The following is a 68,294-nucleotide window of genomic DNA, read 5'->3' as shown; positions in this document are numbered from 1 at the left end:
CTGTCTCAAATGTATTGATTATCTCTGCAAGAATCCACACGAGAGCACTCCCTCCCTTTCTCTCTCTCTCTCTCTCTCATCTCTCTATCTCAAATAAATAAATAAATAAAATCTTAAAAAAAAGAAAAGAGAAGAAAAGAAAAGAATCCACAGAAGGTGCTCAAAGTGGTTGCTTTCAGAAACAAAAGCGTGGCTTTGTGGCTCCAGTGTGAGCCCTGTGGTTTGTTCAGCTTCAAAATGGAAATGGTATCTGGCCTCCGAGATCATGGAGGGATGAACCAAGTTCATGTGCACAAAGTGCTTTGGTTCATAGCTGACAAATGACAGCCTCCTGGTATCTTAAGCTGTGGTGACTTCCTGAGATCAATGTGTTATCTAAAGTGAAAGCAAAAAAAGGCTTCAGGGCGCCTGGGTAGCTCAGTGGTTGAGCGTCTCTCTGCCTTCAGCTCAGGTGATCCCAGGGTCCTGGAATAGAGTCCCCCATTGGGGTCCCCGCGGGGAGCCTGCTTCTCCCTCTGCCTGTGTCTCTGCCTCTCTGTGTCTCTCATGAATAAATAAATAAAATATTTTTTTTAAAGGCTTTTTCTGTACTTTCCCCTCAGACACAGACTCACGGGCTGGTGCTCCCACCTCCCCACCTGCCTCCCCCGAAGTGTTCATGCCTTGGGACCACTGGGCGAAGGGAGACTGAGAGGCAGCGGGTGCAACCCTGGCAGCTGGGTTTCAGGTGCTGTGGCAGCAGGTGGCCAGGCTGGGGGCAGGGAAGCTTCTGGCAGCCCTCCCAAGAATCAGGGCCCTCCGTATAGAGAAGTGGCCCAGGCTCGTTGGGCCGCAGGGGCCTCTGCCACCAGCCTTCACCTAGTTGCTGCTCTCACATTTCAAGGGGGGGGGTGCCAGATGGGGAGGCAAGATGGAGGGAGGAGTCTCCAGGTCTCAGGGGAGCTGGGATCCCAGAACTTTCGGGAAGTGTGGTGTGAGTCTGGGCCAAGAGGGGAAGGTTTCAGGGTTTGGTCCAGGATTGGCCAGGAGTGTCCCACCCCCTTCCCTCCTCTGGCTTAGAGAGGCAAGTATACCAACTAGTCTCAGCCAGCCTGCCTTCTGCGGAGCCAAACCTCCTACCCAGATTCAAATTTCATCGTTAGAGAAGAAAAGGCCTGGGGCTCTGGGAAGGAGACGACAGGGGCCAGGAGGAGGCTGGCTGAGCAGTGTGGAATGTGGACAGCACAGAGCAGGGAGGACCTTGGTGGCCTCAGTCCACCATCTATGAAATGGGTATTGTTTGGAATGGTGTCCTCCGTGGGAGGACCGGGTATCAGACAGCAGGTGGGACTGAGTTAACTTCAGGGTGTCAGCCTTCTCCATCAGACCTGTGATCAGAGTTCTCGGAGGACACAGCCTCTGCTCCTCCCTCAGATTTACATTTGTGGGCTCAGCAAACTTCTTCTGGGCACCTACTGTGTGCCTGGCCCTGTACTGAGTGGCACTGGGGTCCCAGCAATGACTGGGACAGGCCTCACTCCTGCCCTCCTGGGCTCCTAGTCCAATGGGCGAGGCAGACCATGATGACCCCAAGTGAGAAGTCCCAGGACACAGGAGCCCAGGACAGAAGCCCAGTCTGGGAACTGAGTTCAGGGAGGGTTTCCTGGAGGAGGGGCCTCTGAGCTGAATTTTGAAAGATGTTAGAGCAAACCAGCAAAGGAAAGAGGGAGCCCGCATAGGCAGAGGACACAGGAAGGGCAAAGGCCTGGAGGTGGGAATTTATGAAACCAAGAACAGTCCCATTGGTTAGAGTGGAAAATTCAAGGAAGAAAGTGCCAAGAAATGACGTGGAGGGGCACTTGGCTGGCTCAGTTGGTCATGAGACTCTCGGTCTTGGGGTCCTGAGTTCGAGTCCCAAGTTGGGTGTAGTGATTAGTTAAAAATAAAATATCCAGGGGTGCCTGGGTGATTGGGTAAGCACCCATCTTGATCTCAGGGTCATGAGTTCAAGCCCCCACACTTGGGAGTCCCCAAGCAGGGGTGTCCATGCCCAGCATGGAGCCTACTTACAAAGAAAAAAAAAAAAAAAACAGAATAAAATAAAATCTTCAGAAAAAAAACAACACAGCTTTCATTAAAATCATGCATTTAACAGGGTTTACCCCAAGCTGGGTCCTGCCACAGTCACTGTGGTGGCCAAAGGGGCTCTGTCCTGTCTTATCAGGGGTAACTTGATAAGACTCAAGTTCATCACATGCTTCCTTTGCGTGTTAACATACAGATTCCTGGGCTCTGAGGCAAAAAGGGAAGGAAGTAAAATCCTACCACATACCCCAGAAGGAGAGGGCAACAGGAATATCAGTGACCCAGCCAGCCCTGAAGATGATCATACTTGCTGCTTCTAGAATTCTACTCCTCCGGATGCCTGGGTGGCTCAGCAGTTGAGCGCCTGCCTTCAACCCAGGGCTCAATCCTAGGGTCCCGGGATTGAGTCCCCACATCGGGCTCCTGCAGAGAGCCTGCCTCTCCCTCTGCCTGTGTCTCTGACTCTCTCTCTCTCTCTCTCTCTCTCTCTCTGTCTCTCATGAATAAATAAATAAAATCTTAAAAAAAAAATTCCATTCCTCTGATGGGAGCGCACGGCTTCTTAGCAGTCTATACATCTATATTTTCAAACCTCAGGTGTCAACCTATTAGTAAGGTATAAAATAGGGCGTCTCAAGCAGTTAATCAAGGAATATTAAATAAGAGCAGGGGTGCCTGGGTAGCTCAGTTGGTTAAGTGTCTGCCTTGGGCTCAGACCATGATCCTGGGGTCCTGGGATCAAGCTCCACACCAGGCTCCCTGCCACTCCCTCCCCCTCTGCTACTCTCCCCGCTTGTGCTCTCTGGCTCTATCTCTCTGTTAAATAAAACCTTGAAAAAGAAAAATCAGAGCATAGTGTATAAGTAATTATTGTGTAATTATTGTGTCGTGGCATTTTACTTTATCTGTGTGTGCACACCTGTTCATACACATGCTGGGTTGCAAGTAAAATATGCCTTCTGTTGTGCCTCGAGTGTGTTAAATTCGAAACATTTTGAAAAACCCTGGTCTGCAGAGATCTACTCAGTCTGCTCCTTCCTGACCTCAGTGGTCTTTACCCAACTTTTCCTTTTTTTTAGATTTTATTTATTTATTCATGAAACACAGAGATAGACAGGCAGAGACACAGGCAGAGGGAGAAGCAGGCTCCATGCACCGGGAGCCCGACGTGGGATTCAATCCCCGGTCTCCAGGATCGCGCCCTGGGCCAAAGGCAGGCGCCAAACCGCTGCGCCACCCAGAGATCCCCCCACCATATTTTTCTCACACGACCTTCTCTTTGTTTAACCTAGATTTTCAGATTTCCACTCAGGGAGTCTTCCAGACGCTCAGGCTGGGTCAGGTGTCCCTCCAAGCTCCTTCAGCTCCTGCCCATTTGGATGGTCATTGCCTAGGGATGGGTGTGTCTGCTCCACCTGGCTGGAGGTGGGGGGCCATCCTGAGTACATCTGAGTCCCCACCATCACCCTGTGGGGGGGGGGCACAGTAGGGACTCTGGGAATGTGGGTTGACTCCTTCCAGAACAGAAAAGAAAGGAGGAGGTGGGACACTTGGGTACATCAGAACCAAGAGACTCGGGGCTTTAGACATTCAGGCCTGGCTGGGAAGCTGCACCCTGAGACTGGCCCAGACCTTCCCTTCCTACCTTTCTAATTATTTATTTAAGAGCTGGCTGTCGGGGCTGCTCTGTCCCGCCTCCCCCAGCTGCAGGCGGTCAGGCCTCTGCCTGCCGTTTGTGGTACAAGAGTAACTCAGGTTTCTGAGCCTTGAGGCCCCAAGCAGGGGTGCAGGCTCTGCTCTCCTCACCTCTCCTCAGATGCTGTCAAGATCCTGGGAGCTGTTTCCTGGGGCAGCTGCCCCTGCCACCACCCCAGGCCCTGTACCCGGGACCCCACAGCTGCCTCAGGGCCTGGGTGGCCTGGATGGAAAGACATTTGATGCTCCCAGGGAGTCAGAATAGGATAATGGTCAAGGGAAGGTGGGAAGCAGAGAGATAGCCCTTCCGCTTCTTAGCTGACCTTTTATCCCAGAGGTGGCAGGACAATTAAATAAGTCTGCATGACTGAAGCCCCTGCAAGGCACAGGCCTTGGTGATGTAATAAGAGATGAGTTGGGGCACCTGAGTGGCCCAGTAGCTTAGAAGGCTCAGGTCCTGATCCAAGCATCCGGCCATCCAGTCCCAGGTGACCAGATCCCTGCTCATGGGGAGGCTGCTCCTCCCTCTCCTTCTGCCCCTCCCCACCACTCTTGCTCTCTCGCACTCTCTCTCAAATAAACTAATAAAATCTTTCAAAAGGGGGGCTGGGACACCTGGATGGCTCAGTGGTTGAACATCTGCCTTTGGCTCAGGGCCTGATCCTGGGGTCCTCGGATCCAGTCCCACATCAGGCTCCCTACACGGACCCTGCTTCTCCCTCTGCCTGTGTCTCTCAGGAATAAATAAATAAAATCCTTAAAAAAAAAAAAAAAAAAAAAAAGGTTGGGGAGGGGCATCTGAGTGGCTCAGTTGGTTAAGTATCTGCTTTCAGCTCAGGGTCCTGGGACCAAGCCCGCAAGGGGATCCCCGCTCAGTGGGGAGTCTGCTTCTCCCCCTGCCTCCCCTCTCCCCCCAGCTCATGCTCTCACTCACTCTCTCAAATAAATAAATAAAATCTTTAAAAAGAAAAAGATGAGCCTATGAGGTGAGGGGGAGGTATTATTGTGCTTATTAGCTTTTCCCTTTAGAGAGCCCTGGTCGGGTAAGCCAAGCCATCCACACCCTGGGGTGTGCATGCGGGTGAGGGGTGGGTATCTGGAGGGACACAGCCTTGTCAGGAGCCAGTTCTGAGTAAATGATCACACTGCCTGTTCAGGGTGACTCTGTGAGCATCAACTCTGGAGGCAGCCAGCCTGAAGGACCAGGACATTGTGAGTCTGGAGAAACTGCCACCCCAGGGCACCTGAGGCTAGGGGAGCCCTTGAGTAAGGAGTCATTCCCCCCGCCCCCCTCTGCAGCTTGCTGGATCCCAGGAGAAAAGTCCGAAGAGTCACTGCTTTGCTTTCTGAGTGGAGTGTGAGGCCAGCGACCTGGCTTTGAGGGGTGTGAGGATTTGCACTTGAGCCTGAGATGAGGGGACATCTGAGTTAATCTGGTTAACAGGCCCTGGCCAAAGTCCCCAGGGAGCTGGGAAGACAGGCAGCAGTTGTGGGGGGGCTGGATGGATGGGGAAAAGGCATTGCCACCTTGAGCTCAAATAATGTTTCAGGATACAACATATGAGGGCACGTCAGGAACCTATGGGTCCGATCCCCTCTTGGTACATACAAGGAAACTGAGTCACAAATTTCCACGGAAAATTACTGAGTGGGCCAGGGGAGAAGCTGTGAGTGGGGATGGAGATGGAGGTATCAGGCCAGGAAGTGGGGAGGGCATGAAGCATCCAGAACAACAAGAGAAGCCTGAGAAGGACATCAAGACACATTCTACCCAAATTTTTCCCCCAAAGTGCGATTTTTTAAAAAAATTATGTTTGAGGGATCTCTGGGTGGCGCAGCGGTTTGGCGCCTGCCTTTGGCCCAGGGCGCGATCCTGGAGACCCGGGATCGAATCCCACATCAGGCTCCCGGTGCATGGAGCCTGCTTCTCCCTCTGCCTATGTCTCTGCCTCTCTCTCTCTCTCTCTCTCTCTGTGACTATCATAAATAAATAAAAATTAAAAAAAAATTATGTTTGAGGTGAAATTGACATAACATGAAGATGAATCATTTCCTTTTTTTTTTTTTTAAGATTTTTAAATTTACTCATGAGAGACACAGAGAGGCAGAGACATAGGCAGAGGGAGAAGCAGGCTCCCTGTGGAGAGCCTGATCCAGGGCCCCCGGGACCACTACCTGAGCGGAGGGCAGACACTCAACCACTGAGCCACCCAGGCGTCCTGAAGATGAATCATTTCAAAGCATTTTTGAGCGGTGGCATTTTGGACAATGCTGTGCAACCACCACCTCTGTCAAGTTCCAAAACATTTTCATCACCCCCTGCCAAAGGAAACCCTGTGCCCATTAAGCAGTGACTCCCCATCCCTTTGCCTGGGTGATAGCTGCCACTAACCTGCTTTCTGCCTCTATGGGTTTGCCTCTTCTGGAAAGTTCACATAAATGGAATCCTACAATGTGTGATTGCGAAGGTCCCCCCAAGTTTATATGTTGAAACCTGACCCCCCCCCCAGGTGGTGCTATTAGAAGGTGGGGCCTTTGGGAGGGTGAGGCAATCACAGGGTGGAGCCCACAGGAATGGGATCAGTGGCCTTATAAAAGAGGCCCTACGAAAACAAAAGCAAACAAACAAAAGAGGCCCCAGAGAGCACCCTCACCCTTTCTGCTGTGAGAGGATACAAGTCTGTGACCAGAATAGGGCCCTTGGCCGACCATGCTGGCATCTTGACCTCCAATATCCAGCCTCCAGAACTGTGAGCAATACATTTCTATGGTTTCCAAGCCACCCTGTCTGTGGTATTTTGTTAAGGCAGCCCGACCAGACTATGACAGTGACCTCTTGCATTTGACTTCTCTCAATTAGCAATCCACCCAGTGTTTCGCTGTAATTATGCCAACTATTGAACACTTACTAGATCCTGGGTGCTGTTTTCAGCGCTGTGCATGTCTTCACCTGTTTGAGCCTCTCCACGAGCCAGCGAGGTCATCCTACCATCACCCTCATTTCATAGTCCAGGAAACAGGTACAGAGAGGTGACCTGACCTACCCAAGGCCACGCAGCTGGTAAGCAGTAGAGCCAGGATGGTCTTCCTTCTCCTCTTAATTTACATCTCGTTTTATTATATTTTTAGCATCTTCAATCTTACTATTTCTCTACTGGGGCAAAATATACATCTTTTTTAAGATTTTATTTAGGGGCACCTGTGTGGCTCATGGTTGAGCTTCTGCCTTCGGCTCAGGTCATGATCCCAGAGTCCTGGGATCGAGTGTCGCATCAGGCTCCCCAGAGGGAGCCTGCTTCTCCCTCTGCCTATGTCTCTGCCTCTCTCTGTGTGTCTCTCATGAATAAATAAATAAAACTGTTTTGTTGTTGTTGTTTTTAAAGATTTTATTTATTTATTCATGAGAGACACAGAGAGAGAGAGAGAGTGGCAGAGAGATAAGCAGGCTCCCTGCAGGGAGCCCGACGTGGGACTCGATCCCGGGTCTCCAGGATCAGGCAGCGCTAAACCACTGAGACCTGGGCTGCCCAATAAAACCATTTTATTATTTTATTATAATAAATTAAATAAATAATATAATAAAATAAATATTTTATTTATTTAAAATAATAAATAAAAATAAAAATAAATAAATAAAAAATAAATATTTTATTTATTTAAAATAATAAAACGAATATTTTATTATAATAATAATAAAATAAATAATAATATATTATTATTAAATAATATTTTATTATTTATTATTATTATTTATTTATTTTTATTTTAGAGAGAGAGTCTGGAGGGAGGGGCCGGGGTAGGGAGGGGCAGGGGGAGAGGGAGTATCTCAAGCATATTCCACACTGAGCTTGGAGCCCGAGGCAAGGTTCGATTCCATGACCCTGAGATCACAACCTGAGCCGAAACCAAGAGTCAACACTTAACTGAGCCATCCAGGTGCCCCTATTTCGATCATTTTAAAGAATACAATCCGGTGGCACTGAGCACATCCACAGCATAACCATAGCACTACCTAGTTCCAAACCTGTTTTCATGCTGCCAAAGACCAGAGGCAGGATTTAAATGCCGATTTTCTGCCTCCAGAGCAGGAACAGCTATTCCCACTCTGCCTCTCAACTGAGGAATTTAGCGAGTGGGCAAGGACTTGTCATCTCTTTGGAGTTAGGCCTGCAGAGTGATATGTAGCTAGTGGGCCGGTCGCCAGGCCCAGCTAGGATCTGGGTTCTGGCACCGGGTCTGGCACACACCAGGGCAGGCTCTCCTCTCTGCCTGGAACCTTATGTCCACCTCTAGCTCTCTCCCTCCCATGACCACGGGAGGATGGGTGTGGGGGGACTTCTAAAGGGCGAGTCTGCCAAAGGGTGCCAGCGTGGAAGAGAACAGATCTGACAGGCCCAGACTGGCCTCATGTGCATCATTCAAGCTCCTGAAGCCAGCTCTGCCTGAAGCCAGCCAACAGGACAATTTTTCACTCCGCTGAGTTCATCAATTCCGATGTTGCTGAAGACAGTTACAGGAAGGATTTCGGTCACCTGAAATAGAAAGGAAGCGAGCAGATCCAGGTGTGTGTGTGGGGGGGAGTTAGTCTGGTGATGGGGCCCTGGGAGTAAGTTCCTGGAGGAGGGCAAGGTAGGAGCAAACACGAGTGGGTGGGAACATGGCCCGTTTCAGGGGACAGCAGATTGTGAAGTGGCTGGTATGTGACTTTTTTTTTTTTTTTTTGAGGGATCATGGTGCCACTTTTGGTAGCAAGACAAAGGGACCACCTGAGTCAGACTCAGACTTTGACACCCGAGGCCACCACTGAAGGATCTGGGCCTTGGGAGAATCTTGGGGGGTCGGTGGGGAAGGGGCATCAAAGAGCTTAAACAGCAGAACAGCACAGCGAAGTTCACATCTTCAGAAGTCTTTGCACTCTGACCCATTTGCTAGTGGGTGTGGAAATTGGTACAGCCTTCATGGAGAGGCATTAGGCAACAGTCATTAATGTTAGAACTCCCACACCTCTTGCTTTGTTCAAAGAACACAGAAGTTCTTTTTGAGGGGATTTATTATATGGCTACAGCCGCACACACGTGGGAAATCACTGATGTTGTTTGCGTTAGCCTGACACTAGAAACCAGCTAAGGGCCCAGCAGGAAGAGGAAGAGGACAGCAAAATCTCTCACGGCCCATCCATGCAACAAGAAACACTACACAGCCTTACAGGGAGAAAAAAACAACACAAGTAAAAAGAGCCAAATCTCTATGCGTTACAGGGGTGTGTGTGCTGGTAAATATTTAACCACCAGCTCTTTGGGGGAGGAGACAGCCCTGATTTGTAGTGTTGGCCAGTGTCTGTGGTGTAACTACTCCCACCAGGATGGATTTTAAGCCACCAGTTGACACTGTTGAATTGCAACATTGTTGAATGCAGAATATAGAAAAAAAAAAAAAAAAACAGCCCACCATTAGGTAGTGTTTCTACCAGGCCGAAGAAATAGGTGTAAGGAACCCCTGGAGAAGAGCTAGTGGTTAAATGTAGTACAAGAATTAAGAAGTGATCTTTTCTTCTTTTTTTTTTTTTTTTTTTAAGATTTTATTTAGGGACGCCTGGGTGGCTCAGTGGTTGAGTGTCTGCCTTCAGCTCAGGGCGTGATCCTGGAGTCCCGGGCTCCCTGCATGGAGCCTGCTTCTGTCTCTGCCTCTCTGTTTCTGTATCTCTCATGGATAAATGAATAAAATATTTTTAAAGACAGAGGCAGAGACACAGGCAGAAGGAGAAGCAGGCTCCACTCAGGGAGCCCGATGCGGAACTCGATCCCGGGACCCTGGGATCATGCCTTAAGCCAAAGGCAGACACTCAACTGCTGAGCCACCCAGGCGTCCCTGCAAGCGATAAATTTTGACTACTTGCCATCTTTGTGTTTAATGATTTATTTTACTGTAAGTGTGTATAATTTCATTTTTAGTAATGGCCACGTGTAACAGCTGAATTGCAAAATCCCCGAAAGTTTAGCAATCAGCTCTCACAAACTGTTACAAGCCACCCCTCTCACACCAGTGAGACAGCTCCCAGATGAGAAAGCAAAAGCCAACTTTTGGACATGTCTCTAAAAGCTTGGGTCTAGGGCCCACTGTTCTCACACACTCCTCTTCAGCTTCACTGCTCCTTCCTGGATTGGGAGCATTTCAGAGCCTCTCCTACCTCATGGCCTTTGCACTTGCTGTTCCCTCTGCTGTTTGCACCCAGGCCCCCAGATAATCATGTGACGCACTTCCTTAGCTCCTTTGGGGCTTTGCTCAAATATCATCTTTTACTGGGGCCTCCTCTGACCACTTTGAAAAAAAAAAAAAAACCCGCTTCCTCAATATTCCACCTTCTTTGCCTGCTTTATGGGGTTTTTTTGTTTTGTTTTGTTTTAAGATTTTGTTTATTTACTTGAGAGAGAGAACACAAGCAGGGGGAACAGCAGAGGAAGTAGGGAGCCCGATATGGGCTCAATCCCAAGGCCTTAAGATCATGACTTGAGCAAAAGGCAGGCACTTAAACAACTGAGCCACCCAGGCCCCCCCTACCTGCTTAATGTTTTATCAAAAGCACTTACCATGCATTCAACCTACTATGTAATGTTAAAATGTACTTATTTTATGTATCTGTCTATCTCCCCCCTAGAATGTCAGCTCCAAGAGGGCAGAGAATTGTGTCTGTTTTCTTTTCTGCTGTATCCCCAGGGCTGAGAATGCTGCCGGGCATACAGGTAGGTGCTCAACAAAAATGTGTTGAATAAATGAATATACTCTTTTTTTTTTTTTTTAAGATTTCTTTATTTATTCATGGGAGACACAGACTGAGAGAGAGAGGCAGAGACATAGACAAAGGGAGAAGCAGGCTCCTTGCACAGAGCCCGATGCAGGTCTTGATCCCAGATCCCGGGATCACGACCTGAGCCAAAGGCGGGCACCCAACCGCTGAGCCTCCGAGGCGTCCCGCATATATTCTTTTTTTAAAAGTAGGCTCTAGGGATCCCTGGGTGGCGCAGCGGTTTGGCGCCTGCCTTTGGCCCAGGGCGCGATCCTGGAGACCCGGGATCGAATCCCACATCAGGCTCCCGGTGCATGGAGCCTGCTTCTCCCTCTGCCTATGTCTCTGTGCCCCTCTCTCTCTCTCTCTCTGTGACTATCATAAATAAATAAAAATTAAAAAAAAAAATCTAAAAAAAAAAAAAAAAAGTAGGCTCTATACGGAACGTGGGGCTTGAACTCACAACCCTGAGATCAAGAGTCACAAGCTCCATCGGCTGAGCCGTCCAGGCATCCCTGAATATACTCTTAAATTTTTTTTAAGATTTTATTTATTTATTCATGAGAGAGAGAGAGAGAGAGAGAGAGAGGCAGAGACACAGGCAGAGAGAGAAGCAGGCTCCATGCAGGAAGCCCGACATGGGACTCGATCCCGAGTCTCCAGGATCAGGCTCTGGGCTGAAGGCGGCACTAAACCACTGAGCCACCTGGGCTGCCCTATACTCTTAAATTAAAAAAAAAAAAAAAAAAAAAGTGCAGAATCATGTGAATAACCTGAGGAACACTTCGCCATCTGTGCTTCCAGATGATAGACTATCTCCGGGGGAAAACCCAAGAAACTGGTGGCCCCCGTGCCTCCTTTGAGGGGCCCCAGGGGGGCAGGAAGAAGGAAGGCTTTCACTGTGTCCCCTCCTGTGCTTTTAGAAGTCCATGCCATGTGCCTTTAATTACCTATTAATATTTTTTTCAAGTGTTCTATAAAAAGTCCTGCCTCAGGCTGCTGTGGCGAGCAGGGTCTGGAGGAGGGTGAGGAGGCCGGGGCAGTGACCCGAGCACAGGGACTGGACAGGGCTGCCAAGGCATCATGGTCTGTTCCAAAAGGTCCCGCCATGGAATGTTCTGCACGAAGCCCTTAGAGGCTCTGGGAGGCGAGGCCTAACCCTCAGACCCAGCCCTCCGGCCTGGACTCCCCAAGCCACCAACAGAGATCTCCCAAAAGGCCCTTTGGCCACCTCCGTCCCTACACAGAAGGATCCTGACATGATCCCGCCACCCCCAACTGTCCAGTGGCTCAAAGCTCTGGATCCTTCATACCTCATCTGGAAGGGGAGGAGCGGACTCACATCCCTTCCTACTCCTCGGTACTCCTCCTTCCCTCTGACATTCCTCCCTCCTTTGCTCTTTCCTCCCCAGGGCCTGTGAAACGCCCCCAGCGCCCTCTCTGTTCCACGCCTTTGCCCATGCTGTTCCCTCTGCCTGGAACTCCCACCCCCCACTGCTTCACCAGACCGAGGTTTATCCGGGAGACATTGGCTTCCCTCCTTCACAGAACAAAGATTTGACGGGCATCAGCTCTTTGTCCGGCACCCTGCAAGGGACTAGGGCGCAGGAGCTGAGGGGAGGCTACATCCTAGCTGGCAAGGCAGAAAATGAAGGAGTCAACAGAAAGTAAAACAGGGGAATTTCATTTTATTTTATTTTATTATTATTATTTTTAAAGATTTTATTTATTTCCTCATAGAGACAGAGAGAGAGAGGCAGAGACACAGGCAGAGGGAGAAACAGGCCCCATGCAGAGAGCCTGACGTGGGACTCGATCCAGGGTCTCCAGGATCACGCCCTGGGCTGCAGGCGCCACCGGGGCTACCCCTATTTTATTATTTTTTAAAGATTTATTTATTCCTGAGAGACACACACACAGAGAGACAGAAACACAGGCAGAGAAAGAAGCAGACTTTCTGCAGGGAGCCCTATATGGGACTTGATCCCAGGACCCCGGGACCACCACCTGAGCCAAAGGCAGATGCTCAACCACTGAGCCACCCAGCCCCCGAAAGGGGAATTTTAAAGAACAGTTATATGCTGCAAGAACAGTATGTCTGCAGTCTGACTGGGGAGGAGCCCTCCAAGTGAGGAAGCAAAGAGAAGAGAGAAGCAGGCGGGAGGAACACCAAGTACAATGGTTCAGGCTGCACACGAGCTCAGAGAGTTCAGGAATCAGAAAGGAGGCCAGTGCAGCTGGATTTAAGGGAATGAGGGAAAGTGTCACCAGCTGCAGCCAAAAAGATAGGTCTCCATGGATGTCATAGACTCCTCAAGGAGTTTGGTATTCCCTCCTCCGGGAAGCCCTCCTTGACTGCATCAGGCACCCCCACCCCTGCTTCCAACCCTGTTCATTCTAGGACTGTCACTTCCTAGTCACTGGCCTGCCACTGCAATGCCAGGGCAGGACAGGTCACTACTGTGTCCCCAACACTGGGGACACAATAGGTGCTTAGTAAATGCCCCGGGGGGGTTACCTTCTCTGCCTCCCAGTCTCCTCTGAGTATTGCCACATCCTGACCCAGCCCTGCATTCCTGAGCTGCCCATCGGGCTACTTTCTTTCATCCCATCCTCAAAGGCTCATCTGGGGAGGGTTCCCAGCTCTAGTGGCCTCTCACAGGGGCTGCAGGCCTGAGGTGAAGGCTCTGAAGTGGTCAGATCAAACACTTGTAGGGCTGGCCTTGGGCTGGGCCAGCGTGGGGAGGCTCAGAGGAGATGGAGGTTCCGAGGCATGGGTGTTCAGGGGAGGAGGATGGACGGGGGATGGGCAGGGTGAGCCCCCATCATCATGACAACACGTGACTTTCAGCTGCTGACTCATTTTGTGCCAGATGCTGGACTAATCTTTAAAAATAATATAATTTGGGATCCCTGGGTGGCGCAGGGGTTTGGCGCCTGCCTTTGGCCCAGGGCGCGATCCTGGAGACCCGGGATCGAATCCTACGTCGGGGTCCGGGTGCATGGAGCCTGCTTCTCCCTCTGCCTGTCTCTGCCTCTCTCTCTCTCTCTCTCTCTCTCTGTGACTATCATAAATAAAAAAAATTTTTTTTAAATAATATAATTTATTTATTTAAATGAGTAAGATGTAGTCAGAGTGCATCACTCAGATGACTCAAAGGCCTATAGGGAAAAGTAAGTATTTCTATTTTTTTGTTTTATTTTATTTTGAAAGATTTAGTTATTTATTGGGGGGGGTAGGGACAGAGGGAGAGAGAGAATCTCAAGCGGACTCCCCACTGAGTGCAGAGCCTGACCTGGGGCTCTATTTCAGGACTCTGAGAGCATGACCCCGAGATCGAGATCGAGATCGTAACCCGAGCTGAAATCAAGAACCAGACACTTAACCAACTGAGCCACCCAGGTGCCTCTCTATTTTACAATTTTAAAGGGGTGGGAAAAAGCACCTCTCACATTGGGTGCAAGCAGCTCACATTTTTAAAGACTGTATATCTGCTGCCCACACAGTTCTCCTTCCTGGAGGCAAGTGTTGTTACCAGTCTTCCTGGAAATACTTGCTTAAAAAGGGCACCTGGGTGGCTTAGTGGTTGAGGGTCTGCCTTTGGCTCAGGTCGTGATCCTGGGGTCCTGGGATTGAGTCCTGTGTCGGGCTCCCTGCAGGGAGCCTGCTTCTCCCTCTGCCTGTGTCTCTGCCTCTCTCTGTGTGTCTCTCATGAATAAATAAACAAAATCTTTAAAAGCAATATTTGCTAAAAAAAATTTTCACTAGGTACCTTCTATGCCAGGCACTGTTCTAAGGACTAAGGATATAACGGTGAGCAACAGATGGGGACTGGGGACTCCGTATTTTTTATAGAAAGGTCAGAGAAGATCAAACAGCAGTTTTGTGCTGGTGGGGTTGATCCAGATTCCTAGATTTCAGAGGAGAAACAGGAGAGAAAGGCTGGAATGCTTTCCACACCTAGGCAACATGGGAAGAGTCCCCAGGCTCAAGAGCATAGTTCACATTAGTAAGGAAGGTGTGTTTTCCAAAGACAGCCACAACAATCTCTCCCAGCCCACAGGCTCTCACAGTGTGACCTTGGCATTCCTCCCATTGGGTATGTTTTGTGTGAGGGTACATTCCCTGCCTCTTGAACCTCAATCAGTAGAACATGCAACTTTGAACAAAATGTTGTGACTGTGTGGACCAATAAAGCACAATGGAGGTGAGGCTTCCAAGGCTCATCATCAGTGTCAGGCACTTCCCACTTCCTGTTAGGGGACTTGCTCTTGGAACCCAGCCACCATGCTCTGATCAAGTAGCCTACTCAGAGAGATCCCATAAAGGTACTCTCGCTGTCAGCTCAGCTGACATCCCAGCCAGCAACTGCCAGCACCAACTGCTGGACAGGAATGAAGACTCCTCCAGCAGATCCCAGCTCCCAGCCTGGAGTCACCCCCCCCACCCCCCGCTGTCCTTGCTGTGCCTTATTCAAATGCCTGTCCTATGGAATCCATGGATATAATACAGGAGTGTTTAACACTGCTAAGTTTGGGGGTTGTTTGTTACACAGCAGTAGCAGATAACTGGTACACCAAGTAAGAGGAGGAAAGAGGTAGATGGGTGGTGGGGATCTGGGGAAGTTTTCTTCTGGTGGGTTCTCTTCTTTCAGTGATAGAGGAAGCAACGTCGCCACTGAGAGTGGGTAAGAAGGGAGGAGATGTAGGAGTTCAAGTTGTCTAGGAAACAACTCTAGTCCATCCATGAATGAATGGATAAACCAAATGTGGTATATCCACGCAATGGGACATTTCTCAGCCTCTATCTTTCCACGCCTCCATCAAGCTGGCATGAATGTCCTGGCCGACGCTCTCAAATGCTCAAGAGCATTAACAATGCCAACAAGAGAGGCACCTGCCAAGTTCTTATTAGGCCACGCTCCAAAGTTATTTTCCAGCTTCTAATTGCGATGATGAAGCCTGATTACACTGAAATCGCTGATGATCACGGAGCTGGGGAAATTGCAGTGAAGCTTACAGACCCATCTCATTAGCTTGGTTTCATCGCACTGACAACCACAGCTGGCATCGTGGACCAAGAGAAAGTAGGGCAAAAACATGCAGGAAGGATAGTCCTGGGAGTTTTTTTTTTTCTGGGGATGGAATACATACATACAAATAAAATACCTTAATGGGGGAAAAAAGTCAAATGAAATTCTGACACATTGTATGACATGGATGAATCTTGAAAGCACATGCTGGGGATCCCTGGGTGGCTCAGCAGTTTAGCGCCTACCTTCAGCCCAGGGTGTGATCCTGGAGACCCGAGATCGAGTCCCACATGGAGTCCCTGCGTGGAGCCTGCTTCTGTCTCTGCCTCTCTCTCTCTCTCTCTGTGTCTTCATGAATAAATAAATAAAATCAGAAAGAAAGAAAGAAAGAAAGAAAGAAAGAAAGAAAGAAAGAAAGAAAGAAAGAAAGAAAGAAAGAATCATGCTAAGTGAGAGAAACCAGACACCAGAGGCTAAGTATTGTATGGTTCCACGTACGTGAACTACCCAGAATAGACAAACCTGTAGAGACCGAACAATAGTAGGGATGGTTGCACAGCATTGTGAACATGCTTCATGACTTTGAATTTTACACTTTTCAATGGTTAAAGTGATAAATTTTATGTTTGTTTGTTTTTTTGTTTTTTTGGTAACTTCTATACCCAACATGGGGCTTGAACTCATGACCTCAAGAGCAAGAGTTGCATGATCTACCAAAGGAGCCAACCAGGAGCCCCTACATTATATGTCTTTTACCGCAATTTGGAAACATTTTAGGAGTTTTGGAAGAGCAAAGGGACTAAGGCCAGACAACGTTAGAGCCACCTCGAGGTCCAAGGTTTGTTGTTGTTTAAAGATTTTATTTATTTAGGGATCCCTGGGTGGCGCAGCGGTTTGGCGCCTGCCTTTGGCCCAGGGCGCGATCCTGGAGACCCGGTATCGAATCCCATGTCGGGCTCCCGGTGCATGGAGCCTGCTTCTCCCTCTGCCTGTGTCTCTGCCTCTCTCTCTCTCTCTCTCTCTCTCTCTCTGTGACTATCATAAAAATTAAGATTTTATTTATTTATTCATGAAAGACACACAGAGAGAGGCAAAGACATAGGCAGAGGGAGAAGCAGGCTCCCTCCCGGCAAGGAGCCCAATGCAGGACTCCATCCCGGATCCTGGGATCACGCCCCGAGCCTAAGGCAGACCCTCAACCGCTGAGCCACCCAGGCGTCCCTTGGGTCCAAGGTTTGGAAGTTAATGTGAGACCTGGTGTCGTGGTTCTAGATTTTTCTCCAGCCGATCAGCAGAGCAGTTGCAGCCCACGGTAGGCAGATAGCTGGGTGTCTTTCCTATGAGACTAGTGAGTGAGAGGGAGCAAGGGAGTTGAGGGGGGGGACACTGGTTGGCCACAGGCCCTAAGCTGGGTGAGGGCTGGGTGGTCATGAAGGGGCTCAAGTTGGGGCAAAGCAGTCAGGATGATGCAATGGAGGTTCTGGTGAGATTGAAGGAGTTGGGACACTGGATGAAGCGAGACGGAAAGGTCCAAATGGGGGTGCTGGTGTGGGCTGCTAGAAATCAGAATGGTTGAAGAAGCATATGGTTGTCAGTTGTGACAGGTGTCTGCTCTGGCCACAGGATAGAGGGGGGAATGAGGGGTCTGGATGGAAGGCAAGGTCTTTGGAAGAGATGAGGTCAAGGCACTGAGGAGCCAGTGCACTGCAACAGCCATCTCTGTGCATTTTGAATTCAGGACAGGAAGAGTGACAGAAGCCAGAGGACTAAGGGCCAAGGAGCTGCGGGTCTGCTATTGATTGTAACTAGTCGGCATCACGGGTGTGACAGTGCGATTCGTGAGCTTTGACATAGAACGCTTAGCCCTTTCCTGAGCTGCTATTTTTATTCCACATTACTCTAATTCCACCCAAAGGGCATCTGGCTGGAACAGACCTTGCCATCCTGAGGATATCCAGTTGTCATGGCAACCATATCTCCATCACTTTGGGCCAGGGGGTGGGGCCTGAATCCATCTCCATGGAAACAGCCAGACTCACATTCTGAGGCCAGAGTGTCATCATCTGTAAGACCTTTACTGGCCTGGGATTCATTCCTTCTCTTACCAGCCTTGCTCCCTCCTCTAGGAAACCATCCAGGATTGTTTCAACTCTCTCCTCCCCTGCCCAATCTGGCCTCTACCTTGGATCCCTGATCTTGGGAGAGGAGGAGGAAGCCATAGGTTTGGAAGTAGGGGTGTCTGAGGTCATCAGGAAAATCATTCATCATATTTACTCCATTAACAAATATTTACTGAGGGCCCACTATGTGCCAGGAACTGCGCCAGCCCCGGGGACACAGCGGTAAAGAAAATGGAATCCCAGTCTTCTTGGAGCAGACTTCTGCCTGTAGGAGGACACGTGAGGGCACGTTCATCTATCACTGATGACAAGAGAACTGTTACAGCCTTTTTGAAAGGGAATCTGGCACCATCTACCACAATCTATAATCTATGTCCATTAAAAGAAATGCATCTTGCCCTTGACTCAGCAGCCCTACTGCTGGGAAAGCCTCCCATAGAAATCAAATCTCCAGGGACGCCTGGGTGGCTCAGGGGTTGAGTGTCTGCCTTCAGCTCAGGTGGTGATCCTGGGGTCCTGGGATCGAGTCCTGTATTGGGCTCCCCACAGGGAGCCTGTTCTCCTCTCTGTGTCTCTGTCTCTCTCTGTGTGGGTCTGTCATGAATAGATAAATAAAGTCAAAGGAAAGAAAGAAAGAAAGAAAGAAAGAAAGAAAGAAAGAAAGAAAGAAAGAAAGAAAGAAAGAAAGAAAGAATGAATCTCCAGAGTGATCTGGGCATGTATGGATAGGTCGCTCACTGCATTACTGGAATAGCAAGAAACTGGGAATCAAAGATGAAAAACTATCTTTGGGAGGGTCCTGGATGGCTCAGCGGTTCAGCAGTTCAGCGGTTCAGGGTTAGCCTTTGGCTTAGGGCATGATCCCAGTATTCGGAATCGAGTCCCACATCCGGCTCCCTGTGAGGAGCCTGCCTCTCCCTCTGGCTGTGTCTCTGCCTGTCTCTGTCTCTCATGAATAAATAAATCTTCTTAAAAATTAAAAAAAAAAAGAAAAACTATTTTTAGGTTGAAAAAGTGATGACCCTCCTATGTTGTGAATTCTTTTTTTAAAAAAAGATTTTAGGGAGCACCCTCTCCCCATCGAGTACGTAGGCAAAAAAAAAAAAAAAAAAAGATTTTAGGGCAGCCCGGGTGGCCCAGAGGTTTGGCGCCGCCTTCAGCCTGGGGTGTGATCCTGGAGACCTGGGATTGAGTCCTGCGTGGGGCTCCCTGCATGGAGCCTGCTTCTCCCTCTGCCTGTGTCTCTGCCTCTCTCTCTCTGTGTGTCTCTCATGAATAAATAAATAAAATCTTAAAAAAAAAAAGATTTTATTGGACAGCCCGGTGGCTCAACGGTTTAGTGCCACCTTCAGCCCAGGGCCTGATCCTGGAGACACGGGATAGAGTCCCACGTGGGGCTCCCTGCATAGAACCTCTCTCTCTCTCTCTCTCTCTCTCTCTCTCATAAATAAATAAAATCTTTAAAAAAAATTAAAAAGAATTTATTTATCTATTTATTTCAGAGAGCACATGCACATGCGTGTGCACCCAAGATGGGGGAGGGGCAAGAGGGAGTCTCCAGCGGACTCCACGCTAGGTGCAGAGCCTGCTGGGGGGCTTCATCTCACGACCGAGACGATGACCCCGAGATCATGATCTGAGCTGAAACCAAGTGTCGGAGGCCTAACCTCCAGAGCCACCCAGTTGTCCCAACTGTGTAAACTCTCTGTACACATACAGCCATTCCATATGGCAAGCCGGGATCGTTCTGGTGGGCTTGCTCCAGTGCTCCGTAACCTCAGCTGTAGGAGGGTTTAAAAACTCTGATCTTCAAGGTGCCTGGGTGGCTCACTTGGTTAAGTGTCTGTCTTCGGTTCAAGTCAGATTCCCGGGTCCTGGGGTTGAGCCCCCCATCAGGCTCCCTGCTCAGCATGGAGTCTGCTTCTTCCTCTGCAGCTTCCCCTGCGTGTCTTCGGTCAAACAAACAAAATCTTTTTAAAAAATTAATAAATAGCGATGCCTGGGTGGCTCAGTCTTTGAGCATCTGCCTTCAGCTCAGGGCATGATCCCAGAACCCCCGGATCGAAGCCCACATCGGGTTCCCTGCAGGGAGCCTGCTTCTCCCTCTGCCTGTGTCTCTGCCTCTCTCTTGTGTGTCTCTTATGAATAAATAAATAAAATCTTTTTAAAAATAAATAAAAATTCCAATCTTCAGATCACACCCCAGAACAGCCAAATCAGAGTCCCTGGAACCAGATCAGTATTTTGTAAAGCTCCCATAAGTGATGCCAAGGTATAGCCACAGTGGAACCTCTGTCTTAGAGGGATTTCCCCATAGCATAAAGTTGAAAAGGAAGATGCAGGGCTGTGAGTATAGTGAGGCCAAAGGAAAAACAACCCCCTATGTGTTGGTTTTTTTTTGTTTTGTTTTGTTTTTTTTAAGATTTTAAGTTATCTCTATACCCAAAGTGGGGCTTGAACCTACAACCCCAAGATCAAAAGTCACCCAGTCCACCAACTGAGCCAGCCAGGTGCCCCTGTATTCGTTTATTAAGCTACATGCCAGGCACTCTTGGAAGCATGTAATACTTGTAACAACTCAATGACGTGGGACTCTTATCCCCATCCTACAGACAGGAAAACTGAGTCACAGAATAGTTCAGGCATTTGCCCAAAGCCACAGGATATTAAGTGGCAGAGCTGGGATTTGTACTCAGGCTATCTGGCCCCAGAAGCCATGTTGTGCTTTTCCAGTGAAAAGCTAAACTTTCTATGCAGGGGCACCTGGGTGGCTCAGCGGTTGAGCGTCTGCCTTCGGCTCAGGGTGTGATCCCAGGATCCAGCATCAAGTCCCGCATCAGGCTCCCTGCATGGAGCCTGCTTCTCCCTCTGCCTGTGTCTCTGTCTCTCTCTCTGTGTCTCTCATGAATAAATAAATAAAATCTTTGGAAAAAAAACTTTCTATACATATATCTGTATTCAAATATATACCCCTACATTCATGTTTGTAATATTCCTATGTGTGTATTCCTATAACTCTAGTCTTTGTATATTTTCTCTATTTAGTATTTACATAAAATACTCATATATTTTACATATAATATTCTATATATAATATTCGTGTGTATTACTATAATACAGTATTCTTAAATATAATATTCCTGTTTGTTCTTATTAAGTAGAATACTCCTTTTTTTAAAAAAAGATTTTATTTATTTACCCATGAAAGACAAACAGAGAGAGAGGTAGAGACACAGGCAGAGGGAGAAGCAGGCTCCTTGAGGAGAGCCCGATGCAGGACTCGATCCCAGGACCCTGGGATCACGACTCAAACCAAAGGCAGACGCTCCACCACTGAGCCACCCAGATGCCTCTAGGTACCATACTCCTATGTATTTTTTAACCAAATTTATTTACTTATTTGATTTTTAAAAAATATTTTATTTATTTATTCATGAGAGAGAGAGAAAGAGAGAGAGAGAGGCAGAGACACAGGCAGAGGGAGGAGCAGGCTCCATGCAGGGAGCCTGATGTAGGCCTCGATCCTGGGACTCCAGGATCACACCCTGGGCCGAAGGCAGGCACTAAACTGCTGAGCCACCCAGGGATCCCTATTTACTTATTTTAAAGCTTTATTTATTTAAGTAATCTCTATACCCAACATGGAGCATATGACTCATGATCTCAGGGTTGTGGATTCAAGCCCCACATTGGGTGTAGAAATTACTTTTTAAAAAATCTTATTAAAGATACAGATGAACAGCCAGATGAAGAGGTAGAGAGGGAAAGTTCTGGAAGGATCCGGAGCACAGAAGCTTCTATCCCTGTGGACCTGGGTTGAGGTACCCAGAAGGTGGATGGGTTTACCAACCCAGAAGGCTATTGGGTGCCTGGGTGGCTCAGTGGGTTAAGCATCTGCTTTCGGCTCAGGTCATGATCCCAGGGTCCTGGGATGGAGGCCTACACTGGGCTCCCTGCTCAGTGGGGACTCTGCTTCTCCCTCTCCCTCTACCTCTCTCCACCCTGCTTATGCACTCTCTCTCAAATAAACAAGTAAAGTCTTTTTTTAAAGAAGCCTATCAAATCTTATCATTTGAGAATTTTTTTATAGAAAAGAGGAGAATTTGAGATGAAGAAAATAGAACACATAAAAGGAGCTTTGGATTAAGATGTCACCACATACCTGAAGTGAATAAACGGGCTACAGTTAGATGCAAAATTTTTGTGGCAGAAAAGTCACACAGGGCAACGCACAGGGTCACACCCCTTTTACCATCCAATAAAATTAAACAAGCAAAAGTCCTCGCCAAGAATTTCGGAATCAAAATTCAAGATGCAATTCATCACATGGCTCTCACATAAAGAGCACCGGGAAATAGAGTGGTTGGCAAAACCGCTTTGCCTCCTGGGAAAGAGAAGCCTCCAAGAAGGTGAAAGTTAATGATTTAAATTAACCTTCTACTGCAGCCTTTAGCCATGCTGCGAACAAAATAGAAATCTTTCTGAAGATGCGCCTATAGATCCATAAAGAAGGAAGAATTAAAATTTTAGTTAAATAACCAAAATCACAAGGATGCCTGGGTGGCTCAGTGGTTGAGCATTTGCCTTTGGCTCAGGTAGTGATCCCAGGGTCCTGGGATGGAGTCCCCTGTCGGGCTCCCTGCAGGGAGCCTGCTTCTCCCTCTGCCTTTGTCTCTGTCTCTCTCTGTCTCGCATGAATAAATAAAATCTTTTTAAAAATGACTGAAATCTCCAAAAACTTCGTTACTTTTTAAAAATTTTTTTAAAAGATTTTATTTATTTATTGAGACAGAAAGAGAGAGAGAGGCAGAGACACAGGGAGAGGGAGAAGCAGGCTCCATGCAGGGAGCCCCCACGTGGGACTTGATCCTGGAATTCCAGGATCACACCCTGGGCTGCAGGCGGCGCTAAACCGCTGCACCGTTGGGGCTGCCCTATTTTTTTTTTTATTTACTTTTTTTTATTTTTTTTAAGATTTATTCATTCAGAGAGAGCGCGCGAGAGAGGCAGAGACACAGGCAGAGATAGAAGCAGGCATCATACAGAGAGCCTGATGTGGGACTCGATCCAGGGTCTCCAGGATCACAACCCGGGCTGCAGGCGGCGTCAAACCGCTGCGCCACCGGGGCTGCCCTGCCCTTTTTTTTTTTTTTTTTTTTTTTTTTTTTAATTTTTAAGTCATCTCTACATCCAACGTGGGGTTCAAACTCAAAACCCCGAGATCAAGAGTCAGGCGCTCCACTGACTGAGTCAGCCAGGGGTTCCTACTTTGTTTCTATTTTAAACTCCATGTAATGCTCCACTAATATTGAAATTACTCATTTCTCCTAGACAATGAAAATGAATTCATAATTTTAGTCATGAGATTACTGCCGGCTTTTTTCCCCCAAAATCCTCGGTATAAAATTTTAGAGTATGTTATTTGTGATTAAAAAGGGAAAGCTGGAGCGCCTGGCTGGTTCAGTAGGTGGAGCATGCGACTCTTGATCTGGGGGTCATGAGTTCAAACTTCATGTTGGGCATGGAGCCTACTTAAAAATAATAATAATTAAAAAATTAAAAATAAAAAAGCAGAAACTACCTGATGTAAACTTTGCTTAAATTAAAATGGGAAAGCGGGCGCCTGGCTGTCTCAGTCCTTGGAGGGTGAGACTCTTGATCTTGGAGATCATGAGTTCAACCCTCACGTGGGGTGTAGGGATTATTTAAAAATAAGAATTTCTTTTTAAGATTTTATTTATTTATTCATGAGAGACACACAGAGAGATCCAGACACATAGGCAGGCTCTCCCCCAGGGAGCTCAATGCCGGACTTGATCCCAGGACTCCGGAATCACGACCTGAGCTGAATGCAGATGCTCAACCACTGAGCCACCCGGGCGCCCCTATTTCTTTTCTTTTTTTTTTTTTTTTTTTAAGACTTTATTTATTCATAGAGACACACAGAGAGAGAGAGGGAGGCAGAGACACAGGCAGAGGGAGAAGCAGGCACCATGCAGGGAGCCTGATGTGGGACTTGATCCAGGGTCTCCAGGATCACGCCCTGGGCTGCAAGAGGCGCTAAACCGCTGCGCCACCGGGGCTGCCCTCTTTTTTAAAGTTTATTTATTTAAGCAATCTCTGCACTCAACATGGGGCTCAAACTCATGTTGACCCCGAGATCAACAGCCGCATGCTCTACTGACTGAGCCTGCCAGGCACCTCCCAAATATACTTATTATACTACAAGGCCCCTCCCTTGTGGGTAGGGGCAGCCTTGAGATGCAGTAAGCCTTCCGCAAGGAGTGGAATATAGCCGAACTAAAGGAACGTCACTTCTGAGGTTGGGTTTATAAAAAGATTTCGCTTTCCATCTTGGGTTCTCCCTCTCTCCCTCATCACTTGTTCTGGAGGAATCCAGCTGCCGCGTGTTAAAAGATAAACTGGGACATATTCAAAATCTTAAGAGTTTACGTGAGCAAAAACAAATGCCAATCAGGCAGTGCCAAACCAGAAGGGGTTAGGAGCCCTCTGGGGACAGGAGCTAGGGAAGGAATTTTGTAGAGAAGACCTGGAAGCTAAGCAAGCAAAGTATGTGACTGGCTGTAGCTGGGCTTTCCCCTTATTTGGAAAAGCAAGCGGTGATTGGGTGTCTTCACCTTGAGGCTTAGGTTTGGGTTCCCTCATCCGGGCTGCTTAGGTGCTCGGGCTGCTAAGGTGCTCGAGCCACTCTAGTCCAATGGCCTCCTTGTGTGATTAAGTGGACACGTGTCATGAGGACCCTAGGAGACGACCAGCGGGCCAGCCAACGGCCACTGAAGAACTGAGCCTCCTGCCCTTAATCACCTGAGTGAACTTGGAAGCAGGTGCTCCAGACTGAGCTGAGTCTTCAAATGATGGTCCCAGCAAACAGCTTCACCTATAACCTCATGACAGACTCTAAGTCCCAAGTGCCAGGCTGAGTCCCTCCTAGGTTCCTTGCCCCCAGAAATGATGTGGGATAGACGTTTATTGTTTTAGGGGCGCCCGGGTGGTAGTTCAGTCAGTTGAGCCACTGCGTCCCGAGATCAGCTCAGGTCTTGATCTCAGGGCTGTGAGTTCAAGCCGCGCATTGAGCTCCACGCTGGGCAGAGAGCCTACTGAAAAATAAGTTTTCGGGGAATCCCTGGGTAGCTCAGCGGTTTAGCAGCTGCCTTTGGCCCAGGGCGTGATCCTGGAGTCCCGGGATCAAGTCCCACATCGGGCTCCCTGCATGGAGCCTGCCTCTCTCTCCTCTGTGTCTTTCATGAATAAATAAAAAATATTAAAAAAAAAGAAAAAAGTTTTCATTGTTCTAAATTGCTAAATGTGGGGTGCCTGGGTGGCTCAGTGGTTGAGCATCTGCCTTAGGCTCAGGTTATGACTGCCTCTCTCTCCTCTGTGTCTTTCATGAATAAATAAAAAATATTAAAAAAAAAGAAAAAAGTTTTCATTGTTCTAAATTGCTAAATGTGGGGTGCCTGGGTGGCTCAGTGGTTGAGCATCTGCCTTAGGCTCAGGTTATGATTCCGGGATGCCAGGTCCTGGGATGGAGTTCCACATGGGGCTGCCGGCAGGGAGCCTGCTTCTCCCTCAGCCTGCATCTGTGTTTCTCATGAATAAATAAATAGAATTTATATGAAAAAAAGAAAAACAAATTGCCTTGTGTAAGGGTAATTTGTTATGTGGCAGCAGATAACTCATAGGCACCTTCGTGAAAGTTTATTAGGGCAAAAAAACTTTCGGTAGCTCCCCAATTCCTTGGGACAAAGCTCTCGCCTATGGTCTAGGACTCTGCACCCCCCGATCCTTCCAGCCCTGCCTCTTCACACATTATTTTTCTATTTTCTTTTCTTTTTTAATTTTGTTTGCTTGACAGAGAGACAGAGCCAGAGAGCACAAGCAGAGGGGCAGAGGGAGAGGGAGAAGCAGGCTCCCCCACCGAACAGGGAGCCCGAGGCAGGCTCCATCCCATGTGCCCCGGGATCATGACCTGAGCCAAAGGCACCGTCCAACCGTCCAACCGACTGAGCCCCCCGGGCGGACCTCCTTAGTGCTTTCTGGAGCCCACGATACTTCAAGGCCAGACTCAAGAGTCAGACGCCTGGGTGTGATTCCATCTGTGACGGGGCGGGGTGGGGGGGTGGGGGGGTCCTGCATGTGTGAACGGAGGTCTCCGGGCCCTGGATTCCCCAAGGGGATTAACGTGGGAAGGAAAAGAGCGAGCACAAAGCAGTTTATTAAAGCGAAAGTGCACCTCGAGGTGGGCGGGCGGGCGGGCGGGCAGGTGCTGCGGGTGGAAGCCGCCCCTAGGCTGTTCTGGAACTGGATGTTACTGGGTCTCTCCGCCCGGGAGGAGCTGTGCCGTCCCGCGCGCTGGTCTCTAACCCAGGCTGCTTCCAATCCTTTGGGAAACACTTCCCACAGGTTGGGACGGGGAGGGTTTGACCGAAAGAGGTGTGTCCCGGAGCAGGTCCCGGCAGCCTGGCTCCAGGGGGCGGGGCTGTGCCGCTATGCAAATGTATTATAATGAGCCTAGGGGTTACCCTGGGGCAGCGGTGGGAGAGAAGAGCGCATGCTCTGCACCTGTGGCTCTAGCTGTGTCAGCCCCAAGGTCTTGGGGAGGACGAGGGCAGGATGTGGAGCACCAGGCTCAGAGTGTGTAGCTTCCTTATCACGGGCCTGGCCTCCGGCTCGTGTCTCTAGCACTCCCCTTCTTCAGAGACTTGGGAATCTGCCCCCAGGCGTTCCTTCGCCTGCTCCCCATCTGGCATCTTCTACCCAACAAATCCACTGCGCACAGCGGTGTGACCTTGGTGGTCATTTGCCCTCCCCTGTGTCTCCTATAAACCAGGCCCTCCTCCTAGGGTGATGCGACGGAAGGTTACATCACAGGGTGATGGTGAGGAGCGAATGAGCTGGCTCGTGCAAAGTGCTTCGAAAGCCTGGGACATAGATGCTTTTTAAAAGTCTTGTCTAGGGATCCCTGGGTGGCGCAGTGGTTTAGCGCCTGCCTTTGGCCCAGGGCGCGATCCTGGAGACCTGGGATCGAATCCCACGTCGGCTCCCGGTGCATGGAGCCTGCTTCTCCCTCTGCCTCTCTCTCTCTCTCTCTCTGTGACTATCATAAATAAATAAAAATTTAAAAATAAAAGTCTTGTCTATTATTGTTCCCATAATGCTCTAGCCACAGAAATATTGTCATTTCCCCCGGGTAGTGTCACTTGACCTTTTCTTCCTGGCCTTTGCACATCTGCTTTCCTCTCCTGTGACTCATGCCTTATCCCTCTTCCTTTTGGCTTGTGTTTATTGATCCTTTTTAGCTCAGATCTCCTCCTGCAGGAAGCCCTCTCTGATTTCTCCCTCTAGGCCAGGTCGATTGCCCACTCTGGGATCCCTCAGCCTTCTGGGATCCCCTCGCCCCTCTCCCTGTCCTACCCAATCCAGGTCATCTCTGTCCAGGGAGGGGTCCATCTCCACCACTGGACTAGGAGCCCCCATGAGGGCAGGGCTTAGAAGTATCTTGGTCACTTCTGTGTCCCACCACTGCCCAGCACAGGGTTAGGCCCAGGGCAAGTACTCAGGAAGCATTTGTTGAAAAATAAATAATCTCCATAATCAGGGTATGTGGGTATGTGTGTGGTTGAGCGATAACAAAAGCTGTTTTCAATATTCAAGGACAGCATGTTTTTTTTTTTATCACCAAAATACTGATATTTTTGTGCCGTGATAATTTTTTGGTAATGTGCCATTAGAATCATTTGGATCATTTTTCTTGAGCTTTCACCCAAAGAGTTACAGACTACCTCATAATTTCATATGGAACCAGGCTCATTCATTCAGAAAGATTTCTGACCACATTTCCTCACCGCTGAAAACCTTACAGGTACCTTACTGGTGAATAGTGCCTCCTCTCTGGCTCACCAGGGGGCCAAGCATTGCTTCCTGTATTTTTTTAAAATTTTTTTATTTTTATTTATTTATGATAGTCACACACACAGAGAGAGAGAGAGAGGCAGAGACATAGGCAGAGGGAGAAGCAGGCTCCATGCACCGGGAGCCCGACGTGGGATTCGATCCCGGGTCTCCAGCATCGTGCCCTGGGCCAAAGGCAGGCGCTAAACCACTGCACCACCCAGGGATCCCTCCTGTATTTTTTTTAATCAAACCTTTTATCCTGAGATAATTATAGATACACATTGCAGTTTTAAGACTGCAATAATACAGAGAGATACTGTATGCCTTTTACTCAGTTTCCTCCAGTGGGAGCATGTTATAAAACTAGTATGGGGGTGCCTGGGTGGCTCAGTAGTTGAGCATCTGCTTTTGGCTCAGGTTGTGATCCTAGGGTTCTAGGATTGAGTCCTGCATGGGGCTCCCCACAGGGAGCCTGCTTCTTCCTCTGCCTGTGCCTCTGCCTCTCTCTGTGTCTGTGTCTCTCATGAATAAATAAATAAAAAGTAAAACTGTAGTATGGTCAATTGTCTTCATTCGCTCAGTTATGTTCTATAAAGTTGCCGTAAATGCTGAGTTAGCAAATACTGAACCACAGCTCCTGGGGGGCAGGGTGGTAGTACAGGGTTAGGTTCTTTTTTTTCTTTTTAAGATTTTATTTATTTATCCGAGAGAGAGAGAGAGAGAGAGAGAGAGAGAGAGGCAGAGACACAGGCAGAGGGAGAAGCAGGCTCCATGCACCGGGAGCCCGACATGGGACTCAATCCTGGGTCTCCAGGATCGTGCCCTGGGCTGAAGGCGGCGCTAAGTGGCTGAGCCACCCGGGCTGCCCACAGGGTTAGGTTCTGACAGCTTCCGGTTACAACATGTTGATGAAACCATTAATACATAACTTTGTTTCATATATGTTTCAGGTTAAAAACACCTTACATGATATCCCTTGTTGATTCCCTCACTGTTGAACTCAGGCCAACAGCTCTGTATAACTGGAGCCTGAAAGGAAGCTCATCGTGCACATGTAAAAATCTTACCTACTTTTTCCATAAAGCACATCCCAGCCTTCTTGCGCATTGAGACTCTGGACAGCACTTTGGCACTCCGTTTGGGGGCTGTTTGAAACAGCAAAATCACCAACAAAAAGCACAAAAATGTGAAAAATGTGGCACTAAGTAGACCGTGAAAAGGACACTTGTTTACAGCGTGGGAGCTGCAAGGAGAAGGCTGAGCGCTGCCCTGTTCAAACCTCAGCTGGGAATGTGTGTGTCCGGAGAGGCAAGTTTTTGGCTGTTCTGTAGGCCTGGGAATGATCAAGAAAGCGCCACCAGTATTGACTTGGGGGTTTTTCCGTATTTGCATTCACAAATACGAAATCAAACGTCCAGTATCACAACCAGGGGTACTGACACGGATAGAGTCAAGATACAGAACATTCCATCACAAGGGTGCCCCCCTCCCCTGCCCTGGTGCATGCATCCTGTTTTTCTCTGCCCACCCCCTTCTGAACCCTTGGTGACCACTGCTCTGTTCTACATTTCTAGAATTTTGTCACATCAAGAATGTTATATAAAGGCAATCACATGACATAACTTTTGAGACAAAAGGGTACAAGTCCGTGGCTTTTAACATATTCAGAGTGTGCAACCGTCATCATGATCAATTTTAGAAAAAATTTCATCACCCCAGAAAGCAGCCCCACGCCCCTTAGCCATCACTCCCCAATCTCTCCATCCTTCCCAGCCCCTGGCAATCGCTGATCTACTTCCTGTCTTTATAGATTTGCTTCTTCCGGAGATTTCGTATAAATGGAATCATACACTATGTGGCTTCTGTGTCTGGCTTTTTTCACTCGGTGAAATGTTTTCAAGGCTCAGCCACGCTGTAGCATGCAGCGCAGCTTCACTCCTTGTGGCTGAATGATATTCTGCTGGGTGGACAGACCACATCTCGTTCATCTGTCCACCTGTCGATGGATCAGGGTTGACTCTTAAGGTCTGAAACAGAGGAGAGAAGATGGAGATCAAACACAATAATATAGATATATATTATATATTATATATATATTTATAATATTTATATATTTATATAAACATATTATATATTATATGGTATGTATAATATATATATTATACATATATTGTACTGATAATGGCATTTTGGGATTTTCAAAATACATACCAAAATACTGGTTTAGTAGCACCACTGCCAGATGTGCTCTCTGTGTTAAATGATCACCAGGAGTTTATAGCTCAAGCAAGCAAGGATTTGAAATTTCAAAGATGAATACTAACTACTGGCATTAAGTACAGGTGCTGTTCTAAGTGCCTGACACATCTTAACTCATGCAAGCCTCCCTAAGGCTTTGTGAAGCGGGGGGCTGTTTTATCACTCCCCATTTGACAGATGAGTAAACCGAGGCACTCTCTGGAGGCTACGTGGCCCAGGAGCAGGGAAGCTGGATTCAAACCAGGGCCGTTTGGCCTCAGTGGCCTCCCTGTTGGTCAGGACTGTAAGAAATCCCAGAGTGAGTTAGCATCAAGGAGGTCACCTCCAGAGGTCAGCAAGTCTGTAATTTTAAGATTTTTAATTTTTTTAAGATTTTATTTATTTATTCATGAAAGACACAGAGAGAGATAGAGGCAGAGACACAAGGCAGAGGGAGAAGCAGGCTGCATGCAGGGAGCCCGATGTGGGACTCGATCCTGGGTCTCCAGGATCATGCCCTGGGTGCTAAACCGCTGAGCCACCCGGGCTGCCCCAATATTTTTAATGTTTATTTTTTTTTAATTTTTTATTTATTTTATGATAGAGAGAGAGAGAGAGGCAGAGACATAGGCAGAGGGAGAAGCAGGCTCCATGCACCGGGAGCCCGACGTGGGATTCGATCCCGGGTCTCCAGGATCGCGCCCTGGGCCCAAGGCAGGCGCCAAACCGCTGCGCCACCCAGGGATCCCTATTTTTAATGTTTAAAGATCCGGAGATTCCAAGGCTGCCAGGCTACCAAGGGATGTGTGGCTGCACGATACAATACGACACCTGGGATTTGCTTCAAAATAAATGCAGGTGTGGGCGCTGGGTGGGGCATGAGGGTACAGGGTTACCCGAGAAGTCGAAGAGGAACAACAAGCAACAACAAATGGAATGAGGATGTTCCGTCTTTTGGCTCAGCTTCTCACACTGACTTGGCAGCAGCTAAAGGTAAAAGGATGGCTCTGACCCCAGACAGCCTTTGATCCCGGACCTGCCACTTCCTGGCTGTGTGCCCCAGCTGTGTTCACCTTTCTGAGTATTGTGGCCTGGCCCTCACCTGCCCAGCGAGGGAGACAATCCAGACCCCCTCGGGGAACCTCCACATCCAGGCCTGGGCACAGAGCCTGCCCGGCAGCACAAACTCAACTCAACTGGATGGTCTTTGCCTCTCTGTGCCTCAGTCTCCTCATCTGCAAAATGGGATAGTCAGAGTCCCTATGTTTTAGAGTTGTGGAGAGGATTCACAAGTTCATTCACGTAATAGTTCTTGAGCATCTACTATATATGATTATTGAGCAACTTACTTTTTAGACATGGGAAGGCCTAAAGCAGCAAACAAGGCAGTTCTCCTTGCCCTATGGAGCTGACAGTCTAGGAGCGAGGTGATACACACACACAATGTGTCAAGGGAGAGAGTACGAGGGGGGTGGGGGAGTGGGGGGGAGAGGGAGAAACAGGCTCCCTGCTGAGCAGGGAGCCAGATGCAGGCCTTGATCCCAGGACCCTGGAACTGTGGCCTGAGCACCCCAGGCACCCCAAGAAATAAACAGATTATGAGACAGAGGCATCTGGGCGGCTCAGTGGTTGAGCATCTGCCTGGAGCATCCTGGAGACGGGGGATCGAGTCCCACATCAGGCTCCCTGCATGAAGCCTGCTTCTCCTTCTGCCTCTGTCTCTGTCTCTGCCTCTGTCTCTCTGTCTCTGTCTCTCTCTCTCTCTCTGTCTCTCATGCATAAACAAATAAAATCTTTTAAAAATAAATAAATAAATCTTTAGAAAAAAGATTATGAGACAGATGGTGATATGTTCTATGAAAAGAAAGATGACTATCTTTTTTTTTTGAAGGATGACTATCTTTTTTTTTTTTTCTTCAGTAGGCTCCAATACGGGAGGCTTGAACTCACAACACAAGACCAAGAATCACACGCTCTACTGACTGAACCAGCCAGGCACCCCAGGGATAACTATTTTCTATGGTGAGGTCAGAAAGGCCCTGACTGAGGAGGTGACATTTGAGCAGAGACCTGAGAGAGTGAGAGAATGAGCCACACAAATATCTGGGGGAAGGGGCGCCTGGGTGGCTCATCCGATTGGGCATCTGACTTCAGCTTGGGTCATGATCTTGGAGTTGGGGGATCAAGCCCCTCTCAGGCTCCATACTCCCCAGGGGGTCTGCTTGTCCCTCTTCCTCTGCCTGTCCCCCCCACCCCCACATGCTCTCTGTATCTGTCTCAAATAAATAAATAAGGGCTTAAAAAAATTTACCTGGGGGAAGCGTGTCCCAGGTCAACAGAACAAGTGCAAAGGCCCTGAGGCAGGACAATCCCCATGACGAGGAACAGCAAAGGGGCCAGTGTGCATGGAACAGAGTGAGCAGGTAAGGCAAGAGAGGGGACCAGGGTGTCGTGGGTCACAGAAGGATCCAAAGAGGGAAGTAACATGGGGCACTTACGGTGAATGGATTCTGCTGCCGGGTGAGGACCTTTCTGTTGGGGACTCTCAGCAGCAGCCAGAGAGTGCTTGCAATAGCTAAGTGGGAGGATGAGGGCGCTGGGGGCCAGGGTGGAAGCTGTGGGGGTCAGACTTGGATACATTCTGAAGGTCAAGCCAACAGGATTTCCTGCTGGCAGGGATGCGGGATGTGAGAAGCAGAGATGAGTCATGAATCTCTTCAAAGCTTCCAGCTTGTGTGCCTAGAAGGTTGGTGGTTTCTACGCTGGCCAAGGAAGCAGGCCACCGCATGCAGCCGCACACCACAAGTGCCCGGTCTGCACTATGTTGATCAGAGAGGACGTGTTCGGCCACGTGCAGGCATCACCGGGAAGGAGAGAAAGGCCAACCCGTCCTGGCTAACCTTGACAAGACTCAGGCAATGCCGGGCATGGAGGCAGCCTGGTCCATTGACCACCTCATATTTTCCCCCTTGGGCTGGGCTGGCATCTCCCTTCTTCGGGTCAGAAAAAAAGGATTTCTCCCATCTTTACCTCGAACTCACTCTCAACCAGGCTAATGAAGCTCCCACACCCTCTAGCCAGGCCTGTCTTCACTCTGGTGGCTGATAGGCTACCTCTCAGATGCTCTGTGTATGGTGTGAGGTAGAGATCTCCCACCTCATGTGCATAGCCTGCCTCCTTTCCCCATCTTCCAGGACTTCTGGAGCCACTTTCCCCTTTCTCTTCTGCCCATTTTTTTTTCCCACTCAGCTGTCTCATTCTTATTGATTGGTAAGAGTTCTTTATATATATTGTGGACATGAATCCCTCTGTCAGTCACCTGGGTTGCAGATACCTTCTCACCATTTGTGGCTCATCTTTTCATTTTGTTTATATAAGGTCTTTTGATTTCCAGAGGGTTTACTTTCTTTTTCTTTTTTTTAAGACTTTATTTATTTATTCATGAGAGACAGAGGGAGAGGCAGAGACATAGGCAGAGGGAGAAGCAGGCTCCCTGTGGGGAGCTTAATGCAGGACTCAATCCGAGGACCCTGGGATCACGACCTGAGCCAAAGGCAGATGCTCAACCACGGAGCCCCCAGGTGCCCCTAGAGGTTTTACCCTCAATGCAGTCTTTTCCAGACAGCCCCATGTGAACAACCCACATCCTTCCCCCACGATCTGAAAGGCGGCTTCTGTCTCCTATGAAATCCCTATGAATATATGGGTCTGTTCTGGGCTGTCTGTCCTTTTTTGTCTGCTTGTCTAATCTTGGGCAGATACCATGGTCTCTTAGTGGGCTAAGGGTGAATAATGATGATCATGATTTCTGGTTAGGCAAGCTCTCCCACACTCCTCCTCAAAACGATCTTGCCTCTTCTTGTAGATTTGTCTTCCCACGTGTATTAATTTCCTGGGCCTGCTTTATTTTATTTTATTTTATTTTATTTTATTTTATTTTAATTTTAGATAGTCACACAGAGAGAGAGGGAGAGAGGCAGAGACATAGGCAGAGGGAGAAGCGGGCTCCATGCACCGGGAGTGGGCCTGCTTTAAGAAAGGCTCATGGAGGGGCACCTGGGTGGCTCCATCCATTAAGCAGCTGACTCTTGGTTTCAGCTCGGGTCATGTTCTCAAGGTGGTGAGTTCTAGTCCCCACATCGGCTATGCGATCAGCCAGGAGTCTGCTTGTCCTTTCTCTCTCTGCTCCTCCTCGCTCCGCCTCCCTACTAGTGCATGTTCTCCCTCTCTTTCAAATAAATAAGTAAAATATTTCTTTAAAGATTTTTATTTATTTATTCATGAGAGACACAGGCAGAGGGAGAAGCAGGCTCCCTGCAGGGAACCCCACGTGGGACTCCATCCCGGGTCTCCAGGATCACACCCTGGGCCAAAGGCGGTGCTAAACCGCTGAGCCACCTGGGCTGCCCCATAAGTAAAATCTTAAAAAAAAAAAAAAGGAAAGAAAGAAAAGCCCATAAACCAGGTGGCAGAAACTTAATGTCCTGCGGTTCAGGAGGTCTGAAGTCCAAGATCAAGGTTTTGCAGGATTGGTTCCCTCTGAAGACTGGGAAGAATCTGTTTCAAGCCTTTCTCCTTGGCTTGTAGATGTCTCTCTTCTTCCTGTGTCCTCACTTCATCTTTCTTCTGAGCCTGTCTCTGGATCCAAATTTCCCCTTATTATTTTGTTTTAGATTTTTATTTATTTATTCATGAGAGACACAGAGAGAGAGGCAGAGACACAGGCAGAGGGAGAAGCAGGCTCCATGCAGGGAGCCCGACGCGGGACTTGATCCTGCGATTCCAGGACCACACCCAGTCCAAAGGCAGGCACCAAACCGCTTAGCCATCCAAGGATCCCCCCCCCTCCTTTTTTTTAAAGTGAGCTCCACATTCAGCCAACTCAGAGCTCAAACTCATATCCCTGAGATTAAGACCTGAGCTGAGATCAAGAGTCAGACGCTTGAGTAACTGAGCCAACCAGGCACAAACTCCATTTAAAAAATAATCCCTGGGAGGACAGGGTGGCTCAGCGGTTTAGCGCCGCCGTCAGCCCAGGGCGTGATCCTGGAGACCCGGGATCGAGTCCCACGTCAGGTTCCCTGTGTGGAGCCTGCTTCTCCCTTTGCCTGTGTCTCTGCCTCTCTCTCTGTGCGTCTCTCATGATTAAATAAATAAAACCTTTTTAAAAAATAAAAAATAATCCCTGGGAGGATGGGGTGACTCAGTGGTTGAGCATCTGCCTTTGGCTCAGGTAGTGATACTGGGGACCTGGGATAGAGTCCTGCAACGGGCTCCTTGCAAGGAGCCTGCTTCTTCCTCTGCCTGTGTCTCTGCCTCTCTCTTTGTGTCTCTCATGAATGAATAAAATCTTTAAGAAAAAATAATAATCCCCATCTCCCTAATATCACATTCCCCTCCAGCTACCGCACTGTTTTCCTTTATAGCAACACTTCCTCCAAGTGGTTTCTAGCAGCTTTGCCCTGTTCCTCTTTTACAGGCTCTCCAGAAGCCACTCTGATGGGTCTGTGGATCTGGCTTAATCCTCGCCTCCCGCCCCCCCCAACCCCGTTCCCGCTGACTCCACTTTACCAAATCCATCAGCTGAGTCTCTGATCTCCTCTGATGTGACCACTCAGAAGCTTTTCTTCCTTCCTTTTCTTTCTTTCTTTCTTTCTTTCTTTCTTTCTTTCTTTCTTTCTTTCTTTCTTTCTTCTCTCTCTCTCTCTCTCTCTCTTTCTTTCTTTCTTTCTTTCTTTCTTTCTTTCTTTCTTTCTCTTTCTTTCTTCTTCCTTCCTTCCTTCCTTCTCTTTCTTCCTTCCTTTTCTTTCTTTCTTTTTCTTTCTTTTCCTCATCTTTCCTTCCTTTTAGAAGATTTTACTTTTGAGTATTCTCTACACCGAACGTGGAGCTTGAACTCACAACCCTGAGATCAAGAGTTGTGTGCACTACCAACTGAGCCAGCTGGGCACCCTTCTTTTTTTACTTTTTAAAATTAAGATATATATTCACATACACTAAAATTCACCCTTTTTAAGTGTGCAATTCAGGGGTGTCTGGGTGGTACAGTCAGTTAAGTGTCTGCCTGTGGCTCAGGTCATGATCCCAGAGTTCTGGGATCCAGTCCTGTGTTGGGCTCCCTGCAGGGAGCCTGCTTCTCCCTCTGCCTGTGTCTCTGCCTCTCCCTGTATGTCTTTCATGAATACATAAAATCTTTTTTAAGTTTAAAAAATAAAGGCACAATTCAGTCATTTTTCATATATTCACTAGAGTGTGCAACTACCATTATCACATAGCTCCAGAACATTCCATCACCCCCCAAAAGGAAACCCCCTATGCACTGAGCAGTGACTCTCATTTCTCCCTCCCCCTAGTCTCTGGCAACCACTAATCCACTTTCTATCTCTGTGCACCTGCCTTTTCTGGACATTTCACATACATGGAATCCTACATTCTGTGCTCTTCTCTGGCTTCTCTCACGCAGCGTATTTTCAAGGTTCATCCATGTCATAGCATGTGTTGGGATTTCTTTCTTTTCTGTGGCTGAATAACATTCCATTGTAGGGATACAGGTTTTGTTTGTCCATTCATCAGTTGGCCAACATTTGGCCTTCGGGAGCATCTTTTTTTTTATTTTAGGAGCATTTTTAAAAGTCAGATTAATGAGGTATAAGTTGCATACTCTAGAATTCATCCTTTTTAGGGCTATCTGAATGGCACAGTCAATTAAATATCTGACTTTTGTTTTTAACTTTTATTTATTTGAGAGAGAGAGAGAGAGAAAGAGTAAGAATGAGTGGGGGAGGGGCAGAGGGAGAAGCAGGCTCCCCACTGAGCAGGAAGCCCAACTTGGGGCTCTATCCCAGGACCTTGAGATCATGACCTGAGCCAAAGGCAGACGCTTCACTGACTGAGCCACCCGGGTGCCCCTAAATCTCTGACTCTTGATTTCTGTTTAGGTCATAATTTTAGGGTCCTGGGATAGAGCCCTGCATCGGGCTCTGAGTAGTGGAATCTGCTTCGAATTCTCCATGCTTGCTCTCTCTCTCTCTCTCTCTCTCTCTCTCTTTCTCTCCCCTTCTCTAAAATAAATAAATCTTTTTAAAACTTATTTATTTATTTATTCATGAGAGACACAGAGAGAGGCAGAGACACAGAGGGAGAAGCAGGCTCCATGCAGGGAGTCCAATGCAGGACTTGATCCCAGGACTCCGGGGTCACGACCTGAGCCAAAGGCAGACGCTCCACCACTGAGCCCCCCACGCGCCCCGGCAGTAGGTATTTTTCCATGAGCCATTCCAATGCTCGCTTGGGCAGCACATATACTAGAAGTGGAATGAAACAGAGATTAGTGTGGCCCCGGCGCAAGGATGACCCGAAAATGAGCCAATCTGATAAGGGTGTAGTGATCTGAACAGCTCTGAACTCAAGGGTACCGTCTCCTCCTGAGGCCCCTTTTCCTTTGATTCAATCACGCTGCACTGGATGGTTTTCCTTCCTTCTCACTGGCTGTTCCTTCTGTTATACTTTGATCTCTGCCTCCCCCACCCCTGCCCATGGCCACCCCCAGTCTGCAAATCTCTTCCCTCTCTCCATGCCGACCCCTTGGTGACCTCAGACCTCCCGGCAGTAAGTAGTATCAGTGTTCCAGAGACTTTCAAATGTCCATCTCCGACCGGGACCTCTCTCCTAAGCTCCAGACCCACATAACCACTGCCCCTCAGTGGAGATCCAAGATCGCAGACTTGACATGTCCTTCCCACTGTCTCTGCGCCCCTGGAAAAGGAGATTCGGGTGGTCCAGATGCTCAGGCTGTAATGGGGAGAGATCCTTGGTTTCTCCCCCAGATTACGTCACATTGTCAGCAGTCCTGATTCTGCCTTCAAAACATGCCCAGAGGGCAGCCCGGGTGGCACAGCGGTTTGGCGCCGCCTTCCGCCCGGGGCCTGATCCTGGAGACCTGGGATCGAGTCCCGTGTTGGGCTCCCTGCATGGAGCTTGCTTCTCCCTCTGCCTGTCTCTGCCTCTCTCTCTCTCTCTCTGTGTCTCTCAAGAATAAATAAATAAAATCTTTAAAAAGAATAAAAAAGGATATTCTACAATCGATAGTGGTGATGGTAACACAAGCCTGTGAATATATCGGAAACTGCTGAATTGTACGTTTTAAGGGGGTGAATTGTATAGTATGTGAATTGTATCTCAGCAAAGCTGTTACTGCCCTCTCCCCAAACCCTCCAAACAAAAACTCCTTCCTGTGGTTCACACAGAACAAACCCAGTGTCCCTACCATGGCTGTTGGCTTGCTGCCGTCTGCCTCCTCCCACCCCCTCACCACAAACCCTCTATTTTCTGAACACATCACCTCTACTCTCCATTTGCTCACTCTGTTCCCGCCAAGCTGGCCTCCTTGCATGTTCTGCCTCAGGGCCTTTGCACCTGCTATTCCTTCTACTTGGAACAGACTTCTTCCCCTAAAATCTCCCACAGTTCATTCATTCCTTCACCCCTTTCACCCTCAGCTCAGTGTCACCTGCTCCAGAGAGGCTTTCCTTTTTTTTTTTTTTTTTAAGATTTTATTTATTCATGAGAGACACACACACACACACAGAGAGAGAGAGAGAGAGGCAGAGACACAGGCAGAGGGAGAAGCAGGCTCCATGCAGGGAGCCCGACGTGGGACTCGATCCTCAGTCTCCAGGATCAGGCCCTGGGCTGAAGGTGGTGCTAAACCGCTGAGCCACCCGGGCTGCCCCCAGAGAGGCTTTCCTGACCATCATCTAGAACAGGAGTGCCACCTGCTTCTCTGCCCCCTCGCTGTCTTATTTGCCTCCACAGCAGTCCTTACTTTGTGACATACCAGCTATCGATTTGCTTACTTATCCATCGCCCCATCACCCTCAGGAGACCTGTCCTGCTCACTGTGGTACCCTCCCCGAGGGTTGGGGCGACAGTGCCAACCAGTGTCTGGCACATAGTAGGTGCCCAAGAAACATTTGTCGAATACACAACAAGCAAATGTTCCTTGCATCCCTCCCTCTCTGAACCTCAGGTCTGTGTGTGCAAAAGGGTCCTGATCACCTTTCCTGGATGACCCCGCAGTATCTTCAGACTCTCTAGTGATGGAGGGCGGCCCCCTCCCAAAATATGTCCACGTCCTGGAGCCCGTGATCGTGACCCTTTGGGAAAAAGGACCTTTGCAGATACAGTTAAAGGATCTTGGGATGAGATCATGTGGATTATCCTGGTGGACCCTAAATCCAATGACATGTGGTAAGAAGAAGGCAAGGAGAGGGTGCAGGCACAGAGGAAAGCGCACGTGACAATGAATGCAGAGACTTGGGGGGACGTGGCCCCATTCAGGGCATGTCAGCAGCCTTGAGAAACTGAAAGAGATAAAGGATGATCCTCCCCTAGGGCGTGTGGAGGGACTGTGGCCCTGCTGGCACCTTGATTTCAGACTTCTGGCCCCCAGAAGTATGAGGGGCTCGATTTCTCGTTTTATGACACCCAGTTTGTGGTCACGTGCTGCTGGGGCTCCAGGACACACACTCACGTGTCCTGATAACCTCAGCACCCTCCCCCTCAAAGCCACCACCGACCTGCCTGTTCCCCATCTCAGGGAGGGCTTTGCCTCCCACCCCCTCGCCCTGGCTGCAAATCCACCCGAGCCTCACTCAAATCTGCCTCCTCCACCCTCACCCCTCCACCACTGGTCACTCAGGTACCTCCTAAACTTTCCTAGGATTAACTTAATTCTCAAGCACACCCTGTGGGATCAAGACTATGATTGGGGACGCCAGGGTGGCTCAGTTGGTTAAATGGCCGACTCTTGGATCTCAGCTCAGATCTTGATCTCAAGGTTGTGAGTTCAAGCCTCGTGTTGGGATCCACATTGGGTGCAGAGTGTAGTTAAAAAACAACAACAATAACAACTATTGTCAACCCATTTTCAAGATGAAGAACTGAGGCAAAAGGTTAAGGGACTTGCCCAAAGGTTACACAGCATGCATGTGGCTGAGCTGGGCCAGGGCCACCTCTTGTCATTGGGACGCTGGCACGGGGCTGTGTGATGTTGATAAGAGCAGACCCTGATGCCTGGCGACGTTCTCAGCTTGGCACAAGTGCTGATTGTGGGTGCGGCCAGCAGCCATCCTCAGCTCTCGGTGCAGGGCAGGGGGCAGGAAGGCACTGCCACTCCGGGGGGGCCTAGAAACACGCCATGGCCGTGGCCACGTTGTTACGGTGGCCAGAGGGCTGTTGCTGGTACGTGGTAGGTGGAGGCCAACAGTCCAGGGGCCGCTGGGACAGTGTCACTCAGTGGAAAATGGTCCGACCCCAAGGCCAGCAGGGCTGTTGCTGAGAACCACGAACCATGAGGCCCAGAGCCTGTGGTCCTGACAGCCACCCAGTCTGGGGGTTAAAAATGAGGATTCTGGAGCCAACTGCCTGGGCTTAGGACAAACCTGGCTTAGCCACACTAGTGACATGACCTTGGCCAAGCCTTTTCATGGTCCTGGGATGAGTGATCTCACCTGGAAAATGGGCAGACACTGGTTGTTTCCTCAGGATCTTACGATGAGGGAAGATAATACTTGGGACACTTTGAACAGCACATGGGAGACGCATGACACTATTAGGTGTTGGCCAGGAGGATTATTATTTTAGTAGCAGGTGCCTGGGGTCTAAATCTAACTCCCCGGGATCCCTGGGTGGCTCAGTGGTTTCGCGCCTGCCTTTGGCCCGGGGCGCGATCCTGGAAATCCGGGATCGAGTCCCACGTCGGGTTCCCGGTGCATGGAGCCTGCTTCTCCCTCTGCCTGTGTCTCTGCCTCTCTCTCTCTCTGTGTCTACCATAAATAAATAAAAATAAATCTTTTAAATAAATAAATAAATAAATAAATCTATCTATCTATCTATCTATCTATCTATCTATCTATCTATCTATCTATCTATCTCCCCTTCCACTCTCAGGAGCCCTCTGTGGGCAGCGGCCTAGATGAACGCATCTGGGCCAACTGCCGCTCTCAGGCCAAGGAGTGTTTGCTGTCAGCCTTGCACACTGATGGGAGGGTGTCCCAAGTGTCCGGGGTCCCCAGGGCAGACCGGCAAGGGCTCCAAGACACAGGCCAGGCGAGACCATGGGTTTATTGGGGGCTCCACACACACGCACTCACAGCGTCACACGACAATGTCACGGTTACTCAGAACACACGAGATGGCCTCCGCCCCTGGCTGGGCCCAGAGGCAGTGGGGTGCAGTCTCCTCCCTGGTGGCCCAGGCCCAGCTGTGGGCCTTCCTCCTGGGCAGGTGAGGGAGGGCGCCGGGCAGCCCCGGCCTGGAGAGGGGCGAGCAGGGAGTGAGGGGCCGGGGCGCAGGGGCCGGCTGCCCTCACTCCAGTGACTGGAGCATCAGCAATTGTTTCAGCACCTTCGTCTGGCTGGTCTCTCGGATCTCGCCGGCCAGGAACATCTCATCCACGACCGTGTAAACCTGAGCGAAGGGAGGGCAGGAGACCCCACTGTGAGGGGAGGGCTCTTCCTCTCTCCCCCTCCCTCAACAGGTGCTCGTCTGAACCTCCGATGGAAGCTGGGGGCTCTGACCCCCCCTTACACCCTCGTCTTCACCAGGAGCCCACCTTGTAGAAATTGAACACCAGGTCCAGTTCACAGACATTGTGGAAATACTCATTTAAGACCTGGGGGAGAAGGCAGAGATGGTGAGAGCTGGGCAGAGGGAGGCACACAGGGCCACACAGGGCTGCACATGGGAGCCAAGGTCACCCCTCCCCCCGAAAAAGACATGGTAAAAGAGAGACCAAGAGGAAGTGTGGAAGGGGAGGGAAGGAGGGAGGAGGAAGAGACACCAGGACAAAGACAGTTAGAGCCAGAAACAACAAGGACGATCACATAGCAACAGAAAAGGATGGCAGGGAAGACTGACCGGACACATGCGGAGGGAGAAAGAGGAATCACGTGGGCAGAGAGGGGCAGAGGGAGGCTGGCTGTCCACCCGGGGATGTGGGGAGAGGGTTTGTGCACCCCGCCTGGGGAGACCAGGGCTGGTTCTAGGGGCTCCAGGGCCCCTGGGGCCGCAGCCCACCCTCGCACCTCCACGAAGTTGTGGATGGCTTCCAGGTAGGCCAGGTTGTTGTCGTTGACATCCACGCAGATGCAGAAGTAGAGGCCGGCGTAGCGTCGGTAAATGATCTTGAAGTTCCGGAACTGTGGGGCAGAGAGGCTGTCAGCAACTGGGCGGCCCAGAACCCAACAGTGCGGGACAGCTCGGGGCCAGAAGTCAGTCCTTCACCCCATGCCTGGTCCCTGAAGCCCTGCTCTGTCCGGCCCGGTGCGGGGGACACAGCGGTGACTGAGACGGGACCCAGCCCCCGCCACTGGGGCTCACAGTCCACTGCAGAGAGATTCCTCCTCAGTACTCCCCATCGTGGGCAGCTAACCCAGTCTGGAGACCCAGGAGGGCTTCTGGGAGGAGGGGGCATCTGGACCTAGACCTGGAATATGAGCAGGAGTGCTCTGGGCAGAGGGAACAGCTTGTGAGAAAAAGCCCAGAGCCGAGAGGGAGGCTGGGGTGTCCCACGACGTCTACCTCACCTTTCCATGGCTCCCTGCCTGTCGCCTCTGGAGAAAGTCGAATTCCTTAGCCTGGAACTAACTCATGCCATCATTCCACAAACACTACTTGGGGGCGGGCTCTGTGCGGGGCAGTGCAGTCACTGCTTATAACCAACCAAGACCACCCCAGCCTTACCCTGAACTGTAATGTAAAATATAAATATTTCTACGCTAACACATACATACAGCCCAGGAATAAATACATGTGGACCAAGGATACAGACTGTAATCTTATGTGAGGGAAATACGATAAAGAGACAGGTTTAGAGACCAGCGAACTGGTTTGCTAAGCACAAGATCCTTGGGCAAAATTTGGAAAAGTCCCAGCCCTGGGTCTGGTGTGTTCTGTCGCCACCTGCTGGCAACTGCAAAAGCCAACATTAGCCCCTGATTTTTAAACTTTTTTTTAAATAAGATTTTATTTATTCACGAGAGACACAGACAGAGGGAGAAGCAGGCTCCATGCAGGGAGCCCGATGTGGGACTCGATCCGGGGACCCAGGGATCATGACCCGAACCAAAGGCAGATGCTCAACCACTGAGCCACCCAGGCATCCCCTAGACTTTTTCTCCCCCCAGCTAATTCTTTTGTTAATTTCTATACTTTGAGTACATTTTCTAACATCACTGTAGTAATTCCTGCACATAATCCACGGATTAATAAGCACACATCAGGGTAAAACTCTAAACTCTACTTTTTTCTTTTCTTTTCTTTCTTTCTTTCTTTTTTTTTTAGGTAGTTCCACACCTAACATGGAGCTCAAACTCAGGACCCAGAGGTCAAGAGTTGCACATTCTGCTGACAGAGCCAACCAGGAGCCCCTACTTTTTTTCTTTTTAAACTTGGTATAGGGGCAACCCTGGTGGCTTAGCGGTTTAGTGCCGCTTGCAGCCCGGGGTGTGATCCTGGAGACCTGGGATCGAGTCTCACATTGGGCTCCCTGCATGGAGCCTGCTTCTCCCTCTGCCTGTGTCTCTGCCCCCCCCTCCGTGTGTGTCTCTATGCATAAATAAATAAAATCTTAAAAAAAATAAAAATAGGGAACCCTGGGTGGCGCAGCGGTTTGGTGCCTGCCTTTGGCCCAGGGCGCAATCCTGGAGTCCGGGGATCGAGTCCCACATCAGGCTCCCTACATGGAGCCTGCTTCTCCCTCTGCCTGTGTCTCTGCCTCTCTCTGTGTCTCTCTCATGAATAAATAAATAAAATCTTTAAAAAAAAAAAGTTAAAAAAAAATAAATTTGCAGGCTTCTCAGGGATCTGGCACAGGCCCTCATGGCTTCTCCCCCTATACACTCTCAGATAAGTCTCTTCCTGAAGGCTGGGGTGAGTCACCTGTCTGTACTCCCCTACCCATTGGGCTCCCATCCCCCACCTGACCACTCTGGGCATCACTGTCTGGGACAGGTCTGTCTCATTTGACCCTGAGCTGGTGCTGTGCCTGCTGTGTCCCCAGCATGGCCCTTCACATGAAGAGGTCCACATCCTGACCCCCGGAACCTGTGAACGGGTGACCTTACACGGCAAAAGGGACTGTGGAGGTGTGATTACACTAAGGATCTTGAGCTGGGGGATCCTGGATGATCCAGATGGGCCCAGAGTAATCACAGGGGTCCTTATCAGGGAAAGAGGAGGACAGAAGTGTACGAGTCAGATGGAGTGATTTTAAGGTGAGATGTGGTTGGCTTTGAGGCTGGTGAAGGGGCCACTCTCTGGGGCACGCAGGCTGCCTCCAGAAGCCGGTAAAGGCAAGCAAATGGATTCTCCCCAGGGCCTGCAGAGGGAACCCAGCCCTCCTGACCCGTTTTGGACACCTGACCTCAAGAACTGTTTAAAAAAAAAAAAAAGGGATCCCTGGGTGGCGCAGCGGTTTGGCGCCTGCCTTTGGCCCAGGGCGCGATCCTGGAGACCCGGGATCGAATCCCGCATCGGGCTCCCAGTGCATGGAGCCTGCTTCTCCCTCTGCCTGTGTCTCTGCCTCTCTCTCTCTCACTGTGTGCCTATCATAAATACATAAATAAATTAATTAATTAAAAAAAAAAGAACTGTTTAAAACAACAAATCATGTTGTTTTGAGCCACTATATTTGTAGGATTTGTTGCCACGGCAATAAGAAACTAACAGAGGTTAAAAAAAAAAACACATACACACACAAAAAAAAGAATGAACATTAATGAACAAACAAGAGGAAGAAAGTTTGAGAGGCCTGGACCTTCTTCACTGGCTATTCAGCTTTTGGTTTTACTCTTACAAGTCCTCCTCCAGGAAGGACTCCTCCTCCTCCTCCTCCTCCTCCTCCTCCTCCTCCTCCAGGACTTGCCCTGACCTCAATCTCATAGGAGAGACATTATTTAGTGTCTCCTCCCCCAGACCCTCCCCAGTGTGTTGGGGGAGGGACCAATTCTCTCTTGTTCCCTACAGCACTCCCTCCTCTGGGAAGTCCTCTCTGACCCCGGTCTGAGGCAGGTGCCCTTGTCCTACTGGGCTGCTCCGTCCCAGCCCTGCAGCCCTGACCCCTCTGGGTAGTCCTCATCTGGGGACAGGTCTGTGTTGCTCACAGGGCTGTCTCAGTCCCCACAGTGCACAGTGGGAGATAAGATGCTGTGCTGGTGGCAGGACAGCCCAGGGGAGTGGGCGTGTGCCCCCTCATTCTGTCCTGCACCTGCTCTGGCCCCATCGCCCTGCTCTCCGCAAGGCCCCCCTCCTGGAAACCCTTTGTTTAAGGCTGCCGGCCTCCCCCCATATCTCCTGGTTCTCCTCTACCTCCTCATCTCCCACCTCTAGATATGGCTTCTCTTCTCTCCTGTGTTCCCCTCTGTCACTCATCCCTCCTCTGGTAAGTCCCGCAGGCTTCCTTGCCCTCTGTGTGCAGAACCTTCCACATTGTGGCATCCTGCCCTCTCTGCACACTGACTCATCACTCCCTCCTGGATTCTCTGTGGGGGTGTGAACAGATACCTCACTCCTGGTCTTCACTCTCAACCTGCTCTTTGCTAAGTTGGCCCACACCTGCCCCCCTCTGCTCAAAACCCTCTCCAGGCTGCCACCTTGGAAGAGGCCCTGCGCCATTTGTCCCTGTTATCTCTCTCCTCTCCTCGGCCCTCCACCCCCCTCGCTGGCTTACATTCCCTCAGAATGCTGGCCTTCTTGCTATTCCAGGAATGTCCCAGCATGTCCTCGCCTCAGGGCCTTTGCACTTGCCATTTCCTGGGTGTGGAGTTCTCCCTTTCAGATATCCTCTCCTTCCACTCTTTCAACTCTTTTAGGTCTTGGTTCCAAAGCTACCTTTTCCAGACTTCCTAAATCATTTACACCTGCATTCCAACCCCCAACGTACACACCCCAGCACTCTCATCTCCTACAGTGGCTGCTTCTTCCCCCTGGCACCTCTCACCTCCTGCTATGCTCTGTCTTTACTATCTGTCTCCCTCCCACCAGAACATCAGCTCTCCCAGGGCAGGGACTCGGGTCTGTCCTGTTCCTGCTCCTAGAATAGTGCCTCCATACAGCAAACCCCTGATAAATATGTGTTGAATTTATAGGACAACTAGCCCAGCTGATGCCATGGAAATTAAAGACAGAGCCTTCTCAATTTAAGGAGACCAAAGAGGGGCACCTGGCTGGCTCAGGCGGTAGAGCGTGTGACCCTTGATCTCAGGGATGTGAGTTAAGGCCCCATGTTGGGTGTGGAGCTGACTTAAAAATAAAAACTTATGGGGCAGCCTGGGTGGCTCAGCGGTTTAGCGCCACCTTCAGCCCAGGGCCTGATCCTGGAGACCCAGGATCGAGTCCTGCATTGGGCTCCCTGCATGGAATCTGCTTCTCCCTCTGCCTGTGTTTCTGCCTCTCTCTCTCTCTCTCATGAATAAATAAATACATAAAATCTTTTTAAAAAGTTTAAATAGGTATTTACCCCAAGGATACAAGTGTAGTGATCCAAAGGGGCACCTGCACCCCAACGTGTATAGCAGCAATGTCCACAATAGCCAAACTATGGAAAGAGCCCATGTTGATGGATGAATGGATAAAGAAGATGTGGTGTATATATACACACACACACACACACACACACACACACGCGCACACAATGGAATACTACTCAGCCATCAAAAAAATGAAATATTGCCATTTGCAATGATGTGGATGAAACCAGAGGGTATTATGCTAAGTGAAATAGTCAATCAAAGAAAGACAATTATTATACGATCTCACTCATTTGTGGAATTTAAGAAACAAAACAGAGGATCATAGGGGAAGGGAGGAAAAAATAAAACAAGATGAAATCAGAGGGATCCCTGGGTGGCGCAGCGGTTTGGCGCCTGCCTTTGGCCCAGGGCGCGATCCTGGAGACCTGGGATCGATTCCCACATCAGGCTCCCGGTGCATGGAGCCTGCTTCTCTCTCTGCCTGTGTCTCTGCCTCTCTTTCTCTCTCTGTGACTATCATAAATAAATAAAAAAAAAAAAAAAAAAAAAAAGATGAAATCAGAGAGGGAGATAAACCATAAAAGACTCTTAAAACAAACTGAGGGTTGCTAGAGGGAAGTGGGGGGATGGGTAACTGGGTGATGGGTATTAAAGAGAGCACATGGTGTAATGAGCACTGGGTGTTACATAAGATTGACGAACCTCTGACCTCTACCTCTGAAACCAGTAATACAGTATACGTTAATTAACTGAATTTAAATTTAAAAAAAGTTAAATCATAATAAGAGTTAATGTCTAATAAATATCTTCTTTCATAGCTAAATATCCATTAAATTTTTTCTAACCTGTCCAGTTCCTTTAGTTTTTATTACTAAAATGGAAGCTTTTTGAAAGAAAGAAATTTCCAAGGTTGCAAATTCACTAAGAACACGATTATACTATTCTTGTTCTTGTTCTATTCTTGTATAATTCAAGGATTATACTATTCTTGTTCTTAATACAATCCCAATACTAAACATATATAGCTGACACACTGAAGGTTCTAAAGAGGTAGTGACTGTATACAAATTTGTGTCCGTGTGGAATTACATGTTTAAGGAGTATCTTGTATGTTTGAAGGATGTTTCACAAAATAGTGGCTGTTGAATAAATATCACCTGGGTGGTTCGATGGTTGAGCTTCTGCCTTTGGCTCAGGGCGTGATCCCACGGTACTGGGTTCAAGTCCTGCATCAGGCCCCCCACAGGGAGCCTACTTTTCTGTCTGCCTATGTCTCTGCCTCTATCTCTTATAAATAAATAAATAACATATTAAAAAAAAAAAAGAAAATGATCACAACGAAAAGGTCTCCCCCTCCCCTCAAAGGAAGGAAGACAGCAGGCCAAAAGCAGGCTGAGGATATGAACATAGGAAGGAAACAGGTCTGGGGGTTACTGCAGTTGGCGGCTGGGCAGGATGGGCAGAGGAACAAGGTGAGTGTGGCAAGCGTGAGGGGAGTATCACCTCCACAAAGTTGGTGTGTTTGGCATCTCGGACGGTGACCACAGCATGCACCTCTTCGATCAACTTCTGTTTCTCATCGTCATCGAACTGCATGTACCACTTGGCCAGGCGCGTCTTGCCCGCCCGGTTCTGGATGAGGATGAAGCGGATCTGCGTAGGGGGAGAGGAGGAGGTGGAGGAGGTGAGGGGGGGGAGGGAGAGCTGGCCAGCACTGGATGGCCCGCCCAACAGCCCCACCCATCCCCACTGGGTAGGGTCCACACCTCCTGCAGCTGTTTAGGCTGCAGCCTGGTCTGGCTGGCCTGGCCACACACTCCCACCCCAGGTCCCAACACCCTAGAGGAATGACTGCTTCCACCGGCCAACTCCCCCGTCAGCCCAAGGATCCACTCCCTTCTCTGCTTGACCTTGGAGCAAGGATCCCCCTGCCCCCCCTCCCCCCTGCAGCCTGTTTCCCCACCGGCAGAATCAGTTTCTTTAGAGGACCCATCTCGTCAGAGTGTTCTGCACTTAAATGTTTTAAACTTAATTCAGTAGCTGGCACACAACAGGCATTCAATAAATGTTTGCGTTGCAGGGCTCCTGGCGGGCACAATGGGAGGCACAGGGCTCAACGGGAGGCGCAGGGACTCTTGATCTTAGGGTTGTGAGTTCAAGCCCCATGTTTGGTGGAGAGAGGACTTAAATAAATAAATACAAATTTCTAAGAAATTTTTGAGTTCCAGACTTCTTTGGTCTGAATCCCAGAGATCTCCCCAATGTTCCTTTTTTCTTTTTACTTACCAAGCCTTAAAAATTCACCCATTTAAGATGTGTACAGTTCGGTGGTTTTTATTTTTTTATTATTTTTTTCATAAAGTTCAGTGGTTTTTAGTATATTCGTATATAATGTTGCCAAAATCACTACTATCTAATTCTACAATATTTTCATCACCCCAAGAAGAAATCTCCACAGGTTAGCAGCCACTGCCCTGCTCCCGGCAACAGATAATCTCCTGTCTCTATGGCTACGCCTCTTCTGGAGGTTTCATATAAACAGAATCATACAATACATGCATGGTCTTTTTGTATTTGGCCTCTTCCCCTTGGCGATGTTTTCTTTTTTGTTTTTAATTTTATTTATTAATGAGAGATACACAGAGGCAGAGACAGGCAGAGGGGAGAAGCAGGCTCTATGCAGGGGCCCCAATGTGGGATTTGATCCCAGGACCCCTGGATATGCCCTGAGGCAAGGCAGACGCTCAACCACTGAGCCACCCAGGCGTCCCTCGGCAATGTTTTCAAAGTTCATCCACACTGTAGTGTGTGTTCACAAGTCCTTTCTTTTTAATGCTGAACTATGTTCCGTTCCACTGTATGGATATATCTTGTTTTGTTGATCCATCCATCAGTTGATGGACATTTGGGTCATTTCCGCTTTTTGGTGATTACAAATAAGGCTGCTATGAACATTCGCACACGAGCTTTTACGTGGACATTTGTTTGGACTGATGTTTCCCCTGGCTATCCCTATACCTAGGAGGGGAATCGCTGGGTTATATGGTAATGCTATGCCTAACTTTTTTGGCCAATGCTGTTTTCCAAAGCATCTGCCACTTCTCAAGTGATGTAACTGCTTGGTGCCTCAGCTTATCCACCTGGAAAATGTATGATGAGATGTAAACAATATATGAAAAGTATCTACGGACACCTGGGTGGCTCAGTGGTTGAGCATCTGTCTTTGGCTCAGGGTGTGATTCTGGGGTCCTGAGATCAAGTTCCGTCATCTGGCTCCCTGAGGGGAATCTGCTTCTCCCTCTGCCTAGGTCTCTGCCACTCTCTCTGTGTTTCTCATGAATAAATAAATAAAATATTAAAAAAAAAAAAAAAGAAAAGAATCTAGAAGAGTGCCTGGCTCAGATCACATGCTTTGTGTCAGCTATGATTATCATCAGTGAGGGCTAGGAAATTTGTTTTTAAGATTCTGAAAGGCCAGGTCAATCCTCCTAGGGCTACTATGAAAACAGAACAAGTTAATGCCAGAAGTGCTTAGCACAGTGCCTATTACATACGGAGCGCTCACTACAATGAGCTATGATGATGGAGACAGCTTCATCCAAGTGGCTAAGCACAGACTCCAGAGCCTGAATGAATGCTGGCCCTCTTAGCTGTATGTCCATGGGCAAGTAACCTAGCCTTTCTGGGCCTCAGTTTCTCCTTCTGTCTATTATACAGAGAGCACCTCCCACATAAGACAATCTACGGGTTAATAAACAAAAGGGGTGTAGCACTGTGGCTAGCACATACTAAATGTTACAAAAGTATTAGTTCTTAAATGGTATTATAATTCACCATCATTTGACTTTAAGAAAACCAAGGCCCAAGTTTACCCAGGCAGGAAGCCTGCCTTCAGCCCAGGTCTGTTTGAGATGGGCAGGTGTACACCATTTTATAGATGAAGAAACCAAAGCTCAGAGAAAAGAAGTCTCACAGCCACAAAGCACAGCTGGAAGTCCAAAAGCTTTGCTGTGGACCCCCTGACCCCAGCTTACCCTGTGGGAGCCCCTACTCATTCCAGGGAGTCCATTCTCTTTCCTAAGTCTCATTCTCTGATAGTCTATTCCTCCCTCCCCCAACCAATCAAGCTGTAAAGGAACAGGATATTACACTCTCCTTCCAAGAACTCCATCTGCTGAGCCAGGGAAAACCACTTCCTAGCGCTAGGGGTCCTGAGTAGGAAGGGAAAGGCCATGGGCTTGGCAGGAGGTTGGGAGGAGGGAATTCACTAGGCAGCCACAACCTAGGGGCAGAGCCAGAGATATATGGGGCACGTGGGAGGAGAGCTAAAAGGGCTGAGGGAGAGCCCAGCCTCTTATCCCCAAATTCCCTTATAACACCTCTTCCTGTTTCTCCTCCCAGTCAGAATCTCTCCACCTCTGGGAATCTTTCCTGAGAGGTCCTTTCCCTCCTGCCTCCTCACCCCTCTGACATTCTCTCCAGGTGCCCCCCCCCCCCCCATCTTTCCTGTCTCCAAGCCCCCTCCCCTGGAGTTGTTCCCTTTAGACTTCGAATTTCTTCTGGGTTTCAATTCCCTCTCTCAGGCTTCAGAAGGCCTTTTACTTGGGACATCACTTCTCTGATGCCAGGGCCTCCTCCCCAAGTTCCAAACCACACATGTTGCCTCCAAGGACGCTCTTTGTGGAGGAGGCTTCCTCCTCATTCTGACACCCACCTCCATTCATCTTTTTCCGGCTCCCTGCCCAAAGGATCCTTGCTTAAGGTCCAAAGACCCACCCTGAGGGAGGGTAGGCAAATCCAAAGCCCAGTCCTTGCTCCAAAAGCTCCTTCCCCATCTCTCAACACTTCCCTGCCTGCTCCCACTCAAGACCTCTCCTTCTTGGAAAGATCTGGTCCACTCCTCCCCATCCATTTCTAATATTCGCTCCCACCTTCTAAGCCTCCTCCCGCTTTGCAGCACACTTCCCTGGACTCGAAAGCCCCATTCTGCACAGTAGCCGACTTCCCATCTCCAGAGCCCAGTCTCCTCCCCTAGAGATTCTCGCTCTCATCAGGAGTACCCCTCCCGTTTCAACACCCTCTCTGCCTTCATTGTCAGCTTCCGGCTTCTAAAGACTCCTTCTCTCCCATCCCAGTGTCTCCCATTCCCCAACTATCCTGCCACACTCCCAGAGCGCCCTCCTCGTAAGACGCCCCCACCCCACCTCCAATCCCGTCTCCCCACCTCCGAGATCCCGCTTCGCGAGTTCCCTCCCCATTTCAACCTCCACCTCCTCAGTCATCTCCAATGTCTCCCTCCCGCACAGCCCTCTCCCCTTGGCACCTGGCCTCTAATGTCCCCTGGCGTCGAGCCCTCCGGCGCACTCCCGCGCCCAGAATCGCCGCGCAGCTGCCCCCTTGCCCCGGGCCTCGGGTCGGCCCCAATCCCGAGAGCCCGCGCCCGGCCCAAACCAACGCACCGCGGCAGGGGAGGCTTGTCAGTACCCGACCGAGCCTCGAGTACCTGCACGTGGACCCACCCTCCGCCCGGCCCCAACGTGGGCGCGCCGCCGTTACCATGGCGACCCCCGTCCGGACCCCAGCGGCCCCGGTCCCGCGGCTCCTGGGCAGCTCCGGCTCTCGCAGCAGTTAGGGGACCCGGGGCTAGAGCGGACTTCCGGCAGAAGAACTCGCCCGCCCTCTCGCGCACAGCCCACTGGGAAGTGTAGTCTCAAGAATGCCTTCGCTCAGCCAGGCTGCAAACCTGGGAAAAAGGGCCGATCCCGCTTCCCAAAAGGCCGCGCGACTGTCCTTTTCCCACCACGTAGTACTGACCCCGAATGTATACCGGGAGTTGCGGGCGAATGTCTCTGCCGAGGACTACAATTCACGACCTGCGTGTCTGCCAGCAATGGGGACTTGCATTCTGGGGAATGTAGTTCTGGTAGCCCTGCGTCCACCCCCATCCTCCCAAGGCAAGAAGAAGTGCATGCTGGAAATAGTAGTTTTAAGTAAGGAACTCCGCTGTGGGAGCTCGAAATGTAACTCTTTCCGCGCTCACCTAGTGCTTTGTTTAAAATATTTCGAATGTTTCCCTATGGGAGATGGACAGTGGTTTAAGATAATTATTTTGAGAGTCAGAACTGTGTACAAATCCTGTCACTGCATTTCCTACCAGGGGACTTTGGGACAATGACTTCACCTCTAAATTCAGTTTCTTCATCTGTAAACAGGAGTGATCAAGAGGTCACCACAGTATGGTTGTTTTAAAGCCTCAGTAAGGGGGCACCTGGGTGGCTCAGTGGTTGGGCGTCTACCTTTGACTCAGGTCATGAACCCGGGGTCCTGGAATCGAGTCTGCATCAGGCTCCTCAGAGGGAGCTTGTTTTACCCTCTGCCTATGTCTCTGCCTCTCTGTGTGTCTCTCTTGAATAAATAAAAATCTTTATAAAGCCTCAGTAAGTTTCCAAAGTACTTATCACTGTGTTTGACACCTCGTAAGCGCTCAATACATGCTAGTTAACATCATGAAGGCTCATTGTTAACATATATCGGGTAATAGGGTACAGTTGTCTCCTTTCAGTTACTCAAATGGGTCAAGTTCTTTCCTAACTAAGCGACTTTCCTTTACGCTTGCTATTCCCTACATGGCCTTCCCTCATTCATTCTGTGGTTGGCCTTTTTTCTTCTTTTACCTTAAACACCACTTCCACAGACCTGCATAGAGGACCCTGGGTACAAAGGTCCCCTTCTCCTATCCCCAACAATTCTATAGGTTAGTTTGATTTTTTTTTAGTAGTGTCACTGGGGAGACCCCATGGTCCCCTGTAGTTCAGGAAACTCCTAGAAGCTTCTGCCTCTCACTTTCATCCTTAAGAAACTAACTATAGAGGAATCCCTGGGTGGCTCAGCGGTTTGGCGCCTGCCTTTGGCCCAGGGCATGATCCTGGAGTCCCGGGATCGAGTCCCATATCGGGCTCCCTACATGGAGCCTGCTTCTCCCTCTGCCTGTGTCTCTGCCTCTCTCTGTGTGTGTCTCTCATGAATGAATAAATAGAATCTTAAAAAGAAACAAACAGAAAGAAAAGATTCACCCAGTTATTTAAAAAAAAAAGAAAGAAAGAAAGAAAGAAAAGAAACTAACTATAATGAATTGCTGGAACAGGAAAAGAAATATTGGAGGATAAGATGCCTGTGCAGATGAGTCAAAAAATGCCCAATAGTTACCTCAGCTTCATTATAACGTTAAAATTCCTCTCTGAGTATCTTTTTAAAGATTTTATTTATTTATTCATGAAAGACACACAGATAGGCAGAGACATAGGCAGAGGGAGAAGCAGGATCCCTGCAGGGAGCCTGATTTGGGACCTGATCCAGGACCCAGGGTTCACAACCTGAGCTAAAGGCAGATGCTCAACCACTAAGCCACCCAGGTGCCCCCCTCTCTGAGGGATGAGGAATATTCATCCCAAGCCCCTCATGAAAGGAGGCTGCTTACCCTTGTTTGTGGAGTCACACCTTTGGAAATTATTCCCGTAATCTCCTTATTTGTACAAACAGTGATGACTTTGTGTGGTAACTCCACCTGGTGTAATCTCTGTCTATAACTCACAGAGGAGGGGACCTGCTTTGATCTGGTAACAATAGCCTTTATTACAATTTTTAATGATTTCACTGGGAGCCGTGTTGTCTACATCTCCCGTTAGGTGGTTGAGGGCAGGGACGCTATTAACGTATCTACATCATCTAGAATATGGTGACACTTGGTAAGCACTCAATAAAGTATTACTATAGATACTGAAGAAAGACTCAATCCTAATAGAAACAAAACATATAATAGAACAATGTAAATTAAAAGTATAGTATCAGCAGAAGAACCAACACACCACTATGGAATTATTGCAAGGGCAAAAAAAGGTTAAGGATTGGGATCCCTGGGTGGCTCAGTGGTTTAGCGTCTGCCTGCAGCCCAGGGCATGATCCTGGAGTCCCAGGATCAAATTCTATATCGGACTCCTTGCATGGAGCCTGCTTCTCCCTCTGCCTGTGTCTCTGCTTCGCTCCCTCTCTGTGTGTCTCTCATGAATAAATAAATAAAAATCTTTAAAAAAAAAGGTTAAGGATCATTTCTATCTTGTGCTCTGCTCTATCTCTAATAGAACTGGGACTGAGGGATCCCTGGGTGGCGCAGCGGTTTGGCGCCTGCCTTTGGCCCAGGGCGCGATCCTGGAGACCCGGGATCGAATCCCACGTCGGGCTCCCGGTGCATGGAGCCTGCTTCTCCCTCTGCCTATGTCTCTGCCTCTCTCTCTCTCTCTCTCTCTGTGACTATCATAAAAAAAATAAAAAAAAAAAAGAACTGGGACTGAGATAAGGTAAACAAGGTGCCCAGGGTGTAAATTTTTTTTTTTTTTTTTTTTTATGATAGTCACACAGAGAGAGAGAGAGAGGCAGAGGCATAGGCAGAGGGAGAAGCAGGCTCCATGCACCGGGAGCCCGACGTGGGATTGGATCCCGGGTCTCCAGGATCGTGCCCTGGGCCAAAGGCAGGCGCCAAACCGCTGCGCCACCCAGGGATCCCCAGGGTGTAAAATTTAAAAGAGCACTCACTCTTAGGTGTTGACCCAGCCCTTGCACAAGCCTGAAAGTAAGCATCTCCTTGAAGTTTGTACCCTGGATACCTTGCTTGCCTCACCTTATTCCAGCCCTGATTTCCAGGGTTCAGCTCAGAGCCTAGTACAAGTCTGGTGTTAAGTAAACATTTGTCGAATGAATGAATGAACAGGTATCAAGAAAACAGACACTGTCCCCACCCAGACAACATTCATGGTCTGGCAGGGAAAACAGACTTAAAGGACATTATGCAAGTAAATTTTATTTAAAACTCCTTCGCAGGGACGCCTGGGTGGGTCAGGTTGCGTGATCCCAGGGTCCTGGGATCGAGTCCCGCATCAGACTTCCCACAGGGAGCCTGCTTTTCCCTCTGCCTATGTCTCTGCCTTCTCCCTGTGTCTCTCATGAATAAATATATAAAAATCTTTTTAAAAAATCTACTTCGCAAACAATATTTCTTATCTCACTCAGTTTCTGTGGGTCAGTAATTTGGGAGTAGTTTAACTGGGTGGTTCTAGTTTGGAGTCTCTCATGAGGTTGCAATCAAGGCATCAGCTGGTGGGGGTGGGGGCACCTCGGTGGCTCAGACAGTTAAACATCTGCCTTTGCCTCAGGTCATGATCTCAGGGTCCTGGGATGGAGCTGCATTGGGCTCCCTACTCAGCAGGGAGTCTGCTTCTTCCTGTCCCTCTGCCCCTCCCCCTGCTGTCCTCTGGCTCTCTCTCAAAATCTTTAAAAACTAAAATGAAATAAAACCTTAAAAAAAAAAAAAAGACATCAGCTAGGAATGCAGTCATTTGAAAGCTCGATTGGATTCATCCAGATGGGTCACTCCTAGGATTGCCCAATTAATGCTGTCTTTTTTTTTTTTTTTTTTTTTTTTTACATTTTATTCATTTATTGACAGAGAGAGTGCCCTAAATGCTGGCTCTTGACAGGAGGACTCAGTTCCTCACCAGATGGACCTTCCCACAAGGACACATGAGTATCCTCATATGGCAGCTATTTTTCCCCTAGAGTGAATGATCCAAGAAAGGGCAAGGCCAAAGCAGCAATGTCTTTTATGACCTTGCCTCAGCCGTCACGCCCTTTCACTTGTGCCATATCTTGTTGGTACACAGATCAACCATATCTTACATAGCAAGGGACAATAATACGTAGTGAGAATTATTGCAATTCATCTGAGGGGCCTGGCTGTCACAACTGCTTATAGCTGAGGCACCTGGCCTAGCTGAAATGTTAGAGACAGCTTCCACAGAGGGAGTGACATTTGAGCTGAGATCAGAAAATGAGTGCATGTTAACCAACCATTGATTAATGTTGCAGGGGCGAGGGTTGGGGGCAGAGTGCATTTACTTTCTGTGTATTTATTTATTGGAGCCAGTTTTTAAAAGATTTTATTTATTGATTTGAGATAGAGAGCATGAGCATGGAGTGGGGGGGCAAAGGGAGAGTGAGAAGCAGGGAACCCCACTCAGGGCTCAATCTCCCCTAGATCATGACCTGAGCCAAAGGCACATGCTTCATTGACTGAGCCACCCAGGTGCCCTGGAACCATTTTTTTTTTTTAATTTTTAAAATTTATTTTATTATTATTATTATTTTTAAGATTTTATTTATTTATTCATGAGAGACACACAGAGAGACTGGCAGAGACATAGGCAGAGGGAGAAGCCGGCTCCACACAGGGAGCCCCACGTGGGACTCGATCCCAATCCCTATCCCAATACTGATCCCGGGTCTTCAGGATCACACCCTGGGCCAAAGGCGGCGCTAAACCACTGAGCCACCAGGGCTGCCCCAATATGTTCCTTTCATAAAAGAGGACATCTCCTTAGCCTTCTCCATAACGACACAAAGATCACATGTAGGGAATTTTTACATTAATACTACATTATAATCTAATATAGGCCTATATTAAAATATCCCTTAAAAAATAAAATATCCCTGATCATCCCAGTAATATGCCTTACAGATTTTTACTTTTTTTCTTTTCTTTATTTTATTTTTTTTTAAGTAGACTCCATGCTGGGCCTTCAACTCATGACCTTGATATCAAAAACTGAATTAAGATCGAGAGTTGGGGGCAAGCCCCGGCGTCGCAGCGGTTTAGCGCCGCCTGCAGCCCGGGGTGTGATTCTGGGGACCAAGGATCGAGTCCCACATCGGGCTTCCTGCATGGTGCCTGCTTCTCCCTCTGCCTGTGTCTCTGCCCCTCTCTTCGCTCTCTCTGAATGAATAAATAAATAAATCTTAAAAAAAGGGGGGGGAGGGGATCCCTGGGTGGCGCAGCGGTTTAGCGCCTGCCTTTGGCCCAGGGCGCGATCCTGGAGACCCGGAATCGAATCCCACATCGGGTTCCCGGTGCATGGAGCCTGCTTCTCCCTCTGCCTATGTCTCTGCCTCTCTCTGTCTCTCTCTGTCTCTCTCTCTCTCTCTCTCTCTCTCTCTCTCTCTGTGACTATAATAAATTTAAAAAAAAATCAAGAGTTGTACGCTAACCCTCTGAGCCACTCAGGCACCCCTAGGTTTTTTGTTTTGTTTTTTGTTTTATGTTCCAGAATCCAATCCAGGATTTCAGGTGGCATTTTTTTTAAGATTTTATTAATTTATCTACTCATGAAAAACAAACAGAGAGAGGCAGAGACACAGGCAGAGGGAGCCGGATGTGGGACTGGATCCCAGGACTCAGGATCATGACCTGAGCCAAAGGCAGATGCTCAACCACTGAGCCACCCAGGTGCTCCTGAAGGTGGCATTTAATTGTCATGTTCCTTTAGCTTTCTTTGATCCTTAACCAGTTTCCTTGCTTTGTCAGTATTTCAAGACATTTACATTTTTGAATAGTCCACATCAATTATATTGCAAAATGTCCCTTCATTTGGGTTTGTCTGATGTTTCTTCATGATTAGATTCAGGTTTGACATTTTGGGGCAGGAATATCACAGAGAGATCCTGTGTACTTCTCAGAGTATCCCGTGATGGATATGTGATGCTGGTTTGTCTCTTCCTTCGTGTGTGTGATCATTTGGCTAAGGTAATGTCTGCCACATTTTTCTTTTTTAAAAGCTATGCGATCCATCTGATACCAAACTCATAAGCAACATAAGGGAAAAAAACCCTGTGCATCAAAATTAAAAGCTTTTGTGCATCAAAGGACGCTATCAAGAGAGTGCAAAGACAACTCACAGAATGGAAGAAAATTTTTGCAAATCATATATCTGATAAGGGCTTGCTATCCAGAGTATATGGAGAACTCCTACTACTCAACAACCACAAACCTCAATTCAAAAATGGGCAAAGGACTCAAATAGACATTTCTCCAAAGAAGCTATACAAATGGCAAATAAGCATAGCGAAATATGCTCAGCATCGCTAGTGTCTGGAGGAAATGCAAATGAAAGCCACAATGAGATACCACTTCACAACCTTTATGATGGCTACTATCAAAAACAAAAGAAAACAACCACCCATAGCAGTAAGTGTTGGCAAAGATGTAGGAAAACTGGAACCCTTGTACATTGCTGGTAGAAATGGAGAATGGTGCAGCCACTGTGGAAAACAGTTTGGTGGTTCCACAAAAAAGTTAAATGTAGAATTACCACATGATACAGCAGTTTTATGTTTGACCATATATTCCAGGTAACTGAAAACAGGGATTCAAATTCCTGTACGCTAATGTTCCTAGCAGCATTATTCACAGTACCCAAAAGTCCAAATGTCCCTTAACTGATGAATGGCTAAACAAGATGTAATATATACAATGCAATGTTCTTCAACCTTAATAAGAAATTCAATTCAGGGGACATCTGGGTGGCTCAATGGTTGAGCATCTGGCTTCAGCTCAGGTCATGATCCCAGGATCCTGGGATCAAGTCCCACGTCGGGCTCCCTGCATGGAGCCTGCTTCTCCCTCTGCCTGTGTCTCTGCCTCTCTCTCTCTCTCCTGTCTGTGTATTCTAAAGAATAAATAAAAAATCTTTAAAAAAAAAACCCAAAATCTTTAAAAAATAGAAACCTCAAAACAGCCCTGTGATGTAGGTATTAATATTGTCAATCCCATTTTAAATATGAGGAAATTGGGCAGCCCAGGTGGCTCAGCGGTTTAGCACCGCCTTCAGCCCAAGGCCTGATCCTGGACACCTGGGATCGAGTCCCACGTTGGGTTCCCTGCATGGAGCCTGCTTCTCCCTCTGCCTGGGTCTCTGCCTCTTTCTCTCTCTTTGTGTCTCTCATGAATAAATGAATAAAATCTTTAAAAAAATAAATATGAGGAAATTGAGGTACACAGAAGTTGAGCAACTTGCCCCAGTCACGCAACTATTGTAAATGATGGAGTTGAGATTCTAGGCCAAGCATTCTGGTTCCAGAGTCAATGCCTCAAGGCACTATACTATGCTGCATTCATGTAGTGTATAGAGAGGTATAGAAGAAAACACATTTCTGGGGAGGCAAGTATGATGAGTTTGGATTTTCCATGGAGACTGGATTTTATCTGGAGTATTTTCATTTCTTGCAAGGACAAGAAATTCATGTAGTATTACATAACTTAAAATAATTAAAGAGAGTAATGTATAACAATGGGAAAAATGGGCAAAAGATTTGAACAGACTTCACAAAAGCTGCTATTCAGATGGCTTTCACATCCATGAAAAGATGCTCAACCTCAGGAATCATTGGGGAAAGACAAATTAAGACTACAAAAGATACAACTACACAATCATTAGAATGGCCAAAATTAAATTTAAAAGATAGAAAAGGTGGATCAGCTGAAATTCTTACACATGACTCCTGGGATGAAAATTAGTATATCCGCTTTGGGGAAGGTGAACACACGTGCACTCTGTGACCAGCAGTTTCACTCAGGTACTTAGCTAGCAGAAATGAATACATATGTTTACCAAAAGTCTTTTTAAAAATCAATCTTTCTTTCTTTCTTTCGTTCTTTCTTTCTTTCTTTCTTTCTCTCTCTCTCTCTTTCTCTTTCTTTCTTTCTTTCTTTCTTTCTTTCTTTCTTTCTTTCTTTCTTTCTTCTTCTTTTCTTTCTTTCTTTCTTCTTTCCTTCCTGAGAGTGAGCATGAGCAGGAGGGACAGAGAGAGAGGGAGAGAGACTCTCAAGCAGACTCCTACTGGGAGCTCCATCTGATAAGATGGAGTCTCCCTGAGACTATGACCAGAGCCAAAACCCAGAGTCATATCCTTAACTGACTACACCACCCACGTGCGCCACTAAAAAACATATTCTATTTTTTTTTAAAGATTTGATTTATTCATGAGACACAAAGAGAGGGAGGAAGAGGGAGAAGCAGGCTCCATGCAGGGAGCCTGATGCGGGACTCGATCCCAGGACTCCAGGATCACCCCCTGGGCCGGAGGCAGGCGCTAAACCGCTGAGCCACCCAGGGATCCCTAAAAGACATATTCTAGACTGTCATAACAGCAGTGTTCTTAATAGCCCCAAGGTGGAAATTACCCAGATGCTCGCCGAAACTAGAATGGATCAATACATTTTATTTCATTCACATAGTGAAATACTACGCAGCATTGAGAATGAAAGATCTAGCTATACACAGTAACGTGGATAAGTCTAACAACGTGGATTAAAAGAGTCCACTTGCACACTTTCATTTATATAAGGTATAAAAACGGGCAAAACTAATCTACAGCCCTAGAAATTGGGATAGAGGTTTTCATCGTGAAGGGGAGGAAGTGACTAGAACGGGTTGGGGGGGTTCCTGAGCGATTGGTCACATTCTGTGTTTTTATCTGGGTACAGGTTACGGGGGGGGGTGTTTTTGTGAATTATTCATCGGGCTGTACAGTTGTCATTTGTGTCCTTCTCCGTTCCATATTTCAATTTTCAAATCCTATAGAAATGGAGAGATTCGTCATCCATCCTTCCATCAGATATGTAGTCCGTGCCCACTGTGTGTCCAATCACTGGCGGGGCGGCGGGATCCAGCAGTGCATCCGAGCATCCCCGCCTTCCGTTCCTTCCCCGCGATTGGCTGCCCTTTCGACCAATGGCGAGAGAGTTCACCTCTCTTTGACATTCCCCCGCGGCCTCAGCTAGACGCAGCTTCCCGGCTTCGGATTGTAGGAGGCGCTGTGAGCTCACTGACTTTTGGACGAGCGCAGACCTGGTCCCCACCCTCTGTCAGATTCTTTTCACGCTCTGAGAAATGTAGAGAGAATTTGCTCCAGCACATTCACCCTCTTTGCAAAACTCTTTTGGGGATTTTTTCTGGCTGTGCATTTCTCCAATTAGGGTCCAGAACCCCAGGCCCTGCCTTGTACCTACGCTGCTACTTTGGGTGGTGTGACGTCCAGTCCTCGGGGCCTTTCAGGGTGATGCTTGGGAAATCTTGACAGCGGCCCAGGCCAGCAGTCGGCACTTTTCTCTGTCAGCTAATTGTTTACTCGGTTGTTTATTTATCCTGGAGTGGAAGCTAGCCGGGTGTGCGGGGGCGGCTGCCCCCAGGGAAGCCTGCTTCCTGTGGTTGGCTTGCTCAGCTAACACTGGCCCTCCAGCGCACAGGAAAGAATTGGAGAGCTGGGAAGGCGCTCCTTGAGAGTTCTGAACGAACGTTCACTCAAGGAAACACTGCATGAGCCCTTGCCTCGTGCCTGGACCTGTGCTGGACGCATCAACATTGACTCAGCCCCTGCTCTGCGCTCACTGGGTTCGCAGTCTGCTGGGACAGAAGGACCCGTCACTAGACAGGGACAGCCCAGGATGGTCAGGGATTGTATGGAGGATCCAACAGGGCTATGGGAACGTAGAGGGCGTGCCTGACCCAGCCTGTGGATTAGGAGGGCCTCCTGGAAGAGGGGTCATATGAACTAGCGTCTCAAAGATAGGTAGGAGTTACTCATTAGACAAGAACTGTCTTTTCAGCCATCTCCTTTGTTTAGCATGGGATTTATTCATTTATTTATTAATAAGTATTTATTGTGGGCTATTTGCCAGACTGAAGAACTAGCCAGACAGAACTCCTGCCTTCAGAGGGCTCACACACAAAATGGTGATACCAATAGAGAATTTCAAGCCCTGGTGGAGTGCCATGAAGAAGCAATAAGTGTGTAGTCATCTGACCTCCACTGCCTGAGGTTTAATTTCAAATCTGCCACTGACTAGCTGTGTAACTCTGTGCCTTAGTAGAACCATAACCACTATAATCTACTCATAAGATGTTGAGAATTAAGTGAGTTAATATGTTTAAAGTGTTTAAAATGTCGCCTAGCATAAAATACTGTTTTCATCAAATAAGGACTCCAGCCAAATCTGGGAAGCCACTTTGAGGAAGTGATGTTAAGCTGAGCCTTGAAGGACAGGGTAGAGTTGACAGGCTCCAAAAGACAGAGAGGGACATCTAGGTCCAGCGGGAAACCAGTCTTCTTTATTCTAGGTGCTGCCAGTTCACAGTCTTTCTAAGAATTGGATGACCTGAACATGGCATTAGAGTTATAAAGACATATTAATTTGAGGTGGGGAATCCCTCAAGTGTTCCCTTGTTCCCTCAAGTGATCTAAAAATCATTTACAAACTAAGGTTTGTGGTGACAGCCTAAAGAAAACCTGGGCCACACACTTGATTGGTTTGGCTCACAGTACTTAAAAAACAACAACAAAAATACACAACTAAAAACCGGATTATGTACATAAAAAAATGTTAAGTCGGAAAAGTCAAGGGAAAGGACTCTGATCAGTAAAAAAAAAAAAAAAAAAAAAAACTTTATTTAATGGGATACTTTAAAACTTGAGGGCATAAAGGGTACCTGGATGGCTGTCAGTAGAGCATGCGACTTGATCTCTGGGTTGAGTTTGAACCCCACATTGGGTGTAGAGATTATTTTTTAAAGGATTTATTTTTATTTATGATAGACACACACACACACAGAGAGAGAGAGAGGCAGAGACACAGGAGGAGGGAGAAGTAGGCTCCATGCCAGGAGCCGACGTGGGACTCGATCCCAGGACTCCAGGATCGCGCCCTGGGCCAAAGGCAGGCGCCAAACCGCTGAGCCACCCAGGGATCCCCAGTTTTTTTTTTTTTTAAGATTTATTTATTTTTATTTATGATAGACACAGAGACAGAGATTACTTTAAAAGAATAAATAAAACGTCAGTATTTGTAATTGTGCCTATCAACTTTTCTAAAGTAATACTTTTTAGCACTTTACAAATCTATCTCATTTAATCCTCTCAGCAACCCTACGAGGGAGGTGCGACGATTATTCCATTTTGTGGATGAAGAGACTGAGAAAAAAAAACACGCAAAATGCAATAGAAAACAGCCTTTCTTCATGCATTCCGTAAATATTGACTCCATGCCCAGAACGCTCATCTTCCACCATGCATACTTCCGGAGGGGTCCCAGAGGAACCCCTCCTCAGTTCAGAAGAACTCAAGGGTTACAGCAGTGCCCCTTCCCATCATTACTGTTTACCCTGCACGGGCCAAAACTGACATTTGATTTGCAGTCATTTGCACAATGCTGACTCGGAGGTCAGGGCTGCGTACAGGAGCGGACCCCTGTCTCGCTCCCGGGCCTGGGCGATCACCGAATCCAGAACAAGTCGTATCAACGGGCGCGCTGCCTGCACATTTTCTTCCCTGCGGAGGGAAAGAGCACGCGCTTCCGAGCCCTGCCCCTCCTTCCGGAACGACAAATTACTAGGCTTGGATTGGGCTGGGGAGGGCCACGCCTCCTCGTGTCCTCCAATCAACTCCCTCGCTGGGTGTTCTCCCTTCCCTTCAGCCCCGCCCCACCGCCCCACGTTACGTCGCTCCATCTCACCTCCTCCGTTATCCCAGGGGCTGAGGCTCGCGCGGCAAACCCACCTCCCCTTACCTCCCATTGGCTGGTCAGGTCCCGCGCGAGCGGGATCGCGCCCTTCGCCCCCGCCCCCAAAGCCGGGCCATGCCTCTCCCCTCCCGCTTTCTCCACGAACCCCCACAAGGAGGGGTCGGCTGCTTCTGGCGCGCGCAAGAGCGCGCGCGACTCCCGCGGGCCACTCCCTCCGCCTTGCGCCAGGCAGTCCCTCCCGCGCACGCGCACTTGCCCGCCCCATTCCCTTTGCCTGCTCGCAGGCTGCCTGGTGCTGTCTCGCGCCGCAGCCACCGCAGTAGCGGCATTTCTTTGGGGCGCACGCGCATTATGGTCTCCGCGCTCGTTCCCAGCCAGAGGCCGCGGTAGTGGCACTGAGCCCCTTGGGCGCATAGCCGCCCTCACTTCGTCTCCTGCCCGGCGCCGGTCATCCTCTGGCGGCGCGCACCCCGGGGCCGTTATCCTCTCGCAACGGTCCGCACGCCACGCACGCGCAGTAGCGAGGAGCGCGCGCGCGCGGGAGCGGCGGCCGCAGGAAGGAGGTGCCGCCGTCGCCATTGCGAAGGAGGGAGGGAGCGAGCGAGCGAGGCTGGTCCGCCCTCCCCTGGTTCCCGCCCCTCCCCCCTTCCCCTCCCCGCCCCCCCGCCCCGAGGGAGAGCCGCGGCGCGGCGGGAGGAGGAGGTGGAGGAGGCGGAGGAGGGAGCCTGCGAGGGAGGGTCCGCCCGGCCCCCCGCCGCCGGAGCCGCCGCCGCCGCCGCCGCCGCCTCAGCCGCCGCTGGACGAGGAGCAGCAGAACATGGCGCCGGGGCCGCCGTCGTCGCTGCTGGGATCCTGGAGGCCGGAGCCGCGCTGAGAGCGCCCAGCTGGTGAGTGCGCGAGCTCGCGGGCCCCGGCGGCGAGGCCGGGCGCCGCCCCGCTGCGGGGTCCAAGGGGAGGCGGGGACCGCGGGGCCCGGAGCCCGCGAACAATGGAGGAGCCGGAGGGGGAGGGGAGGGAGCGGCCCCCCAGGCCCCCCGGGCCCCGCCGTCCCCGCTGCTTCGCGCTGCGGCCCGGCCCGCGGGGCCCGCCCGCCCTTTTGGACCTGTCCCTGCTCGCCCCAGGCCTGCTGTCCCCGCGTCTGCCCCCACCTTCCGACCCCTTTGGGATCTCGGTGTCTGTCGCGGCCACCCCCTCCTCACTTAAGCCACTCTGCTCCCAATTCTGCACCTCCCCCTTCCCTCTTCCGCCCTCGTTAATGCCCTTCGCCCCTCCAGGACTCTGCAGTGCTCTTGGGACCCACCTCCTCAGTGACCCTTCTGCATCCCTGAATTCTGGACCTTCACTTTGGGATTCGTGACCCTCCTGCCCCTCTTCGATTCTACTCTCACCACCTTCCAGATCTGTTGCCTTTTTTGACCCGTTTACTGTTATCCGCCGCCCTCTGTTGCACCCCCAGGAACTGTCCCTTTAGGACCTGCAGTTCCACCTCCTTGGAGATCCATCTGAGACCTTGTTCGTCTTGGCACTGCTTGCCCTTAGGTCTCCTTGGAGTTAATTCCACCTCCCTCTTGGGCTCTACTGCCCACTTGGGGGGCCTGCTGCACCCTAGGGATGTTCCTCAGCTCTCCGACCCTTCCATGCCTCAGTTCGGCCCCTTGCCCCCTCTCGGACTCAGATGCACCATGCTTGCCTCCTCCGCTTCTCAGATCTTGCTCCCATTTGCCATTCAGACCTTTATTTCTCTTCCAAACCTTTCTACCTTTCCGATCTGCCCTTTGCCCAATCTCAGATCTTGCTGTGCCCCTAACCTGATTGCTTTTCGACTCTGCCTTCCATGAAGCAGCCTCCTCCCCTCCCGAAACCCTGCAGCTCTCATTTCTGCCATTCACTTCTCTGACCTCCCTAACTCAGCCTGCCCGCAGCCTCCGTGCTGCCCTGCAGGCCCCAGTTCTGCCCAGTGTTCTTGAGGTTTCCTCTTCTCCACCTCCTCGTTGGCACTGTAGAGCTGCCTCATTCATTCGCTCCCCCTTTCTTTGACCTGTTTCCCCTTCACTTGTTCTCTGCTTGAGATCTGCTTCTAGCCTCCTCTTTGCTCTGAGTCCTCTCCTCTCTATTTTGGCTCTTCTTAAACTTGCCCTATACCTCGGTAAATCTTTGATAACTTCCCTGACCCATCACCCCTTTCCTTCCCATTTTGCTGCATCTCACAGACCTGCCCCAGATCCTTTTTTGCATCTGCTCAGCTCTGTCTCATCCGCTCTAACGTTTTCCTCCCAGCTCTGCCCTTTTTGGAGCTGTCCACTTGCCCACCTATCTTTTTGACCCATTTTAACTTTACTATTGCTGTTCCCTCTTGGAATGGCTTCTTTAATCCTGGTCTTCCTGTAATTGCATCCCACCTGTGTTGTCTCTTAATTCTGGTTTTCCACCTGGACCTCCTTCTCCCCCCACCATTTTGATTCAGATCTCAACCTCCACTCTTTCCTTTCTTGTATTTGTTCTCCCTCCTTTGTCCTTTTACCTCCTTTTTGAGTTCTCCTTCTCCCAGTTCTGCCCAATAGTAAAGAGATCTTCTCAACCATTCTTTCCTATCACTGGCTGCCTCCCCACTCCCCAGCTCCCTCTTGGAGCCATCTCAGTTCTTGGATAGATTTTCCCTCTGCTTTTGGTAACCATTTCCCAATTCTGTTCCTTGTTGACTTGTTTCCTCACCTTTTCTTTCCCTTTGTATCCTGTCAAGCATCTTCTTTCCTGTTTGGTTCCTGTCAGGCTTGTTTCTCCCAGCTCCCTACCCTTGACCCGCCCATTCCCACTGAGTGCTTCCCCTCTTGAGGCTTGTGTTCCTCTAGCATCCAGTCTTCAGCATTCAGAGGGGAAGGGTCTGAGTTGAGCCTAGGGTTCTCTAGGCTCTGGTGTAGACTGCAGATTCACTTGGCACCCTCACCCTCAGGGTTTTATTCCCAGAGATCCTGTGAGATCTGGGTAGATAGGTGGGGGTTGGTTGGCTGGTTATTGCTCTCTGGAGTCTTGGGAGTGTCTCCCCCATTTTCCCTACTTCTACCAAGGTTAGTGGTGGTGAGGGGGGTAGATTTCTTTCCATTGCCCCAATTTTTTTTTTTTTCTCCTCTTTTCTATCTTGCTCCCCAGCCCGTTTCAGATCCCTGGACTTTGCATCTTTGTGTCCTTCGAGACAGGAGAGTGCAGCTGCTCACAGGTCATTCTTTTAATTCCCTCCCTCCTTCTCTGAGCTATTGTAAAGAGACAGTTGTACCCTCTCTCTCCTTCCACCTCCAAGGCCTTGGGAGAACTTAGAAGTGTGCTTTTTCCCCCTTCTCCCCCACCCCCACCCCATGACAATCTTATTTTTGTTTTATCTCTGGCTGGGGAAATGCTAGTTCTCAAGTTCTCCCCAATCCCACTGGGGGTTATGGCCACATTTGGTGTTTACTGCTCTGGGGCTGCAAAAGCTGCAGTGTTGCCTTCCCTAATGGCCTCTGGTTTGTAGTGTGATCTTTGGGAGGGTGGGCTTATTTCTTTTCACCTCTGCCCCAGGAAGGCTCCAGCTTCCTGGTCTTAAATAATTAGGGCCTGAGTTTGGAAAGCCCGTTGCGGTTGTTTGTGGAAAGAGAGAGTGCCAAGTGTCACTCAGATTTCTGCCCTCTGGTATTGCAGGCGCTCTCCACCAGGGGAGTTGAATGCCTCTGGGCAGATCCTTGCTGGAGTTGGGGGTGGGGGCGCTCTTTGGTGTAGGAGTATGTGGGTGGGCCCTGACACTCTCCAAGCCTTGTGAGTGACCTGATTTGGTAGAGTGAGGAAAGGGTGCCAGGAACTGGCTGATACGATGAGATTTTTTGGTTTTATTACCTGAGAAATGTACCTTAGCTGTGGAGCTTTTTCTTCAGTGATCTTATGATAGGGGTGGGGTTTAGGAAATTTATTCAGAGAAAGAGGTGTTTTTTTTGCAGAAAAGCCATCTAACCATTTTTTGTCCTTAACTTGGGAAAGAGAACCTTTGTATGTTCTAGGTTTATTTATTTTATTTCTTAAGTAAATCAAAAGCCTGATTCCCTCCCCCCCCCTTTCGCGTGGCCCAGGGCAATTGCATATTAAAACAGCCATCCAGCTGTGAAGGAACATTTACTGGAAGGACTTTATTTCTTAACTGAGCTATGATCAAACTTTGTTTACTTCAGCACTTATTTAGAAATAGTTTTGTGTGAACACTTGAAATAAAAAAGCGTTAACTGTTATCTACAGAATTGGACCATTGACTCCTCAAATGTTAGGGTATTTGTATATGATATAGTAAAAGAGGGACTAGATCATAGATCTAGTAATTCCCGTAGCTTCTGAGTTCTTAGGACTTTAAATTTTTTTTTTGAGATAATATTTATGAGAGAGAGAGAGAGAGAGAGAGAGAGAGGCAGAGACAGAGATACAGGCAGAGAGAGAAGCAGGCTCCATGCAGGGAGCCCAATGTGGGACTCATCCCGGGACTCCAGGATCACGCTC

At 49.0% G+C, this 68,294-nt stretch overlaps 2 protein-coding genes and 1 long non-coding RNA gene across 11 annotated transcripts in view; 2 read left to right on the top strand and 1 right to left on the bottom strand.

Annotated features, from left to right (window-relative positions):
- The first annotated feature begins 7,637 nt into the window (after positions 1-7,637).
- On the top strand, positions 7,638-32,207 carry LOC140603344 (uncharacterized). 4 transcript variants are annotated; one of them, XR_012006332.1, is made up of 3 exons: positions 7,638-8,321; positions 10,415-10,499; positions 16,270-16,491. It is a non-coding gene; the product is annotated as an uncharacterized lncRNA (long non-coding RNA). The 4 variants fall into 4 exon arrangements; XR_012006338.1 differs by lacking the exon at positions 16,270-16,491 and adding an exon at positions 25,573-25,821 and having other exon boundaries at positions 7,639-8,321; XR_012006329.1 differs by lacking the exon at positions 16,270-16,491 and adding an exon at positions 31,770-32,207 and having other exon boundaries at positions 7,641-8,321.
- Positions 32,208-40,955: 8,748 nt separating this feature from the next.
- Positions 40,956-52,187, bottom strand: AP2S1 (adaptor related protein complex 2 subunit sigma 1). Of its 2 annotated transcripts, none has more exons than XM_072773877.1 (5): positions 51,938-52,187; positions 47,885-48,034; positions 41,936-42,049; positions 41,464-41,523; positions 40,956-41,318 (listed from the first exon to the last, which is right to left on the bottom strand). In XM_072773877.1, the coding sequence occupies exons 1-5, from the start codon at positions 51,938-51,940 to the stop codon at positions 41,217-41,219; spliced, it is 429 nt and encodes a 142-aa protein (XP_072629978.1). In that variant the 5' UTR covers positions 51,941-52,187; the 3' UTR covers positions 40,956-41,216. The 2 variants fall into 2 exon arrangements, with proteins under 2 accessions (XP_072629978.1, XP_072629979.1); XM_072773878.1 differs by lacking the exon at positions 51,938-52,187 and adding an exon at positions 51,841-51,863.
- A 12,253-nt stretch (positions 52,188-64,440) lies between these two features.
- ARHGAP35 (Rho GTPase activating protein 35) overlaps positions 64,441-68,294 on the top strand; it is a 133,155-nt gene continuing 129,301 nt past the window's right edge. For 2 of the 5 annotated variants that reach the window (XR_012006286.1, XM_072773874.1), the window contains exon 1: positions 64,456-64,669. The gene's annotated coding sequence lies outside the window, so the exon portion shown is untranslated. Of the gene's footprint in view, positions 64,670-68,294 lie in introns of all 5 variants that reach the window. The other 3 variants (XM_072773876.1, XM_072773875.1, XR_012006289.1) reach the window with 3 other exon arrangements.

The sequence above is a fragment of the Canis lupus genome, chromosome 1, assembly GCF_048164855.1.
Source record: "Canis lupus baileyi chromosome 1, mCanLup2.hap1, whole genome shotgun sequence".
NCBI classification, from domain to species: domain Eukaryota; kingdom Metazoa; phylum Chordata; class Mammalia; order Carnivora; family Canidae; genus Canis; species Canis lupus.
Note: the sequence above shows the minus strand (reverse complement) of the source record. Positions and strands in the feature narration are given on the sequence as shown.

Bases quoted from the DNA above. Each gene is read 5' to 3' on its own strand.
- AP2S1 (XM_072773877.1), bottom strand. The intron at 41,524-41,935 runs GTGCGAGGGTGG...CTTCTCCCCCAG, and splicing joins CCATCCACAACTTCGTGGAG to GTCTTAAATGAGTATTTCCA. The intron at 41,319-41,463 runs GTGGGCTCCTGG...CCCTTCGCTCAG, and splicing joins TGGTGTTCAATTTCTACAAG to GTTTACACGGTCGTGGATGA.